The sequence below is a fragment of the Pongo pygmaeus genome, chromosome 5 (genome assembly GCF_028885625.2).
Source record: "Pongo pygmaeus isolate AG05252 chromosome 5, NHGRI_mPonPyg2-v2.0_pri, whole genome shotgun sequence".
Classification (NCBI taxonomy): domain Eukaryota; kingdom Metazoa; phylum Chordata; class Mammalia; order Primates; family Hominidae; genus Pongo; species Pongo pygmaeus.
Window position 1 is genome coordinate 36,633,094 of NC_072378.2, and position 70,979 is coordinate 36,704,072.

Below are 70,979 nucleotides of genomic sequence, written 5' to 3' on the forward strand. Positions count from 1 at the left end.
TGTTTGAATAGTTAAAATAATGCAGTGAGCTCTTTTGTTTAGAGTTAGGTTATTTCCTTAGAATATATTTCCACAAATGGGATAAATAAGTCAAAGAAATATCAAAAACAGTGAGTCTCACCTAAGACAACTGTTATAATTCTTGATAACTTTTTTTTTTAAAGACAGAGTCTTGCTCTGTCACAGACTAGATGCAGTGGTGCGATCATAGCTTACTGTAGCCTCAAACTCCTGGGCTGAAGCGATCCTCCTGCCTTAGCCTCCCAAGTGGCTGGGACTACAGGAATGCATCACTACACCTGACTAACTTTTACAAAATTTTTAGTAGAGACTGGGTCTCGATATTTTTCCCAGGCTGGTCTCAAACTCCTGGCCTCAAATGATCCTCCCGCCTCAGCTTCCCAAAGTGCTGGGATTACAGATGTGAGTCACTGCTCCTGGCCAGAGTTCTTGATAAATAGCAAATTACTTTTCAGAATGGTTCTATCATTGCACATGAGAATTTTGTTCAACATTTAAAGTGCAAGACTGGCTCACCTGAACCAGAAAGAAGTTAACGTGTCTTTCGGCTGTATTCTCCCCATGTGAGCTTAGCCCTCAGCACTGTCCTCATCTTAGATTCCTTACAGTCAGGGTATGCTGCTCCCATTCCGAGGTCATATGGTCTGACTACAGAGCTAAAGTTGTAGCTACTGTTAACTGAGCTAGAAAGCAATATGTTTTCTCACCTTTAAAAAAAAACAAAATTGCAACCCTTTATTAAACAGCTAAACAGCCATTAAATAGCCAAGTAAAGAATGCATCATGAATTGTTTTTAAAAATAAACCTTTAAATAATACTTAAATTTCTTAAAAACTAATTGCTTCTGCTCTTTTCTGACTAATCATGAATTCTTTTCAATCACATCCTAATCCCATCCTGGTGTCCATTCCCTAATTGATTAGATTGGGCCATCCTAGGAAGGGTGGGTGGCTCCCAACTGTAATCCCAACATTTTGGGAGACTGAGGTGGGAGGATTGCCTGAACCCAGGAGCTCAAGACTAGCCTGGGCAATATAGTGAGACCCTGTCTCAACAGAAAATTTGAAATATTAGCCAGGCCTGGTGAGGTGCGCCTGTAGTCCCAGCTACGCTGGAGGCTGAGGCAGAGGATCACTTGAGCCCATGAGTTCAAGGTTGCAGTGAACTATGATCACACTACTGCATTCCAGCATAGGCGACGGAGGAAGACCCTGTCTCAAACAAAAACAAAATCAAAAACAAAAACAAAAGCAAAAAAAAAAGAAAAAGAAAAGAATGGGCCATCTTAACTGGAGTGGAGTTTAAAAGTCCTTGCAGGCTGCTGTAGGGACGGGCCTGGCTTTCTCAACCAGGAATTTGTTATTGTGGCCATTGGGTCTACTTAACTCTGAGCCTTGGATTCAGGCCCCTCTCAGGGGCTGAGACCTCTCTGGGCCATTGGTAGACAGACAGAAGTGGCTGCTTGTGTGAACTGGATTATCATTTCTCTCCTTCTGGGGCACAGGACAGCCCTGGGCATTGAGAGAGGAGCACGATCCAAGTAGAGACTGCAAAAGGATGTTCAAAGGGATGGTAGGGGCTTGCCTCCGAGTTTAATTGGGCATCAAATGCCTGCATCATTGAAAACAATGACCTAGTGCCTGGAAAACCAATGGCAACTTCTTTCCCAACTATGGGACTAATCATAATTCAACATAATCTGTCACTTTACTTCGCTGAATCTTATTTCCTCTATAAACAGAGGTTTAAAAAAATCTAATGCCCGTAATCCCAGCACTTTGGGAGGCTGAGGCAGGTGGATCACTGGAGGTCAGGAGTTCGAGACCAGCCTGACCAACATGGTGAAACCCCTTCTCTACTAAAAAAAATACAAAATTGGCCAGGTGCAGTAGCTCACGCCTGTAATCCCAGCACTTTGGGAGACTGAGGTGAGTGGATCACTTGAGGTTGGAAGTTCAAGACCAGCCTGACCAACATGGAAAAACCCCGTCTCTACTAAAAATACAAAAATTAGCCAGGCATGGTGGCGCATGCCTGTAATCCCAGCTACTTGGGAGGCTGAGGCAGGAGAATTGCTTGAACCCGGGAGGCAGAGGTTGCAGTGAGCCGAGATCGTGCCATTGCACTCCAGCCTGGGCAACAAGAGTGAAACTCTGTCTCAAAAAACAAAACAAAACAAAACAAAAGCAAAATTGGCCAGGTATGGTGGCACATGCCTCTAATCCCAGCTACTTGGGAGGCTGAGGCAGGAGAATCACTTGAAACCAGGAGGCAGAGGTTGCAGTGAGTCAAGATCATGCCACTGCACTTCAGCCTGAGCAACAAGAGTGAAACTCCGTCTAAAAAAAAAAAAAAAATCTAACTGACAGCATTGCTGTGAAAGCCAAATGAGATGATTCTGTGAAGGTCTCTAAAATAGCAGGCTAAGAAATTATTTGTAGTAGTTTTTTCAATTAATAACAGTGCCACTAACATCTCTATTGCAATTTATAGTTTACAGGAATCCTTCTCAAACTCTAACATGCATATGAAACACTGAGGGGTCTTGCTGAAATGCAGATCTTAGATTCAGTAGGTCTGGGCTTCGGCTGAGATGTTGCTGTTCACATAACACACTTTGAGTACCAAGAGTTTCCAGTAATTTGCAAACATGAAAATTTCTAACAGTAGGTTCCTAGCAGACTTCCAGTCACCAGTTGTTTGTGTATCTCACTTGTTATATGGTCAAAATAGCCTAGGCCTTTAATATCCTACAGGTGATATAATTGAATGATGCAGATTTTTAAGGTAGAAACTAGGATCTACACAACATTTTTCTGTGTGCTTCATATGTCAATAGATGTTACTTTAAAAAGATGTGGTCAGCCCGGCATGGTGGCTCATGCCTGTAATCCTAGCATTTTGAGAGGCCAAAGCAGGAGAATCCCTTGAACCCAGGAGTTTGAAACCGGCCTGGGCAACATAGGAAGAATCTGTCTTAGAAAAAAAAACAAAACATGTAGTCACATACATTTAGTGAACCTTAGGTTAAACAAATTAAGCCAAATTCTTTACTTCAGAGTGTTATCACTTATGATGCTCTAAGAAATTATCCCCCTTATTTATGTATTTATGTATTTATGTATTTATGTAATTATTTATTTTTGAGACGGAGTCTCGCTCTGTCACCAGGCTAGAGTGAATTGGTGTGATCTCGGCTCACTGCAACCTCCACCTCCCGGGTTCAAACAATTCTTCTACCTCAGCCTCCCAAGTAGCTGGGACTACAGGCATGTGCCACCATGCCTGGCTAAATTTTTGTATTTTTAGTGGAGACGGGGTTTCACCATGTTAGCCACGATGGTCTCGACCTCTTGACCTCGTGATCCACCCACCTTAGCCTCCCAAAGTGCTGGGATTACAGGCATGAGCCACCACGCCTGGCCTACCCCCCACATTTCTGAGGTTTGATAATTTTGTCTGAAATAAACAGAGAGTAGACAGACTAATAGGAGAAAAAGCATACCAATTTATTAACATGCAAATGAATGGGAGTCACACAAAGCTTGAAACTCAAAGAAGGGCAAGATGATTAAAGCTTAAATACCCTCTTCATAGGGGAGAGGAAGTGGGGGGATATAGGCAACTTTAGAAGAAGAGTAAATGATTTTTAGGGGAGATGAATGGTTCTGAAGAACAGACAATAGCCTGGGACAAATTTTGCCTGGGCTCTGGGTGTGGTGTCAACTCTAGTCTTCCTTTTTGCAATATGCATCAGTTTCCTCCAGTAGGTGAAATATGTGGGGAGGGGATTCACAGCAATTAAATATCTTCCAGAGGAGCCTTTAGGTAGAGAACTTCAGAGAAAACCCTTCCCTGCATTTGCTGCTCTCCAAGTACTCTCAGTTTGAAGTCCAAAACAGCATATTTTAGGGTATCATTTTCTGAGCCCCAGCAATGCTTTCTTTCTCATGTTAGTAACATAAAATCCAAACAGAAATTGCTTAAATAGGGATATTTTATTTTTCTCCCAATACAAGACGTCTGGCAGCAGGGAAATTCTAATTAATGCAGTGGCTCAGAGACATGATTAAAGACCCACATTCTTTCTGTCTTCTTGCTGTGCCATAGATGGCACAGCACATAGGCCTTATCCTCAGGATGGCTATCCTTATGACCAGAAGTAGACTGTGGCAAAATAAACATCACATCCTCATGATGGTCAAAGGCAAAAAATGGGTTATTGCTTGTTTGTCTTTTTCTTTCAGATGTTGTATTTTTCAGTGCTAGAATTCCCACTGAGGTCTTTTTACAGTTTTTATCTGCTGAGATTTCCCATCTTTTCATTCATTGTGAGCATATTCTCATTTACATTCTTGAAAATGGTTATAATCGCTGCTTTAAAATTCTTGTCTGTTAGTTTTTACATCTGGGTTGTCTCAAGGTTGTTCTCCATTGATTCCTTTCTCTCTTTTGTATGGGCCACATTTTCCTGCTTCTAATGTCAAGCATCTTTGAACTGCCTCCTGAATATTGCGAGTGTACAGTGTAGGAACTCTGGATTTCTTTTGTTCTTCTGAAAAGTATTACTGTTTGTGTTTATTTGTTTTAGCTAGCAGTTAAATTAGCTGAACTCTCAAACTGCAAATGCTCTTCCCTCTGATGAATAGGAGCTGAAATCTTTATTTTATTTTTTTATTTTTATTTTTGTAGAGATGAGGTTTCGCTACATTGCCCAGGCTGGTCTAGAACTCCTGGTCTCAAGCAATCCTCCCGCCTCAGCCTCCCAAACTGCCCAGATTACAGGTGTGAGCCACTGCATCTGGCTGGGAGCTGAAATCTTAGTTTAGATCATTTAGCCTTAGCCGTGCAGCTTGGAGTCTGTTCTGCCCATGTGGGGTTCAGAGATTTGAGCAGAGTCTATACACAGAATTTGAGGCTACTCATTTATGGCTCCTTCTCCTTTCCAGGATTGCCTTCCTCACTTTCCAGCTGTGTAGTCACCAGAACTCTGTCTTCTGGTTTTTCACGCCAGTACAAGCGTGAGCTTTATATCCCAGTTTTAACCACCCCACACGTCCCTGACTAGGGGCTTCCCTCAGCAAACAAACTACAAAAAATTTAAAAAAAAAATCCATTGCTATTCCCTTCTTCCAAGTATTGTCTCCCCTCCAATATCCATGCCTTTTGATCACTCTCCAGGGTTTTCATAGTTGCTTTTTGTAATTTTATCATGTGGGAGGTTTGTGGTCCTATGGGAGCTACTCAGCCGCTACTGAATGCAAAATATTTGTTAGTGTCTTTTTAAAGAGCAAAGACATCTTTCTCAGAATTCCCCAGCAGGTTTATTCTCTATCTTATGGGCCAGAATTGTTTTCATCTGCTCTTTCTTAAACTCCTTTGTTCTGGGGTCTTCTTGTCCTGAAGGGCTTGGCTGCCCTGAAGAAGGTAACAGAATTAGGATTTGTTTAGTCAGGAAGAAAGGGACCAGAATCCAATAAACCTTGCTACACATAACTTTTCAGTGCCTTTAATATGAAGGTTTGCATTGTTGCTCTCCAAGTGCTTATCCCGATCTCACCTGCAATATTCCTTAAATGTATTTATTTGATTTGGAAGTCCTTTATCCACAGAGATTTGTCAGGACTGGTCTGAACTTCTGGAAGCAGCAAGGTTTCAAGGCCACCCTTTGGTCACAATGCTCAGTGTGCTGCCCCACTATGGCAGTCTGGCCAGCAGGTTCTGGGTTGTATCACCATTTCCAACTCATCATTGTGTTGTGAACCACAGCAATGGTTCAGACCAAAACTTGAGGTCTGAACCAATTGCTGGAACAGACCCTCCTAGTGACCAAGTGAGTATTATCTCAGTTTTGCACAACCTGTTCCTAGAAGGTGGATTTCTCATGAAAAATCCAAAGACAAAGGGTCTTTCCTTGGAACCACAGCTAAATTTAGGTCTCAGGGCTTTACTCTGTCAGTTATATTTAAGCTAAACTAAGCTGAGGAATTGGTGACTTTCATGGGGTTATTGCTTTGCAGGTTATCTGGGGAACTCCTCCAAAACCATGGATTATCCGCCGCAAGCAGTTAAAACTGTGTTTAAAGAAAAAAAATATTGAAAAGGTGATGTAAATATACTAGTGAAGACTATTTGGAAAAAGAAAGATCCCCGCAATCCCACCACACAATGGTTTTCACTGTACAGTCCCTCTCCACACACCCACATTTTTATGTACTATATTTCCTTGATTATAAAATACGATCAGTTTTAAGATCCAACACTGATTTAGTAAAAGCTTTTCAGGAGAAAAAAAACACTGTGAGAACCTAATAAGAATGACCATTAATACTATACAGCCATAAAAAAGAATGAAATTATCCTTTGCAGCAACATGGATGTAGCCAGAGGCCATTATCCTACACGAATTAACTCAGGAACAGAAAACCAGGTACCGCATGTTCTCACTTATAAGTGGGAGCTAAACAGTGGGTACTCAAGGACATAAAGATGCAACAGTAGACACTGGGGTCTACTAGGGAGGGAGGGAGGAGGGCAAGGGTTCAAAAACCATTGAGTACTATGCTTAGTACCTGGGTGACAGGATCAATTGTACCTCAAACCTCAGCATCACAAAATGTACCCAGGTAACAAATCTGCATATGTACTCCCTGAATCTAAAATAAAAGTTGAAATTATTTATTTTTAAAAAATGAATGACCCTTGAGGCCAGGCTCATACCTATAATCCCAGCACTTTGGGAGGCTGAGGCAGGAGGATCACTTGAGGCCAGGAGTTTGAAACCAGCCTGGGCAACATAGCGAGAGCCCATCTCTACAAAAAATTAAAAATTAGGCAGGTGTTGTGGTGTGTGCCTGTAGTCTTAGCTACTAGGAGGCTGAAGCAGAGGATTGCTTGAGCCCAGGAGTTCAAGGCTGCAGTGAGCTATGACATACCACTGCACTCCAGCCTGGGTGACAGAGTATGACCCTGTCCCTAAAATATAAAAATAAGGATAAAAAATAATAAAATGGCAATTGATGGTGAGATACATCTTAATATCAGAAACCTTACAATGTGGGGGGAAAATATGTGCCTTAGGATTGAGAAATATATGGAAAAAGTATATTTATTTTACTTTTACTTTGCTATGTATCAGAAAGTGTTTTAAATTATTTAAATTTTGAATCAGAAACACATTCACATGGTTCAACATTCAGAAGGTGCAAAAGTATTGTCAGGGACAGGTTTCCCTACTCTCCATCTCTTGGTCCCCTCCCCAGAGGCCACCAGTGTTTTCAGTCTCTTGTGTCTCATTCAGAGGTAGTTTATCCTTATATCTGCAAGTAAAGTCTTATGTTCTTTGCCCCCTTTTTTATACAAATGGTAGCATATTATACACCCTCTTCTGAACCTCATTTTGTACTTAAAATATCATACAAATGAATCCACATCAGGTATATTTCGATTATTTTTATTTATTTTGTTTTTCTAAGATTACATCACAAGCATTTCTCTATCTTTCCATATGATTATTTTCTGGGTCAGGGAGGAGGGTGCAGTCTCTGTCACCCAGCCTGGAGTGCATGCAGTGGTGCCATCACAGCACACTGCAGCCTCAACCTCCCAAGCTCAAGCGATCCTCCTGCCTCAGCCTCCCAAGTAGCTGGGACCACAGGCATGCACCACCACACCCGGCTAATATTTTGTGTGTGTGTTTTGTAGAGATGAGGTTTTGCCATGTCCCCCAGGCTGGCTTTGAACTCCTGGGCTCAAGCAATCCTCCCTCCTCGGCTTCCCAAAGTGCTGGGATTACAGGCATGAGCCACCAAGCTTGGCCACGATCATTTTAATGATCATTTTTAATGATTGTTCAGTTTTGTGAGGTGACTAGACCACAATTTAATAACAAGTCCCTGTTGTTGGACACTTAGGTTGTTTCCAGTGTTTTGCAATGATAGAGAGCACTGCAATGACCATCACTCATTCAACAGATATTTTTCTGACCACCATGAATGGCGATCCTCCTGTGTACCAAAGTGTCTTCCCCTAAGGGGCTTACAGTCAAACAGCAGGAACAGCCAGGGAAGTCAACAAGGCACAGAAGTGCTCCCATCCCCCAAAGAGCCTCTGAGGACTGTCTGGGCTCCCACATGAGAAAAAGAGAGGAAAGTGTTGATGGGTTTACCTACGTGTTCAGGTCAATGTAAATTAACAAATTAGGTTACAATTCATTCATCAGGCTTGTGAGTTCGGTGAACATGTGTCCACCTCAGATGTAGTTCCAATCTTCGTGCACTGACCATACCACAGTCTTAGGCCCCAGCTGTGCTGAACTTACAAAAGTGAGAAATAAAGAATAAAAACAGTTAACACTTGGTAAGCACTTGCCATGTGCCAGGAGAAAACCCTAGGAGGCAAGTTTAATTATTTTCCTATTTTCTAGATGAGAAAGCTAAGGCACAGAGATGTCAAATAATTTGTCAAAGGTGCAACTAACATAGCTGTGTCTTGAACTAAGACAGCCGGACTCCCTAAGTGGCCATACTGTACTGCCCTGAGAAAGGCGGCTGGACTTAACCCCGGCGGCACATCTTGTCTTTGCTCCATGGATGCTGATCCGATCCCTTTCTCTTCTTTTAACCAGGGTAAACTCAGGGTGCCTTTATTTCTCGTTTATTGGATGGACATTTTCCTAGGATGAGCACGGCTTTTTTTCCTCTGGGGAGAATAGCCTGCCAGAGCCTTTGAGATTGGGATTATCCTTCTCCACTGGGGAGGGGGTGCAGAGGTTCTTCCAACCCTGCAGCCAGGCAGTGCAAGGAGACTGAGAGCCTGGGGGTGACCCAGACCTCACACAGTTGGTCCTGGGGCTACAGAATCCCAGGCTGATCCTCTGGCTCGGACCCGTCCCACCTTCAATCCACTTTCCCCTGTCCCCCCCCGGTCCCACCCTACCTCTGTCCCACAGACAACCCTCCCATCCTCCACTGCTCCCGCTCTGCCCTCAGTCCCCAGACAACAGCAAGCCTAAATCTCATCAGCCAGACGGGTCTACACAGCACGTATAATGAAACCTCCTGCTCCGTTTCTAATAATTCAATTTCTTCACAGCTATTGGAACAAAAGGCCCTCTTCACCTCAGAATATTCCAAATGCCAAAACAAATAGCAGCGCACAGAAAACGTGACCATCCACAGTAATTCTTCTTTGTTTACTGTAATGGAAGTAACAATGAAAACAACACAAGAGGCTAGCAGTGAAAAATGGGTTTCCCTCCACCCGCAAGCCCCAGTCCCTTCCTCAGAAGTAACCATCCTCAGCGGTTTTATTTCTGAAATGTTACATACATATACATACAGAAGCTCTTCCCCTACCTTTTAGACATAAATGGTAGCATACTATATTGCCTGAATCCTTGTTTCTTTATCGTTATTTTTCCTTCTTACTAATATATCTTGGAGAACTTTCCCTATGAGCACACCCAGGTCCACAATTATTCTTTTCAATAGCTGCAGAGAATTGCATCATGTGGTTATACCATCATTCATTTAACTGGCTTGCCATTGATATACTTTTAGGTTATTTCTGGATCTTTGCTATTACAATTGATGCTGTATTAATAAATTCTGTGCATATATTTTTGGAGGACTCCTATGAGTATTTCTGTAGGATAAATTCCTGCAAGTATTGATTTTTAAATAGATGGTGCCAAATTGCCCACCAAACTGCAGCTTTTCAAAGGAGACTGAATGACTAGCTTAGGCTTGATGGTCAAATCGTTTAAAATAACCAAGATTTCATTTTATATGGGAGAGCATCCTGATGCCTTTAAAACATAAACCATAAACACAAAAAATATAAACTATAAAATAAAAGAATGATACATTTTATTACATTAAAATTTAAATATTTTGTATCACCGAAGACACCATTAAAATGTTGACTAAAAAACTGCACACCGGGAGGATATTTGCAATGCATTCAGCGGAGCCAATATTAGTACCAACGTCTACATGTTATTAACAAAAAGACAACACTCTCCCTGCCCCGCATTCCCAAATGGAAAAAGGCTAAGAACAAGGTATTCAGAGAAAAGGAAACTGGAACAACCAATGAATGAAACGATGCCTAGCTTCACCAAAAAATAAGGAAATTATAAATTAAACAACAGTGAGATAGCATTTCATACCCCTCAGACTGGCAAAATGTTTTAAATCTGGTAATAAGAGAAGTGACGTGATTAGGTCTCTTATAAACACTCAGTGAGAGTGGAAACTGGCACACCCACTCTAGAGACCAATCAAATAACTCCTTGTAGAGCTGCAGAAGTGCCCACTTTATTAACCATGCTTTCTTATTTTGTGAATTTTTGATGTTCTGGCATTTGTGGCCTCACTGATGGGGGCGAGGCTGCCCCTCTCAGGGCTGTCCCATTCTTAGAGATAGCAGAGGGCTGGGGTGGGTGGGGCAGCGGCACTTCTCATATGTAAACTAGCCCATCCAGAGCCCATGCTCTGATCCACCCTCTCTATCTGGCTCTTACACTCCAAGAGGCCAAATCACCCAGAGCCAGGCACCAGTCAACCAGAGACCACCCCTATGACCCAGAGCCCACCACCTTGATTTGAACCAGCCAGTCCTAAGCTGCTTCCCTGCCCCGGCTTGCCTTTCCCACGGAAAACACCATGAAGGCTCTGGGCTGTGCTCTCCTTTCGTCTCTTCTGCCCTCTGACCGAACCTGGGGCTTCCCCAGGCAGTCCTGCATGGCAAGGAAATGTAAATACCTGTAAAAGAAATCTCTTCAATGACACTAGCCTCTCCATGTGGTAACTCAGTCACCTCCATCAACTGAAATCCTGTGGGTACCATTGATAAACCCACACTGTGACCTGAGAAATTCCTATGCAGGGCCAAGGAAGGATGTACACAAGAGCGTTCACTGTGGCATTGCTGGTTACAGCAAAACACTAGAAACAACCCAAATGTCCATCAGGAGGAGAATGATACATGTTGTCCCATGGTCTTATAATGGGTCACCAGAAAGCAGGAAAATGGAAAAGACTAGAGCCAGGGATCATAACACCGAGTAAAACAGCAATTTGCAAAATAAAGGCAACGTGTTTGTTTATGTGAAATTTTAAAAAAGATTTATAAAACAATAGTATATGTTGTTTATAAAACATATTAATATACTGAAAGTATAAAAAATATGGAAGGGAAAGAGTCCCTTCAACTTGGAACACGGTTCTCCTGGGAGGGAAAGTGAAAGGTGATACTGATTAGGAAACAGTTTGAGGAGGTTTCACCTTTACTTGTGACGTCTCATTGCTTTAAAACCAGGGAAATAGCTGAGCCAAATGTAGTAAAATGTTAAGATTTCTTCAGTCTGGCTGGTGGGTATATGAATGTTTGCTGCACTAGTTTGGGTACTTTATGCTAGAGCTCTTTCATTATGAGAAAAAAGATACTATTTAGACTGCATGAATAATCTCAAGGTCCTACAAAATAACAACAGCTCAGGAAGCCAGCAAACTTCTCAAATGTGCCCATCTCAGCTGTGCCAAACTTTCTCTTCTCTTCTTACATTGTATCTTTAAAAATTCCTGACTTTTTGGAAACATTTAAACACTTCTACTCCCACCATGGATATGTCTACATGTTTGGTCAAGTATTCAAAACTTAAGTCACACACCTCAAAAGGTCAGTGCTACAGTGGAGGGCTGTTTAATTAGTTATCAGGACCAGGCATGGTGGCTCATGCCTGTAATCCGAGCACTTTTGGAAGCTGAGGGGGGCGGGTCATCTGAGGTCAGGAGTTTGTGACTAGCCTAGTCAACATGGTGAAACCCCATCTCTACTAAAAATACAAAAATTAGCCGGGCGTTTTGGCACATACCTGTAATCCCAGCTACTTGGGAGGCTGAGGCAGGAGAATCGCTTGAACCTAGGACGTGGCGGTTGCAATGAGCCGAGATAGTGCCATTGTACTCCATCCTGGGCAACAAAAGCGAAACTCTGTCTCAAAAAGAAAAAAGTTATCAGACCCCCACTGTATTTTTCAGGAGGGGTAGGGAAGAGAAAAAAAATCTACTTCTTGGCTTCTAACAAAAATAAGTTGGTAAACAATTTCTAAAAATATATATAAATTTTCAAATTAAGTTTTTCAGAATTTCTATGAATCAGTTATTTTACCTACAATAACAAAGTATCTATACCTTAAAGTATTTCTTTTGTTTTTACTACAAGCAAAGGGCATATTTCATTCATTCTTCTCAAAATAAGGGCTACATTTTACTAGAAATATTTAAGAGCCCTTTCATTGGCCATGAGGTTTTCAGCAGCAAATATCAAGGGAACAGTGACTAAAAGCAAAGACATTGAGTTATCTGTCATCATAGGAAGCACACACACAAATGGTGTGGGGGTTGGTGCGGTCACACAAGAATCTCATCAAGGATCCAGGCTTTTTCTTGCTTTCTCTTATACGATTTTTGATGCCTTAGCCAGCCTTCAAATTTGCCCTCGATAATACCCATCCTCTGGTATTCACACTTTTCCTACATTTTACCAGGGCTGGTCTGTGTAACCAATAGAATATAGCTGGGATTACATCAGAGGTTAGATTATAAAAAGGCTGCAGCTCCCATCTTGGGCTCACACACTCTCCTTCCGTCGTTCTCTCTCTCACTCTCTTCATCTCTCACTGAAGAAAGTCAGCTGCCAAGAAAGTTGGCTCCCAATGGAGAGGCCTACTTGATGAGGCACTAAAGCTTTTGTCAACATTGACCAAGAACTGATACCCACTGGCAACCAGAAGGGTGAGTTTGGAAGTGGGTTCTTCAGCTCCAATGAGCCTTGAGATGACTGCAACCCTGGTGATCAGCCTGAATGCAAGCTTGAGAGACAAGAGCAAGAACCACCTGCTAAGCCACTTGCAGTTTCCTGACCCTCAAAAATGGTGTGAGATAATACATGCTTATTGTTTGAAAGTGCCATGTTTCAGGGTAAATCGTCATGAAGCAATGGATAACCAATACATTCAGTGTGTCTGCCATGTTTCCCCTGATGGATGTAAAACAGTTGTCATAGATCCACGCACCATATGCTCCCAGGACAGTGTCTCTGTCAGGAAGAAAAGGGGATGGAGCTACAGGGGTCTCCCTATGTGCCTTTTACCTTTTATCAAGGAGGGAAATCTTTCCAAGAAGCAATCCCGCACAGTCTCTGTTACTTCTCATTGTCCAGGGGGTGGGGTCTGATGATCACTGTGAGCTCATGATTCACCCTTAGCTGAAACCGAGGACCAGGCCTTTCAGCTGCTTTACAGGGAGGTGGGTAAGGAGCAAGTGGGCCAGAGATGGCTGCTGGTAGCCAGCAACAGTCTCTGCCAGCCTCCCACAGGCTCTGTTTGTCTGATTGTTTGCACCTGGCATCCTTCATGCTCCATATTTACTGTAAGCTAGAAGGTAGGCCTCAATTAGATTCAGGTGACATCGTTTTGGCAAGAATATTCATGGATGATGTTGTGACCTTCCTACTCTACCGAATCAAGAAACCACCAGGTTCTTCACTAAATTAACATTTTCAGGATGTAAGCAGAGGGTGATACCCCATCAGGTAAAAGCCAATCTGGAGTCTATGTGCATCTTTCTCCGCAGTATCCATCCTGGGTGGCTTCACATATCTTAAATTTATGGGAAGTCCAGGTTCCTCTAGAAATTCATTTTGGGTTGTCTTGTTGGAAGTGTGTGTGATAAGCAATCTGTTTCTCCCACGTGATTTCCTCAGGGATGGATGAGTCACACAAGCAGTGTTAACTTAGTTAAAAAACACCTGCAAAGATCATGAGATGACTAAAAATCAAATACAGAGATGCTGGAAAGTGATTCTTCCTCGATGTCATTCACTTGAAGTTCTTAGGGCATGAGTAGAGGGTCAGGAACGAGGGCGAATGAAAGGAACCTTCTCAAGAGTTTAGCACCCAGCAGAGGACAGGATGAGGCCTGCTGCTCATCAGCCCTTGTCAGCTGTGGAGACCAGTCTGCCAGGCTCAGCCTTTGGGGTCCAGGTTAGCAGCTCCTCCACGGCCTTCCCAGGGATAGTCACGGATTTCTGGCTGGCGTGTTTGCATGGAGGAGGCTGTGCGGCATTGCTGTCTCCACGTCCACAGGGAACAGAAACATATGTGCATTTGTGGAAGTCAGCCAGGTCCAAGGAGGTGGGGACAACGGGGGCCATGTCAGGATGCGCTGTCTCTGAAGGGGTGGTGGGTCCCCAGCTCCCCCAGATGCCTGCAGCCCATGTACAGCAGGTGGCCTTGCTTTCTGTTTCACTGGGATGACCCGGAAAAAGAAACTTATCCATAGCTGTCCTCCCCTCGACATGACCCCACACCCTCCTCCACCTGCTTACCCTTCTCTGCTGCCTCAGTGGCAGGGGTCTCTGTCCTTGGTTCTGGTGCCATCCCTGCCCCCCCATGGATAGTGCCCATGTCTTGCTGTCATCTCAGATGCATCTTAAAGTAAAATCATCCTCCACCCGGCTTCCCCAGGTCTGTTCCAGTTTCCCCAACTCTGCTGAAGACAGCCCCACTCCTCCCTACCCCCAGGCTAAAAGTGAGGCCTCAGCCTTGACTCACCCTGCCCATCCAACCAGTCCCTGGCCCTGAGAGTCTTCTGCAGCAATAACTTCTGAAGTTAATAACTTCATTAACTTGTCTTCCTGCAGCTGCCACCCTGGCCTGGCTACCATCATCCTAGGAGAATGGGCCACCATCCTCCTTCCTCATTCTCCAGCCCCAGTCTCATCTTCCTTCCAAGGCTTTGCTGCTTGAGACCTCTCCAAGCTCCTCCACATGTCGCATGTGGATCAAGCCTTCCCCTTTGGACCCTGCCTTTCTATTCCACCTTATCTCTGGGGTCTATCTGTTCCAGAAGCCTTGACTCTTACTACCCTCTAATAACCACAGACATGTCGTGTGCCAGGCATCCTACAGCCATTACCTTTAGCCTTTACAGCTACTGTGCAGCATAGGAATGACAGTATTGTCCCTTTCCCAGATGAGGAAAACTGAGGCCCAGAGAGATCATGCACAGATCACACTGCCTGTAAATAGCAGAGCTGGGATCCAACGTCATGACTCAGAAGGGTTCTCATCCAAAGCCCTTCATCCTGTGAAACAGGTCCCATTACACCCCTTCCCTTCTCTGCAAGGGGCTCTTGCTGCGCCTCATCCAGTGCCCTGCCTGCTCCTCCCAGCTGCCTCCAGTCCCGCAGCCCACACCTCCGCCGCACAGCTCCTCAGATGTTCCAGCCCACACTGCTCAGCCCCGCCTCTTAACTTTTCTGGCAGGAATCTCAGCCCTGCACAGTTTAGTACTTAATTATAGATTGCCTTGTACGGTTCTCTGCTTATTTCACATTTGCCTGTCTTGTTCCCAAGAAGCCTGCAAATGTCTGAATTGGGGATGGAGCTTCTATGTGCTCCTGTCCCCCAGGGCCCCGACACAGCACAGGGCTTGGCACACAAGCCCTCAGTGGAGCTGACCTGACCTCCCAGGAAGGGGGCAGGATCTCTGCTGTCCAAAAGCTGACTGGACTCCACCCTGACACACCCACCCCCACCCCAGCAGTATGCCTCAGATATCTGCACATGCACGCACACATGCATACACATGCATGTATGCACACACACTTTATCTAATCTAAAGCTCTCTTTTCAACCTGAGGCGATAATATGCCTGGAATTACCTACCCAAGACAGAAAACTCCCTCCTAACTGAAGCCTGGCCTTGCCCTCACTGTGGAATTCCCATGCAGATCAGTGAGTCCACCGGAATGGTGCAAGCTCCCCAGGAGCGGGGAAGCCACTGATGTCACATCCTGACAGAGAGGCTGGAGCTGGATTGGCACTTGGTGGAGGCCTTGGTGTCTTGATTCTGATTCTGGTCCTGTTGCTGTGTGGTCTTTGAGGGGAGCAGGAGACGCCATCTTGCCTTCTTTGTTATATCTCCATGAAGGGACATTTTGTGGGTGTGAGGACCACTCCTCCCCATCAGGACCACATGATACAGCCCCTCAGGGGGCAGAACCGCGGCCCCTGGAGCTAACCCTGGTCCTCTCACACCACCTCCCTTACCCAAACGTCTCTCTGCCCTGACCCCGACATCCCCACAGGTGACCTCCCCAGCTGCTCCTCCTTGGGGTTAAACATTGCTATCTCAAACTTCTCATTTCTGAGTGGGAAGAAGAGCACACAACACGAAGCCTCACACACTTAGAATGATCTAGATTTCAGGTTGATTTCTTCCTGCACACTTAGAAGATAGCATGAGGGCTTGGGGCTTGGCGAGAGGGCACTGACCAAAGTCACAGGGTCAGTGAAGGGCCAGGGAGAAGAAACAGAGAGAGGTGCAGAGGCGGTGGTGGGTGGGGCCGCCAAAGTCACACTTCTCTTAAAGTTTTACGCAGGGCCGATCCTAACATGTAAATAAACAAACAAGTGAATAAACAAAGGGGTGTTTATGTAAGAAAAACAAATAAAAATGCTTGTGTAACACATCACACGTACCACACAGCCTGAAGGAGCCCAGGAGGGGCATCTCTTTTGGGGGACCCGTCCAAAAGAGACGGGGTAGGCACCGTCCTCCTGGATGGAGGCGGACTTGGAAGCCCTTCACTGCCGCAGCAGCATGTTGGGGAGGGAGGTGTCCACCGATAACCATCAGGGAGGTTTTGCAACTGAATGTTGCAGCTGAGGGCTGGGCAGAGCCCGCCTCCTTGGGCAAGGCCCTGTGTTGGGGAGCAGTGAATGCGCCCTGGTATACCACGGATGGGCAGAGGGCTGAGGATCCTGTGCCCGAGATGAATCTAGCCAAGAAATGAAGCCAGTGGGGGCTCACAGGATCAGGAACCTGCTCATGTACCAGGGGGGCCTTCTGCATCTCATCCTGGGGCCCCTTTCCAACCTTTGGGGTTGCCTCCTGGCGGAGCTTAACAGGCCGAGGCAGCTTGCTGAGCAGCCTGTGGTTGCTCCAGCCAGATAGAGACAGCCACATTCCAAGCTCCAGGGTGGCAGGGAAGCTGGGCAGGGAGTTCCGACAGGGAGTGGCAGCCCAGGCTCGGGCAGGCAAGTGCTGAAGGGTGGCTCCGCCTTCCGCAGAAAGCCAGAGGCCGAGGAGATGGAAGAACAGGTGTTCAAGGGGGACCCGGACACCCCTCACTCCATCTCCTTCTCAGGCAGTGGATTCCTCTCCTTCTACCAGGCGGGGGCCGTGGACGCCCTGCGGGACCTGGCCCCCCGGATGCTGGAAACAGCCCACCGCTTTGCGGGGACATCGGCGGGTGCTGTGATCGCCGCCCTGGCCATCTGCGGGATTGAAATGGGTAAGGCCTGTGTTCTGGGTCCCCTGGGAAGTCTCTTGGGGGATTCCACAGAGACGGAAGGAGCGTGAGGGAGGCTGGGGATGCTTTGGGGGACAAAGCCAGGCCTGGGTGGCAGGAAGGGAAGGGAAGGGAAGAGCTGGTTGGAGTAGGACAGCAGCAGCTGTGACATTTGAAGGTTGGGGTCTGCCAGGCCCCAGTCTCTGACCTGCAGGGTGAGCCTGGACCCCTGTCCCTCTCCCTCAGTGCCCTTACCTGTGAGACGCTCTGTCTCCCAGCGCTGGGAGAGTGAAGGACAGTATCTCCCTTGAACATCAAACACGGTGTTGTCAGAAGCTACACCGCGGCACAGTCATACATTGGGGTTCAGTGTTGCTCCTGCCTGGCCTCTTTCAAAATGCAAATACCCTTGGGAGAGGCAACTCTTCAAATCTCTATCACCCTGATGGGGATGTATTGTCCATCATTTCCAGGTGGCTGGAAAGATGAATGCCCTGAGGCTGGAAGGGTAGCCAGGAGGAAGCCCAGAGTGGGAGAAGAATAGGAAGGGGTGGGGAGAGAATACAGAAGCTCTCACTTCACCTTCTGTCCTGCTGGTCCAGGAGCCTCAGCGAGAAGGACTGCTACACTGCTAACCCAGAGAGAGAAAAACACTGTCCTGGGGAGCAGATGCATCTAGCAGCCCCAAGGAACAAGCCCAACAGCCTGGTGGGCTATCTTGGAGGGGCATTTATTCATTTACAGAGCTCCTAGTCTAGACGGAGCTCTGTACCAGGCACTAAGGACAAAGTCCCTGCCCTTGTGGAGCAGAAATTCTAGAGAAAAGAAACAGATAATAAACATTCAAACAAGGCACCTTCTAGTGTAAGGTCGGGAAGTGATATGATCTATGAATAAAATTAAAGCAGGAAAGGGACTGAGAATAAAATGGAGACTATTTCAGGAAGGTGATCAGGGAAGTCTTTCTGAGGCGGTGACATTCAAGCCTAGAGCTGGGTATAGTGACAGAACAAGCTACTGGGAGCTCCTGAAAAGGAGAATTCCTGGTGGAGGAGCAGCCACAAAGCCTGTGGTGTGGAAAAGGTGGTGGGAGGTCGACAGGGGCCAGGTCATGTGGCCTTAGCCGCAAGCTCTGATCTCACCTAAGGGAGGGGGAGCACAGACGGCTGTGACAGCAAGTGGGGAGGGGGCAGAGGGCGTGAGCTCCTCAGGTGGGATCCCAGCTCTGCGATTTCATGACGCGTGCCCGAAGCAAGTTATTGAACGTTCTGCGCCTCTGTTTCTCCATCCAGAAAAGGGAGCTCCTAATAGCGCCTAGTTCCCGGCACTGTTAGAGAAGCGGTCTCCAGCCTTTTTGACACCAGGGACTGGTTTTGTGGAAGACAATTTTTCCACACACCGGGGTTGGTGGGGGTTGGTTTCAGAATGATTCAAGCGCATTACATTTGTTGTGCACTTTACTTTTATCATCATTACATTTTAATATATAATGAAATAATTATACAACTCACCATAAGGTAGAATCAGAGCCCTGAGCTTGTTTTCCTGCAACTAGACAGTCCTGTCTGAGGGTGATGGGAGACAGTGACAGATCATTAAGCATTAGATTCTCATAAGGAGTGCGCGACCTAGATCCCTCCCATGCACAGTTCACAATAGGGTTCACGCTCCTACGAGAATCTAATGCTGCCACCGATCTGACAGGAGGTGGAGCTCAGGCGGTAATGTGAGCGATTGGGAGCCGCTGTAAATACAGATGAAGCTTCACCTGCTGCTTACCTCCTGCTGTGCAGCCTGGTTCCTAACAGGCCACAGACCCGGGGCCACGGCCTGGGGGTTGGGAACCCCTGGTTATAGGATTGGCTGAGCTAATATGAATACCTGCTTAGAACAATACCTGGCATATGGCAAGTGTTCAGAATGTGGCAACCATCTGATTAGGCTTCTTAAGATCTCTGAACGACGGGCAGAGTGTGTTTGAGGGAGCAAGGTGGAAACTAGATAAGGGAAGAGATTAGATTCAGGACGTGCTTTGAATGTAGAGCCAGTGAGACTTGCTGAAGGGCCGGCTGGGCTGTGTGAGGGAGAGGCTGCAGATAATAGCCCTCTCCCAGCCCAAGCAGGGTGCCTTCCTGGCTGGGGACCTCTATGCTGGGTGGAAAGTCTTTATTTTAAAGAATAATAGTAATGCCTATTCACTGAGTACCTCTAATGTATAAAGATAATTTTTTCTTTTTAATATCTCACAAGTAATAAACACATTTTTCTCACTGGACAAAATTCAAACAGTGCGAAAGTGTATAGAGTAAAAGTAGAAAATAGAGGCCAGGTGCAGTGGCTCATGCCTGTAATCCCAGCACTTTGAAAGGCTGAGACAGGTGGATCAGGAGTTCAAGACCAGCCTGGCCAAATGGCGAAACCCCTTCTCTACTAAAAAAATACAAAAATTAGCCGGGCGTGGTGGTGCACACATGTAGTCCCAGCTACTCGGGAGGCTGAGGTGGGAGATTGCTTGAACCCCAGAGGCGGAGGTTGCAGTGAGATTGCGCTACTACACTCCAGCCTGGGTAACAAAGCCAGACTCTGTCTCAGATAAATAAAGAGTAGAAAGAAAGTCTCCATTTGCCCGGCTGCCCCTAATCCCACACTCCCTCCTCTAGCCAGTGTTAAGGGCTAGGCATGGATCTTTCCAGATCTTTTTAATGCACAGTCTTCCTTGAATATAGCCATTAATGGCTCTTCCCCAGTGAACTCCAGGCCTTCAGAATGGGGCTAGGGTGACAGCCCCCACTCTGTCCTGGAGTCACAGAATTCCTGCCTTGGAAACACCTGGTGCAGGGATTCTCTCTCCTTTTCCAGGCGCCTGCGTTGCTCATCTGCTCCATTACCCTCACTCTTCTGTCTTTATGTCATCTTAAAATACAGCATCTGGGTGCAGTGGCTCATGCCTGTGATCCCAGCACTTTGAGAGGCCAAGGCAGGAAGATTGTGTGGGTCCAGGAGTTCAAGACAAGCCTGGATAATACAGGGAGACCCCATCGCAAAAAAAAAAAAAAAAAAAAAAAAAAAAAAAGAAGAAGAAGAAGAAAGAAAGAAAAGATTTTTCAGACCTAATTTAACTCATTCAGTTTGATGAATACTGCTGCAAACCAACTTGGCCAGGCTGTGACGGTCATGGACGGCAGTGGTAGGAACTAAAACCTGTAAAAAGGACATCAATCAGTGGGGTGTAATCAAGGACTAGACTGTGGGCTGCTCGTAATTATGGCAGAAGTCAAGGGAAGGGTGAGGGAGGTATGTGTGGGACTCACTCTGTCCGCTCAGCAGCATGTTTATGAGACTTGTCAAGGTCACTCCAGTCTAGTTCATTCACTCATTTTAACTGCCATACAATTTACTCTTAACTAGCACTTCCTTTTATATCAGGCACCGTTCTACCTCTGGCATATTAACTCATTCAGTCCTCACAACAGCCCTCCCAGGTGAAAACTGTTATTATCCCTATTTTACAGAGGAGGAAACTGAGTCACAGAAAATTTAAATAACTTGCCTACAGTCACACAGATAGCACTTGGTAAAGCTAGAATTTGAACCCAGTCTGGCCAGAGTCTACATTCTTATCCTTTAAATTGCCCTTAACAATGCAATGTTAAGGGGTGTGGAGGCAGGGTCGGGGAGTCTCTCTGAACAGGTGGAATTTCCACACAGACCTGAAGTGGGTAAGGGAATGAGCCCAAGAATATCTTGGGAAGAGCATTCTACGCAGAAGCAAAAGTCCCATCGTTAGTTAGAAGCCGAAAAGGAACCAGGGCTAGGTCTCCAGTTTTTCTTCAAGTCTCCGTATTCCTATGCCACAGTACAGTTAGTCATTTTATTGATGGATTTGACCAATTTCCTTGTTGTTATAACTATCCCTGTTTGTGTCTCCCATGCTCACATGACGTGTATATCATTCTAGGGTATTTGTGTCATTAACTTTGTTAATGATTTTGATAAGTTACTCTCCAAAGCAGTTGTACCAATTTAATCACAAGCAGCAGATATGAGTTCTAATTTCCCCACAATGTCACACTTGAAAATCTTATGCCAATCGAATAAATGTGAAAGTATATCTCATCTAGTGTATTTAATCTACCTATCCTGACTGCTAGTGATGTTCAGCATCCCCATGTACTTATTGACCAGTAGACGTTTCCTCTTCTGTACGGTGCCTGCTCACCACCTTTCCCTGTTTTTTCCTACTGAGTTATCTTTTTCCTTTAATGTGTAGGTGTTCTTTATATATTCTGTACACTTATCGTTCACCAGTTATACACAATGCACCTCTCTTTTCCCACTCTATTTCTTGTATTTTTATTTTGCTTTGATGTCTTTTGTTATTCAGATTTTAATTTTAATGCTGTCAAATGTATCCATCTTTTCATCTTATAACTTGGGTTTTGTTTTGTTTTGTTTTTGAGACTAGGTCTCATCCTGTCACCCACATCGGAGTGCAACGGCACATTCATGGCTCACTGCAGCCTTGAACTCCTAGGCTCAAGTGATCCTCCTGCATCAGCCTCCTGAGTAACTGGGACCACAGGTGCGTGCCACCACGCCCAGCTAATTTTTAAAATTTGTTTGTAGAGTCAGGGTCTCACTATGTTGCCCAGGCTGGTCTTGAACTCCTGGGTTCAAGCAATCCTCCCTCCTCAGCCTCCCAAAATGCAAGAGTTACAGGCGTAAACCACTGTGCCTGGCCATCCTCTTATAATTTGTGTTTTAAAATATCTTTATTACAATGATTTCTTCTACATTGTCTTTCAAAAGTTTTAAAATTTTCATATTTAGGTTAATTCCTCAGGAATTTATTTCGTTAATGGTTGAGGTAGAGATCTAATTTTTAAATTGTTTTGCCATGTGATAGCCAATTAGAGGCTATCTCCACACTTACTTGAAATGCTTCTTCTGGAATATTCAAGTGTCTCTTCTATTCTGTTGGCTAATTTGTCTATTTCTGTTTTAATCATTATAGTCTTATAATAAAGGGTTCATCACATATGACAAGCAATCTCCTCCTCTTCCTCTTCCTTTTTTCTTCTTCAAATATTGCCCCCGTTATGTTTGGCCCTTTCCCCGCCTCATGTGAAAAGCTCTGCTGGGCTTTCGACTGAAATTGTGTCTTCCCATTTATAAATATAGTTGATCTTTCTATTCTGGTCTTTTTTTGTCCTTCAGTAAAGATTTTGTGTGTTTTATTAGATTTATTTTTCCCTTGTAGTTTTATTTTTTATTGCTATGGGAAATGGGATCTTTTTTACCTATGGTTCTTTCTTTCTTTCTTTGTTTCTTTGTTTCTTTCTTTCTTTCTTTCTTTCTTTCTTTCTTTCTTTCTTTCTTTCTTTCTTTCTTTCTTTCTTGTTTTCTTTTGAGACAGAGTCTCGCTCTGTTGCCCAGGCTGGCATGCAGTGGTGTGATCTTGGCTTACTGCAACCTCCACCTCCTGGGTTCAAGAGATTCTCCTGCCTCAGCCTCCCGAGTAGCTGGGCTTACAGGCACCCACCACCACACCTAGCTAATTTTTGTATTTTTAGTAGAGACAGGGTTTCACCACGTTGGTCAGGCTGGTCTCAAACTCCTCACCTTAAGCAATCCACCCACCTCGGCCCCCCAAAGTACTGGCATTACAGGCATGAGCCACTGCACCCAGCTAGCATTTTATGAGGCTCTCCTGAAGGCTACGTCCCTACTTTTGTAGCCAGTTTGGGGATTTTCTGTCCTGAGATCCTCTGTTTTTTTCCTGTGAAAGCTGAGGTGGCAGAGGTGCATCTTCTGGCGTGTATGCCCAGTTCTGTGACTAGGCCAGTTCAAGGCACATGAAAATGTTGTAAAAGCACTAACATAGTGCCTGATTTTTACTAGAGATGTGGTAACCTTCATTAATCCATTCATTCACCTAGCAGGGGTGGTCTCCGTGATTGCCACTGGGGGATCCAGAATTTCCAATCTTGTCAGAACTGGGGTTGGAAACATGCCTCAAAGCTGCATTTGCATAATTTTGAAAAATAAAATGTTTCTTATCGAAGAATAGTGATTTGGCAGACTTAAAACCGCACTCCCACTTAAGCTACTTCTTGGCACCTTTCTCCTCATAAAAAACTGGCAAGCCAGTCTGTCCATCCCTTCCTTCCTTCCTTCGTTCCTTCCTTCCTTCCTTGCTTCTTTCCTTCCTTCCTTCCTTCTGCGTTAGTTGAGCACATACTAGGCCCTGCAGAGGACGCAAAGGTACAACACAAAATGAAACTCTGATCTTGCTACAAGGAGCTTGCAGTCCACTCAAACTTAAAGGCAGCTACCAAACAGTTATAATGCAAGAAAGTTCCTATTGAATGTTAGAGAACTATAAGGCATAGGAGTGCAGAGGGATGGAAAAAACACTTCCAAACATGGAAAGCCTCATAGAAGCGGCATTTGAGCTAGTCCATGCTTGAAATGTGAGTAGAAGTTGGACAGGTAGAGACAGATTGGGCAGGAACCAAGGCTTCCAGCAAGGACATAGCATGACAACACGACAAAGCCACACAGTGGGGAAACATGATGCCTCCAGAGCATGGCAAACAGTGCAAGTCAACTGATGTCAGGAGTTGAAAGGCTTTGCCTTTCCTGTGGTCCAAGAGCCCCCTGCCATGTCTGCACTCCAGCTAGTCGGAAAGGGAAAAGGGAAAGGCACAGTCCTTTAGAGCAGGACTTGGAGGTAACACATGTCCCGTCAGCTACATCCCACGGATTGGAATTTAGTCACATGGTCACACCTGACTGCAAGAGAACCCAGGAAATGTAGACTTTAATTTGGGAGGCCATGTGGCCAGCTAAAAATTGGAGGTTCGATTACAAAGGAAGAAGGGGAGAATGGGTATTGGGAACAACCAGCAGTCTCTGTTGCAACAACCATAATCAATGGCATGAGGATCTTGGAGAAACTCTGCCCCTGCCTGAGACCAAGACCATGACTTCCTAATCACAAAGTTGGCCAGATGCAGTGGCTCATGCCTGTGAGCCCAGAATTATGGGAGGCTGAGGCGGGAGAATTGCTTAAGGCCAAGAGTTTGAGGCCAGACTGGGCAACAAAGTGAGACCCTGTTTCTACAAAAAATAAAATAATTAGCCAGGTGTGGTGACCTGTCCCTGTATTCCCAGCTACTCAGGAGGCTGGGGTGGGAGGATCACTTGAGCCCAGGAGTTTGAGGCTGCAGTGAACTATGATTGTGCCATTGCACTCCAGCCTGGGTGACAGAGAGAGACCATGTCTCTAAAAACAAACAAACAATCACAAAGCCAAGTCCAGTTTGTTGTCTGGGAAGGGGCTCAGCTCTGGCCCACCAGCAGCTGCCCCCGTGGCAGTGGGAGCATGAGTGCCTCGGTCTTGCAGCAGGGGGCCTGGGCAATGCACCATGGTACCTACTGTGTCTCCTGCCTAGAATGACCCTCCCTTTCAGAGAGAAAACCTCCTCCCCAGACACCATCCCATTTTACCCCACTCCATCTCTCTTTTCCATTATGTCTACTTTGCCCATAAAATCTGCCCACATATTCTAGCATTTGATGTTGTACGGTCTTAACTGTTTCAGAAACAGTGTCTCATTTCATCAACTAGATTGGTTGAGCAATCTGAGATCTTGTGGGTCCTACGGCTCCCACAAACTGCTCATAAAACAAGAACTCCTTGATAAACTCCTGGTGTTTGCTGGCTATTGGCCAGTGTGACATGAATGTGTCTTTGCTATTTGTATTTTGTAGTTTCCCTGGCTCTTGGATGATTTTCTATAGTTATGGATATGAGATATAACGCTAGAATGTTACAGTGTCAAGGGCAGTAAGTCCAGCTCCCTCATTTTGCAGATAATTGTATTTAGACCCTGGAAGAGAAAGTGACTAGTTGGAGGCAGACCTCACTTAGGCCAATTGTTTCCAAACTGTGTTCCAGGGATCCTTAGGGTTCTGCAGATGGGGAGGAAAAGCAGGGGACAGACACGTCTGAAGCCCCGGCTGCACTAGTACAGCCCCGCTGTTGTCCATCTTATACATGGGGGACCTTGCTGAAATTATATGTAAAGAAAATCTTTCAGTAATTTCTTTTAAAGTTTGAGAATCACTGTTTGAGCCCAGTTCCCTCAAGATGCAGACAAGGAGGTTGAAGATCAGATTTTGGCTGAATTACGGTGATGAAATAGATCATTCATTCGCTCATTCATTCTAGGTCCTGGGGATCTGGCAGTGAGCAAAGCAGTGGATGTCCACCCTCATGAAGCTGATAGTCTCTTGGTGAAATTAAACCATAGAAAATTAAGCATATAAAAAAGGTCAGCATCCATGCTCAAAGGAGAAGACAAAGCAGGGGAAGGATGGGAGAATGACACAAGGGCACAGTGTTGGGTGGGCTGGCCAGGGAAGGTCCCTCTGAGGTGGATGAAGCTAGGGAGAGAGCCACGTGCACTGAGGGAAGAGAGTTCCAGGCTGACAGGTCTGCAGGTGTAGTTGCCCCACAGTGCAAACATGCTTGTGTTCTCAGAAAGGGAGATAGCTTGTCCCTCTGGACAGGAAACAGACTTCAAAGGGATCTTGCAAAACATATGAGAGGTCCAGAGGAGCCATGTGTTTTGCCCCCTGCCCCACAAATGTGTGCACAACAGGACCCAGAACAACTCCTCCTATGGAGACAGAGCACTGGAGAAGTGTTTTGGCCAGCCTCCCACACTAGGGCCAGTGCTACCTTCGGCAGCTACTGCCCGCCCAGTAACTGAAATTCTCCTGGGGCCCTGGAGCTGAGGCTGGCTGGTTATTGTCATTGATAGGTGGCTCAAGGTGTATTCTGGTCCACTGGGGCTGGCACTGGAGAGTCAAGGTTTCCTCTGTGAGAACCTCTCTTTAGTAACTCCTTTCCTTGGTCACTCATGCACCTACCTTTGTCACTCAGTTGAGGAATGAGACATAGCCAGGATTAGTGGAGAATAGAGTTCCCAGGAAGGAGGAGGGCTAGGGCTGAACTTCCAGCTCTGCCCCCAAGTTCCGTGGGTTCTTGGCTGGCCAGGGACCAATCTCGCCCTTGGTTTTGCCATCTGTAACTTGGGTAATTGGAAACACATCCCTTGGACATTATGGTGAAAGACAAAAGAAGTCATGGATGCATTCCTGCTTGGCAAATACTAGTCACAAAATAAGTCTTTGGAGAATGAATGTTGAATGAATGGATGAATACGTGAAAAGAAAATTACCTTGAAATAGAAAAGCATAGATAAAGCAGCACTTTCCAAAGTCAAGAATGTCCCAGAGAACAAATTAAACTTTATTAAAACAAACAGGCTGGGCGCAGTGGCTCACGCCTGTGATCCCAGCACTTTGCGAGGCCAAGGCAGGCAGATCACGAGGTCAGGAGATCAAGACCATCCTGGCCAACACGGTGAAACCCTGTCTCTACTAAAAATACAAAAATTAGCTGGGCGTGGTGGGGCGTGCCTGTAGTCCTAGCTACTCGGGAGGCTGAGATAGGAGAATTGTGTGAACCCGGGAGGCGGAGGTTGCAGTAAACCAATATTGCACCACTGCACTCCAGCCTGGCAACACAGCAAGACTCTGTCTCAAAAAACAAAAACGAAAACAAAAACAAAGATGACTGGAATCCAGCCTGGTCTGAGCAGTGTTTTTAATGGTAATTGTGAGCTCATCTGCACAAGGACTTGGGTTTTTTGCAGGAATTCTGTGTGGTCCCGGCAGTGGAAGGACCCATCTCAGCTAGTTTGCATTGGCTTCGGCCAAACACCCTAGGATTATTGCTGACTTGGGACCAATTTTCATGTTAATTACTCTGTAGGTTGTATCGATTCAAGCTCTAAACCATATGTAATACAGATTTGGGTCTTTCATTTTTTATGGGAGACTGTGTTTTTTCACCCAGATCCCTGGGCAGACACAAGCCACTGGCACATTGTAATAGCCCAGCAGCCTTTGGAGGGTCCTAGCTTTAAGCAGAGGTCTCAGTTCACCCAGCCCAAGAACGTAGTCCCTGTCCCTGCCAGTTTCTTGTCTGATAACAGTCCCCGCAGTTACCACATCATCAGCTTTCCTTCTCATGCCACTGGCTTTCAGTTCCCTCTTCATTTCTTCCTTTCTTGTGAGTTCAACCATGTCTTACAACTTTGTTTTATATTGTATTTAATATTGAGCTTTTTGTTGTTATTGTTGTTGTTGTTTGAGACAGGGTCTCTCTCTGTCATCTAGGCTGGAGTGCAGAGGAGCCATCATAGCTCACTGTAGCCTTGAATTCCTGGGCTCAAGCGATCCTCCTGCTTCAGCCTCCTGACTGGTTGGGACTATAAGCCCGTGCCACCATGTCTGGCTAATTTTTTAATTTTTTTTTTTGTAAAGACAGGGTCTCACTATGTTACCCACATTGGTCTCGAACTCCTGGCCTCAATCAATCCGCCTGCCTCTGGCTCCCACATTGCTGGGATTGCAGGTGTGAGCCATGGCACCTGATCTCTTGTTTCTGAAGCTGGAAAGGTTCCTCTTTAGCTCAGCCCACCATACTACTGGAGCTGGAAGTCTCTCCAGTGTTCCTTAATACATGAATGAGAACCTCCATTTTTTCCTGTTGCAGGTGTGTGGGTGAGTGTGAGTGGGTGTGTACGTGTATATGTTGCTCAGATGTAACTTGGATTTCAGTCCTGGCTGCTGGGTACACTTTCAGAATCAAAATGTCTTCATTAAAAATCACTCCCCAAATTAGTTATCTGAGATGGCAGTGTTTTCTGTAAAAAGGTATTCTGCTCAAATTCACATCCTAGTGTCTTTTGAATAACAGCTATTTACCAAGCACTTAGAATGTGCCAGGTCCCGTGCTAAGTGCTTTATATGCATCATTTACTCTAATCCCCTCACAACCCTATGAAGCAGACACTATATTTATACTCACTTTACAAATGAGGAAACAGGGATTTAGAGAGATTAGATAATTTTCCCAGGTTTATACAACAGAGCCAAGACTGGGATTTCTCTAAATGTCTACATTCTACATCCTCTCTCATCGTGATTTCAGAAATTGCTTTGCAAGCAACATGACAGCTCTCTTGTTACACTCCATGGGTCAAACAATTATTTATACATTGGTTAAGAAAGTGAGATCTGGCCGGGTGCAGTGGCTCACACCTGTAGTCCCAGCACTTTGGGAGGCCAAGGCAAGTGGATCACCTGAGGTCAGGAGTCTGAGACTAGCCTGGCCAACATGGTGAAACCCTGTCTCTACTAAAAATACAAAAAATTAGCCGGGCATGGTGGTAGGCAGCTGTAATCCCAGCTACTCGGGGGGCTGAAGCAGGAGAATCACTTGAACCCAGGAGGTGGGGAGGTTGCAGTGAGCCGAGATCGCACCATTGCACTCCAGTCTGGGCAATAAAAGTGAAACTCTGTGAAAGAAAGAAAGAAAGAGACAAAGAGAGAGAGAAAGAGACAGAGAGAGAGAGAAAGAAAGAAAGAAAGAAAGAAAGAAAGAAAGAAAGAAAGAAAGAAAGAAAGAAAGGAAGGAAGGAAGGAAAGAAAGAAAGAAAGAAAGAAAGAAAGAAAGAAAGAAAGAAAGAAAAGAAAGAAGAAAGAAAGGAAGAAAGAAAGGAAGGAAGGAAAGAAAGAGAAAGAAAGAAAGAAAGAAAAAGAAAGAAAGAAAGATCAAATGGCATGACAAATACAAAAGGACTTTTTATACAATATTATGGAAATGGTGTCATTGTGCAGTAGTTGTTTTAACTCCCACTACCATGTTGGAACCAGTATCTTCCATCTCACTCAAAGGAACGTATGCTTTACATGTTTAAACATCTCTATCCAAATGGATAAAGATTCATTTTCCCCAAAAAATCCCTTGGACTTTTTAGTAGAAGAACACTGAATGGAAGATCTCGTAAAGCTTTGAATGTGTTCGTTACACAGTAGAAACATCTATTTGGAAAGCAACTCATGTAGGTGACATACGTTAATCCATCCCCCTGGTATCAGCAGGTGCTAACTGAGCCCCTGTGAGTGCCAGGCACTGTATCCCTAACAGCGTTGCTTTATCTGTGTGTATGTGTGTGTTTTTAATTTAATTTAACTTTTTTGAGACAGAGTCTTGCTCTGTCGCCCAGGCTGGAGTGCAGTGACAAGATCTCAGCTCACTGCAACCTCCACCTCCTGGGTTAAAGCAATTCTCCTGCCTCAGCCTCCCGAGTAGCTGGATTGCAGGTGCATGCCACCACGCCCAGCTAATTTTTGTATTTTTAGTAGAGATGGGGTTTCACCATCTTGGCCAGGCTGGTCTTGAACACCTGACCTCGTGATCCACCCATCTTGGCCTCCCAAAGTGCTGGGATTACAGACATGAGCCACTGCACTTGGCCTGATCTGTGTTTTTTTTTTTAAATTTAATAATAAGCTTTTTATTTTGGAATAATGTCAGCTTCACAGAAACGTTGCTAAAATAGTACAGAGCTCTGCGTATCCTTCACCCAGTCTCCCCTAATGTTAACATCTTACATAACCATGGTCCATTTGCCAACACTAAGACATCAATATTGGTACATTTCTATTAACTATACTGGAGACTTATTAGAATCTCACCAATTTTTCTACTAATGTCTCTTTTCTGTCCCAGAATCCAATCCAGGATTCCACACTGCATTTGGAGGATCCATTTTTAAACCAACTCACTTAGACAGTATTAAAATAGCATTGTTTTTTCTTTGCTTCATTTTGGGCTCAAATTCAAGAGAGACAGTTGAGCTCTTTTTCCAATTCTAGGGGGAAGACAGCCAAACAAATGGTAAATAAACCTCCAGACTTTTTTGGTTCCCCTGAGCTAGGAGTTCACCCATCAATCCTGTGGGTAACCCAACTCTGTCCTCATCAAATCACCGTGTAAGGAAGAATCTCCTCAGCTGGGCATGGTGGGGCACCTGTAGCCCCAGCTACTCAGGAGGCTGAGGCAGGAGAATCACTTGAGCCCGGGAGTTCAAGTCCAGCCTGGGCAATGTGGTGAGACCCTGTCTCTAAAAAAATTAAGAAAGAAAAAACAAAAAAAGAAAGAATCTCCTCCTATGCCCTAGCTCAGAGTCTAGTATGCATCCCTGTGGGAGCACAAGTTAGAAGCAGGATTGACAGAGCATACTGCCTGTGGTTTGCCTTATCAGACCTCAAGTTCAGCTGAGTCTTAAGACTAGGGGGTGACTTAGTTCACAGCTGTGGCATCATCCCAGTGTTCCCTTGGTAGTGCATGGAGAATCTGTACGGCAGGATAGGCCACAGCCTAGATGAGAGGCAGAATTAATTTCTACCTTGGAGCAGGGCCCCAAAAGGACTTCTGGGTCCACCAAAGAAAACAGAGAGAAAAGAGCAGGGGCAATGGCCCTGAATACATGATCATTTCCAGGGAACTTTCTAGATGCATTCCCTCTCTGCCTGTTTCACCTCAGGGTGATCAGTAAGAATCTGCAGTGGGTTGTTGGAGGTTGTGCCTGGATTCTGGGGGGAAAAGCTCATAGTGGGGTGAGGGCTGAGGCCCCAGGCCCTCTACCTGAGGCCAAGCAAAGAGTCCTGTGGACACCTTGCTAGGAGCACAGGTGATGAATCAGCAGAAGATACTTCTGTTTCCATGACAATCGGATATAAGCCAGTCTGAACTTTTAAATCTAATTATTTAGTAAACTCTTAGGGTTAGAAGAAGGTCTATGTGGAGGATTGTTATTATCCATTAAAAACATTGTTTTGTTTGGTTTGGTTTGAAGTGCTGAATAGGTCAGAGTTGTTTTGCTGTTGGCGAAAGCCTATAATGCATTTAGGGCAGAGCAGAAAAATGTGAGTTTTCACATACATTCTAGTTCTATTTCTGCAAACAAAAACTGTGTGACCTAGGTCCTAGGGTATGTCCTTCCTTTATCCATCCATCCATCTAACCAACCATCCAACCATCCATCCACTCATCCATCCATCCATCCATCTGGCTGACATTTATTGAGCCTCACCTTTTTCCTGGGCAGGATTTCTTACCTGTAAAATGTGAGAATTCGTTGGGACTCGTATTTCTGACCTAGGATCCCAGAATCTTAGGAGTCTCAGGGCAGTGTTTTGGGGGCCACCTTCCTAAGGTGGGTGGGGCGATGGGACAGTCTCAGAACAGCCTCAACCCAGAACAGCCACATTTTTAGCTGTTTTATATATTGGGTTTCCAGTTAAGATTTATTTTGAATAAAGGCTTCCTTACTGAAAACTCACTGCCCCAGAGGGTCTCTGTAAACCTTCTAGTAGTGACACTGTAGCTTCAAGCCAAATTGTTTTTCAATCAATACCCCTGTAGTGTAGGGCATAGAAATAAAATGGTAAATAAACCAGGGTCACTGCTTCTCGGAGGCTGGCTGTCACTGTAAGGATAAACTGAGATAATAGGTGGGAAAGCCTGGTTAGGGAAACGATTGTTGTTAAGATGATAACAATTATTACGTTGGGGTAGGGTATTCAAGATATACCCACAGGAAAATGCAGATTACAATTCAGTCTGCAATTAGGGACCAGATAGGAGCAGCCAACTCTCAGGTGATCCATGCAGGGATTCTGAGCATTCGTCGGCGCCTCCCCAGGGGCTGCTGCGCCCCCTGCTTCCCGCGCGCCCACCACGCACGCTGCTCTGGGAGCAGGGCCGGCGGCGGCGCCGCCTCGCAGTGATTGGTTGAACCGGAGGTTGTTGCTAGGCTACCAGTGCGCCCTGAGCCTGGGGCCCCGCAGTCCCATCCTCTGTGGCAGATCCATCCCTCACTGCAGACCTAATTCCGGCACCCTGTGAACGGCATCCTCAACAGCTTAAATTATCAGCCCCAAGTGCCCGCCTTTCTATGATTTTTCATTTAGCAAGAAGCCATGTGGAGTTGGAGAAGAGAAGCCTTCTGTTTTTATCCTCTGGGTCATCTTGAATAGTGACTTCTTTCTCTGGACCTCAGTATCCCGCTTCAGTTTCTGTAGTTCATTCATTTATCCATTATTCATGCCTGCGTGCATGTTTCTTAAGTGCCCACCGTATACCAGGCGCTATATTGAGTGCTAGGGACAAAAGAATGAACAAGATAGAGACCATCCTTGCCCTCGTGAAGGGGGGAACATTACCCACCTAAACAAATAAAATAAACGCATGTACAATTATCCCTTTTCTTCCCCTTTGATGATTTTTCTAGCCCCTCTTTCCCCCTACTATATCTGTAGGGTCCCCCAAGTTGACAGGAGAGGGAGTGTCTCCCAGTCAGGCCTACACTACTCTGAAACTGGGGTGCACCCTCTCACTCCAAGCTCATGTCTTGCTCTTTTGATTCCACACTTGAGCCTGACCACACCTTGATAAGGATGTGGGGGCAGGGATCACTGTCTCCTGTTCAGATGAGCAGGCTGAGTCTGAATCATCAAAATGCCTTGTCACATAAGGAATTCTTGCCATATCCAATATTTGGGCATTTACTATGTGCCGGCATTTTAAAAGCTGTCTGCCTCATCGTAATCCAGTAAGGTAGGTATTCTTATACTAATTTTACAGGCAACAAAGTTGAGGATGAAAGGTGTTATTTAAGTGGCCAGTGATGATCTAGATAGCATGTGGTGAAGCTGGGATTTGAACAAAATCTGCCTGGCTCCAAAGCCTAAGCTCCTTCCAAGAAATGGATGTGGTCAAGGAAAGACTCTCTGATCAGCTGGGCACAGTGGCTCATGCCTGTAATCCCCGCACTTTGGGAGGCTGAGTGGGAGGATTGCTTGAGCCCAGGAGTTTGAGACCAGCCTTAGCAACACAGTGAGACCCTGTTCTACAAAATAAAAAGAAATATCTGGTATGGTGGCACATGCTGTAGTTCCAGCTACTCAGGAGGCTGAGGTGGGAGGATCCTTTGAGGAGCCTGGGCAACAGAGTGAGACCCTGTCTCTAAAAAAAAAAAATTTAAATTAAATTTAAAAAAGAAAGACTCTCTGAGTGGCTGAAACTTGAAAATATAACTTCCAAGTGCTATTCAAAAATCTCCCAATCTCAACATCTTTTTATGTTCTAATTTTTTAGAGGCAGGGTCTCACTCTGTCATCCAGGCTGGAGTGCAGTGGTGCAATCATGGCTCACTGCGGCCTCGACCTCCCGGACTCAAGTGATTCTCCCACCTCAACCTCCTGAGTAGCTGGGACTACAGTGGCATGCTACCATGCCTGGCTAATTTAAATTTTTTTTTTTTTTTTTTTTTTGTAGAGACAGGGGTCTTGCTATGTTGCCAGAGCTGATCTCAAACTCCTGGGTTCAAGTGATCCTCCCATCTCAGCCTCCCAAAGTGCTGGGATTACAGGCATGAATCACCACACCCAGCATTGACCAACATCTTTTTGCTTATTTTTCTTGGCACATTAGACTCATAAAACCTGGTGAGCTGACCACACTAATCAATATTGCTAACTCTTGTTGTCTATCCATCTATCTGGGATGATCTTGCCTTCAAGCTTTTATTGGGTAATTAAGTCAAGTAGCTCTTCCTTGGGGGCATCTCCATTGCTCTCAGGTTTTTATATTCCTTCGTTCACACACTGAGAGCCTTGGTGGGCATAGAGTATGGCCCATCTCTCCCTGGAGGAATTTCCAGCCCTCAGAGGAGGTTTCTGAAGAGCTTCCTATGGGCAAAGCTCAGTGATGGGCTATTGTGAGAGGAGGAGGAGAATCAGATTTACCCTCAGAGAATCCCCTCCTCTGAGCAGAAGTGGATGTGCCTAGGGTGGGCTGAGGGGTGGGAACAGTCAACCTTGAATACCCCGATCAGGACACATTGGGTCTGCGGTGCTGCTTCTAATAACCTTGCTGTGGTTAGTGTGGGACTCTGTATCTCAGAGCCTGGCAGCCTGCAGCTCCGAAGGAGGCCTTTAAATGGGAGAAGGTGCTGGAAAATATGGTAATACATAAAGAAGCTAAATTTATCCCCTCTCTCAGCACCCAGCAATTGCTGTGCTTAACACTTAACTTTCTACCAGCATAGATTTGTTTAACTAGATTAGTTGCTGGGAGAGAGAGAAAGGAGAGAGATAGACAGAGACAGAGACAAAGAGACACAGAGAAAGACAGTCAGAGACTTTGAAGACAGACAGAAACACACACACACACACACATACACACACATACACACACAGCCCTGGAGAGAAGTAAGAAGATGCAGAGATAACAGTATCCTTTGGTGTGTGGCTTCAGCCAGCAGCAGGGGAGCTAGACTGAGAGAATCAGACAACTTCCTGCCCTCTTCCTCCCAGGCGACATGACTGGCTAGAGCATTGCTAATTTCCAGATAGCACCATTTTCAGATGTGAGTACTTTGGAATGTTGACACTGTTTGCATTATTTTGTCCACAGTTTTGTTCCTGTCACCCAACCCCACCCCTGAATAGGTGAGAGTTGACTGTAGATGAATAATATACTAAAGCCACCATTAAAGTAAGCATTATAAGAATTTAAATATGCGTGCCTTTGACCTAGCATTCTCACTTCTAGGAATTTATCCTAAGGAAAATAAGTATATGGATAAAGAAGCTAGCATGAGATTGCTCATTGCATCATTATTTAGAAAAGCAATGAAACAAACTAAATAGCCAACCACTCTTGGTTTCCTGATCAATAAATAATGGTATAACCTTACAACAGCTTTCCATACTGCTTTTAAAATTAAGTTACAGGCTGGGTGCAGTGGTTCATGCCTGTAATCCCAGCACTTTGGGAGACCAAAGTGGGAGGATTGCTTGAGACCAGGGGTTCAAGATCAACCTGGGCAACATAACGAGACCCTATTTAAAAAAAAATAAAAAAATTAGCTGGGTGTGGTGGCACATGCCTGTAATCCCAGCTACTCAGGAGGCTGAGGCGAGAGGATTGCTTGAGCCAGGCGTTCCAGGGGGCAGTGAGCTATCATGGTGTCCAGCTTAGGTGACAGAACAAAACTCTATTTGAAAAAACAAATTAGGTTATAAATGGATATTTGTTGACCTGGAAAAACATTCACAACATATTAGGTGAAAGAAGCAAGTTACAAATAGTGTGTATTTTATGACCCTTTATAAGTATGAATACAAATAAAATATATAATTTAAGAAGACAGACCAAATGTTAGTCTCTACGAGGAGGGATTCCAAGACATTTTAATTTTTTTCTTTCTGCTTATCTGCATTTTTAAAAGTTTTTGCACAATGAGCATGTCTGATTTTTGTAATAAGAACAAATTTCCTTGCTTCCCTCCCAGGGTTGGCTTCTGCTGGGAGATCAGGTGTTCCTGGCTCCCAGGCCTCATGGGAAAAGCCATTGACCCTTACCAGGTGTTAAGCTGCTCACTAAGAATTCCCTGCCCCGGCTTGACTCCCCATCCCAGCTGGTCTTATGGGCGAGACCTCAGTGATCCAACACCTTGGTATCCAAATGAGAAGCTGCCGCATCACCTGTGAGTGGGTTAGCCGCTGCCCTCCCTTGAGGGCAAACACTGTTTACCTCTGTTGGTACATGGTAAGGCTAACCTCACTAAAACTGTAGGGACTTTCCGCCTCCCAGGAGCACCCTCCCCTGTAGGAGGGTGACAGCTACGATGCTCCATTGCTCAGGGAGGTCCCTACTACACATATGCAGGTGTGATTCTGAAGGTTGGAAAAAAAAAAAGGCTGTCACCATGGCAACCCAGGCTTGCTCAGCCTCTTCATTCCTGAGATCAGTCCAAACCCCAGGGAAAGAAGGTGGGGTATGGAGTGAGAAAAATCACTGCCTGGCTGCCTGACCTCAGGCAAGACACTTAGCTTTTCTCTGTGTCAGTTTCTGCACCTGTAAAATGGTGCTGAAGCTTCTTTTCTTACTCACCTCCAGGACTGGGGTGGAATAATCGGTAAACCATAAAACACAAGAGGAGTAGGGCATCTTTAGTTTTGGCTTGTCCCCAAATTGCCATGTGACTTTGGGTAAATCACTTAACCTCTCTGTGTCTCAGCTGCTCTATTTATAAATAGGCCAGTAAGGCACACTGATTACTTCCCAGATATATTGCAAGGTGCCTGTGAGAATCCCAGAATCTCAAAGTTGGAAGGAATCTTAGCCCTTACCACTCATGCAGGAATCTTTCTGATAAACTCTCTGACAGAGATACTTGTCCAGCCTCTGCCTGGTTACCTCCTATGGCAAAAAACTCATGACCGCACAGCTTCCCATGTAGCCATTGCTACATGACACTAACCATAAGAAAGTTCTACCATATAGCGTATTATAGCATATTTTACAAACAAATGTTTGTTTTAAAAAAGTTAGCAATCCTTTCCAGAGCTATTTTCACTCCTGATTTTCCCAAAGGCTTGCACGGGGTAGAGATGAACAGGGGTCAGCAAAAAGCAGGTGTGGGCTCAGCTGCAGAAGAAGCTTTTGGCTTAGTGTAATAGAAGGAGCCTGGGCTCTGGGGTCACACATCCTAGGTTGAAATGCTACTTTATCCACTTACAAACTGGCTGACGCTGACCCTGGGAAAGTTATATTACCTATCTGAGCCTCAGTTTCCTGGTCAGTAAAAGGAAGATAGAAATACCTACCTGCCAGTATTGTTGTGGGAATTAAGCAAGTTAGCACTTCTTATTAAGCTTACAACCCAGACTTCCCTGGTGGGATTCTGGGGACTTGGGGTGGGGAAGATTACACCCTCCTCTGCCACCCCCTGAATAGCGCATCTGCCCACTGAGCACATGGCACAGGTGAGCCTTACATACTCCATATCTCAGGGTCATCTCCCTCTCAGACCTGGACCAGGGCCATAAAGGAAAGATGATGCAATGGTTTCAAGACAAAGTTCACCTCCTCCTCATGATTCACCGGCCCAAGGCCAGCACCCCTTCCCTGCCCACAGACTCAGTGGGCACTAAGCAAGTATCCCAGGGCTTCACTTGGGAAAAACTTCCAACTGCACCAGTGTTTTAATAGGAATCTCATACAGGACCCCAAAAATGTCATCTGGCAGTGGACTTCCAGGCAGAGTGACAAGAAGTTGGGGAAAGCTATTTGGGGTTGGGCTAAAGTGTTCCTTTAGCTGTTGATATGAAGGTGCCTGTCACGTAGTGACTCCTGGACAAAGGTCAGGATGCCTGGGTCCAGCTCCATCATTGCCTAGCTCTGGGCTCTCTGGAGCCAGCGCCTTCCTTCCTCAGTATCTTGCTTCCGTCATGTGCAAGACAGCAGGCCAATTCCTGGGGTTTTCCCAGCTTCCGAATTCTAGGTTTCCCCATTTGTTGGATTCAGAGATGAGTTGGAGAAACCACCCTAGACCTCCCTTGGCCCCTGGCCACTGGGTGGCACTGACCGCCCCCTCTTCTCTGCTTCCTTTGCAGATGAGTACCTCAGAGTCCTCAACGTGGGTGTGGCCGAGGTGAAGAAATCCTTCCTGGGGCCCTTGTCCCCATCCTGTAAGATGGTGCAGATGATGAGGCAGTTTCTGTACCGGGTCCTGCCTGAGGACTCCTACAAGGTCACCACGGGGAAGCTCCATGTGAGCCTCACCCGCTTAATGGACGGGGAGAGTGTGGTGGTTTCAGAGTTCACGTCCAAGGAGGAGCTCATTGAGGCAAGGGGGACGCGCCGGGAGGGAGGCCACGGAGGGGGAGGGGGAGGGCTGCTCCTGCTCTTTCTCCACAGCTCAGCCCGATGCCTCACCCGCCTGCCTCACTTCCCTAGTCCTTCCCTTCCTTCATGCCCCCAGTGTCTCCCCGTGCAAGGTGCAGTGTTAGATGAGATGGACACAGAAGCCCAGGGCGAACCAGGCTTGACCGCCACCCTCAATGCTTCGGCCTTCACATCCACCCCACCCGGCCCTCTGCGCTAAGCCTGGAGCTTCCCAGAGGCCCAGGTGTGATCTGCAGAGGGCCCGGGGCTCCTTCAGGGCCTTCCAGCCTGGGCTGCCGTGCGTCCCCCCTGAATTACTCCCACTTTGTGGGAATGGTCAGGGGAGAGGGGGCCCCCATGTCTCCTTTCTGCTCCCTTTCTTCCAGTGGCCCTTGATAAGGGATTGAATTGTTACCAAATCAGTTAACACTTAGAAAAGTGCACCCTAATCCTGAGTGCACTGCCCTAAGCTCATTAATATTAATTTTAGTTATGAATAATGATGGCTGGAGAGGGCCGCGGATAGGTCCCAGTGTCTTTCAGGACAGAAGGGTTAAGCTGCGTGGCCTCCATACCACATCTCCGCTCTCCTTTCTTCCCCCACATACAGAGCCTTCGCCACTCCATCCTCATCCCATACTGGCCTGGCAGTAATCCTGGGGATGAGGGATGAACAGGCAGTAGGCACAGACACCTCCTCCGCCCATCACAGTCCCCTGGGTTTATCAGCAGCTAGCTCTTCCAGATCTGCCTCCTCACGCCCACCCCCGTTCTCACTTCATCGCCCACTGCTGCACTTTTCTCTCCCCCACCTTCTACTCCTACCACGCCAACCCTAGCAAACCACACACAAGCCAGGCCTCTGGGCCTTCGCACCTGCCGCTCCCTCTGCCTGGGATCCCCTCCCTCCTCCCCACGCTGCTTTGCCTGCTGCTGAAACCCAGTCCCTCCTGCCAGGGCACTTCCCTTCATCCCCTCCCACCCTGCCTGCACCCCTCTTGTGGAGCCACGGTGCTCGTGCTCACCTCCACCAAGCCCCTGTCGCCCCACTGCACCGTCACCCACTTGCTCGCTCCCTCTCGTAGGGCACTCCCAAGGGTGGGCCTCTCAGCCTCCTTTGCTTCCAGGGCCTGGCCCAGGGCTGACACACATTAATGGTTGTTGAATCCCACTGGATTCATGAAAGTTCAGCATCAGAAGGAACCCCGAAGCTATTGAGGACCCCCTCCCGCTTTAAAGCTAGGACATCAGGGCCAGACGGACCAAGTAGGTCACCAAGGACCCAATTAGTGAAGGCCAGGCCAGGAATTGAACTCAGAGCTTTGCTTCCCAGTGCGGCACCTTCACCTAGGATTTAAGGAGGTCCGGGCTGGTGGTGGGTGGCCCAGGGGCTGACAGGTGAGCTGTCCCCACCCCACCCCCAGGCCTCCAGCATCTCAGCCCTGTTCTCTCCGCACAGGCCCTATACTGCAGCTGCTTCGTCCCAGTGTACTGCGGCCTCATCCCCCCGACTTACCGCGGTGTGGTGAGTGCTTCGGCATGGTGAGGGGTGAGACGAGATCCAAGGGACCTCAGGTCCCTGTGACTCACACCTGGGGGAGCAGGGGGGTGGTCTCAGAATGCAGCGGGAGGACCTAGAGTTGGAGAGTTTCTCGTGTTGTTACTCAGAATTCCCAATGTAGGTGGCTTTCTGGGCCTTTAAGATGAACTTCTCCAGCTGGGGTGGGTTCCTCTCTGGACCCACCTATCCACTGCCGAGCCGGGCAAATCAAGGCTCCATAGGCTTGGCAGGTTTTCCCAGACTTGACAGAGCAGAGGAGATGAAGCACTGGGACCTGGAACCTCAAATGATGAGGATGTTTTCTGAAGCCTTGTAGGCCAGGGCCTTACAGACTTTAATGTGCCCGTGAATCACTCGGGGTCTCGTAAAATTATGCAAGTTCTGATCCAGGCGGTCTGCGGCAGGGCCTCAGGCTCTGCGCCCCTAACCAGCCTCAGGTGCTGCCCGTGCTGCTGGTGGGTGGGCCACACTCTGAGTGGTGATGGTCTAGCTCATGCCCCCTCCTCATTTTATATGCAGAGAAAGTCAGGGCCAGAGACTAGGATTCAGGTAGTAGATGGAGCCCGTATTGTATGTCAGCCAGCCCTGAGAGTTAGAGCCTCAGTATTTGTCATCCTTCGTTCATAGGTGAGAAAACAGAAGCCCCAGAAAGGAAGGGGCTTGTGGCTGAACAGGTGGTGGGGCTGTGGCAGAGGAGCACGTCTCCTGCTTTACCCAGAGTATGGGTCCCCTGCACACAGAGCCCTGCAAGCCCCAGTCTCAGCGCCACTAAGATAGTGGAGGGAGGATCAGTGCAGGACAGAGCACCGGGTTGGGAGTCCAGAGGCCAATGCAGACTCACTAAGTGACCAGGGGCACACCATGCACCCACCAGGACCTCCGTCTCCAGGCTTATCCTGAGGGGTCTTCTGGACCTTCCTTGATGGGCCCTTGAAGCTGGTGCCATGTCCCATGGGCCGTTTCAATGCACTCCGAGTGGGGCTGAGAACTCTGGCCCCAGGTGGGCATTTCTCACTCTGCCCCCACAGAGGTACATCGATGGGGGCTTCACGGGCATGCAGCCCTGTGCCTTCTGGACCGATGCCATCACCATCTCCACCTTCAGTGGGCAGCAGGACATCTGTCCCCGGGACTGCCCGGCCATCTTCCACGACTTCCGCATGTTCAACTGCTCCTTCCAGTTCTCCCTGGAGAACATCGCCAGGATGACCCACGCATTGTTCCCCCCGGACCTGGTGGTGAGAGGCAGAAGGGGTCTGGGGAGTAGCGGAAGGTACCAGGGACTGGGGGTAGGGTTAGAGAGCCACTGGGGCCCACTCAAGTTCCATCTGAGTCTCGTCCCCTCAAATGATCCTTTAAACTTCCTCCTAGACCTGTATCCTGGCCTTGCTGCTAACTAGCTATGTGACCTTGAACAAGTGCCTTAAGCTCTCCCTGCTTCAATATTCTCCCCTGTAAAGCGACATGATGTCAGAAGTGCTGATAGAAATATTAACTGAACTCTTCCATTCGGACAGTTCATGTACCAAATCAAAGGTCGACAAACTGCAGCCCACGGGCCAAATCTAGCCTATGGCTTGTTTTTGTACAGCCTGTGAGCTAAGAAAGGTTTTTCCATTTTTAGAGAGTTATGGGGGAAAAAAAAAAGAAGAAAAAGAAAAAGAACATTAGGCAGAGACTGCATGTGGCCAGCAAAGCCCAAAATAAGTATTTACTATCCGGCCCTTTACAGAAAAGGCTTTGTGGGCAATATCTCATGTAATCCTCTAGCATCCTCTGTGATCAATATTATAACTGTCCCCATTTTATAGATGAAAAAATTGAGGCTGTGAGAGGTGACAGCAACACAGCCAATAAGGGGCAGCCCAGAGACCTGAACTCAGGCTCCAAACTTTGCTCTTCATATGGCCCCGATGCACCTCCTCTGGTACTGCCATGAGCACCCGACACTTTCCCGCCCAGGGGAGGCTGAGGATCCACCATGAATGGTGTAACTCATGAATGCAGCATCACTGGGGTGTGTGATCAGGAATTGCTCCTCAGTTCTTCTTAGCAGATAGTGAGGGATGGGACACTGGATGGGTACGTTTTGAAAAGCCCATCAAATAAAGTTCAAGAGCAATGGGAGTAGCTGCCCTGGGTCGGGGGAACTGTGGCTCCCTTCCTTCCCGCAGCCTTGGTTATTCTCCTGGTGCCCCCCGCCCCCAGATCCTGCACGATTACTACTACCGAGGGTACGAGGATGCAGTTTTGTACTTGAGGCGGCTGAGTAAGTACCGGTGGGGCCCCAGGCAAGGGCAGTGTTGGAGGGTAGGGAAAGTTCAAACAGTAGAAGGGCTGAATGGAGGGGTATTCCCCCCAAATTTGTGACCTGGAGACGCCCTTCACCTGGGAGAGCTGGAAATGGGAGTGGGGACCTAACAGGCTGCATCGCCCAGCCCAGACCGCTGGGTCCACAAAGTAGGATCTCCATGTAAAGGGAGCTTTGGGGTTAACTAAGGGCACAGTGTCTAGGACAGTTGTGCATGTATGTTTATGAATGTAAAAACTCTATTTAGGAAATCCAGAGTTCAGATCTTCCTGGAGAATTCCATTTTCATGTCATTTCATTCTCTTCCACTTTATTCTCTTTCCAGTAAAATCACATTATTAATGTAGAACTGGATGTCACTAGTTTATATTTGTGTAAGACTTTGAGTGACCTATTGATCAGCAAATCACAGAGAAGAGCCCTTGCCCTATGTAGGTTTGGAATGGTGGTCCCTCCACCTATATATTCTCTGTGCTTTATCAGGGTGGAAGAAACAATTCCAGTGACATGTCTTTTATGTGCTAACTCCATGGCAAACATCTTTGTTAAAAGAAATGAACAGGACTGGGTGTGGTGGCTCATGCCTGTAATCTCAGCACTTTAGGAGGCCAAGGCAGGAGGATCACTTGAGCCCAGGAATTTGAGACCAGCCTGGGCGATTGTGAGATTCCCAGCTCTACAAGAAATTAAACAATTAGCTAGGCATGGTGGCACATGCTTATAGCCCCAGCTACTTGAGATCAAGGCTGCAGCGAGCCATGACTGCACCACTGCACTCCACTCTGGGCAACAGAGTAAGACCCTGTCTCTAAAAAAAGAAAGAAATCAACAAAAGCTTTGCATATTTAGAATCAATTATTTTCAGAAAAAGGGATCACCAGATCAAAGGGTTTACCTAATGTTACATCAGAAGCATTTTCCTTATTGCCACATGTCTTTGTGACTGTCTTTTTTGGCAGTTGTATAATATTCCATCATAGCTGTGCAGAAAAATTTGCTTGATCATTCCTTTGAGTTTCCAAATGTTCATGATTATGAGTAATTCTGTGGTAAACTTTTTGTGTATGTAGCTTTAAAAAATACTCTGTGGGTGAGATTAAGGGGTTGGATGAGATTTTCTTCCTAGGAGGTGTTCACTTATTTTTCCCTTCTTCAAAATTCTTTCCTGCTTCCCAAGCTCCCCTTATCGTGTCTCTACTTTCTCCTGGGTCCTTTCTCCCAACAAGGGGGGTGGAGAGGCTGGACAGACAGGAGAGCAGGATGGAGAAAACCTGGGCTCTGGAGGCAAGTAGCTCTAGGCCCCCACCCCACCCACAAGCTGTGTGACCTCCAGATAATCGCTTCCCCTCTCTAAGGCTTGGTTTCCTAATCTATAAAAAAAAAGGGGGGGGTTAGATACTAGCTCCTGATACCTACTAACTATGTGATATTGAGCAGGTAATTAATTTCCTGGGGCCTCAGTTTCCTCCTCTGTAAAAGGGGCCTAATCATGGAACCTTAGAGTTTTATTTTGAAGATTAAAGGAGCGAAGCCACAAGCCCTTAGCACAATGCTCAAATAAATGGTAGCTCCCATGAGAATGTCAAAGTGCTGAGTCCTAGCCACAGTCAGTCCCATCTACTGCTGGGTGAAACCTGATGGTGGCACTTCAGGAATCCGCCCCCAAAATTGAGCCAGTATATGGATGGGGGCAGGTTTCTTCAATGGCCCTGGAATCACTCCAAGTAGGAACAGATACAACTCCTAAGGGAGAAATGGTCTCGTGCTGACTACCAGCTATTTTTGCTTCCTCTTCCGATTTGCCAGTGTATGGCACGGGTTTCTCAGCGCAGATTTCACCTCCACCACCTCAGTCCTCTTGGATTTGGTGGGACTGGATTTTTCTCCCTGCATCAGATGTGAACAGGAACTACTGACACATACTGAGAAACTGCAGTGGGTCTCCAGAGCCACACTCTTATCCCCACCTGCCATCTGGGAACAGAAAATGGGAGTCCGCCCAGCCTCCGCTGGTTGCTTTCTGGGTGGGGGTCACCTCCAGCAGGAAACTACACCCAAAAAGGTGTCACCCTCCATTCCTCAGCTCACATTCTCACAGCCTCTTTCGGAGAATTAATTATTCTTGCTGCCAGGCAAGCCACTCTCTCTACACTCAGTCCATCCTGGCAGCGGCCTTCTGCCAAAGGGAAGGGCAGCGCACGCTGGCGTGCTTGAAAATCCGCATTCCCCACACAGATGTGTGAATGTGGGTGCTGAGTGAGGTTGGAGCTCAGAGGATGCCATGTCTAAAATATCCATCCGGCATTCAGGCATGCCTGGCCAAACCTCTCTTCCGCCCTCCTCCCCCACTCCCTTCTTCCCTCTCACAGTTTGGTAAGTGACTCTCTCTCTCTGTACATACACACACACACACACACACACACACACACACACACACACACCTGTGAAACCATCACCACAATTAAGATAGTGAATAATTCGTCATCCCCAAAATTTCCTCATGCCCTTTCGTGATCCCTCCCACCTTCCCTCACCCCCCGCCATTCCCAAGCAACCCCTGATCTGCTTTCTGCCATTATAGATTAATTCACTACAATGTGAACTCTTTTTTAAAAATCTGAATTCTTTCACTCTGCATAATTATTCTGAGATTCATCCATGTTCTTGAATGTATAAATAGTTTGTTCCTTTTTACGTTCCGTGCCACTGTATGAATGTACCACAGCTCATCTACCAAAAGAGTTGAATATACCACTGTATGCATATACCACAGCCCATTTACCCATTCCCCTGTTGATGGACATTTAGGTTATTTCCAGATTTGGGCTATTATGGATAAAGCTGCTATGAACACTCATACATGAGTCTTGGTGTAGACATATGCTTTCATTTCTCTTGGGTAAATACCTAGAAATGGAATGACGGAATTGCACGGTACATTCATGTTTAACACACATACACAAATATTTTAATTGTGGTAAAAAAAAGTAACAAATTTTAAGCACACAGTTCAGTAGTGTTAACTATGTTCGTATTGTTGTGCAGCAGATCTCTAGAACTTTTTCATCTTGCAAAACTGAACCTTTACACACATTGATCAACAACTCCCCCTTTTCTCCTCCTCCAGCCCCCAGCAACCACCATCCCACTTTCTGCGCTGATGATTTTGACTACACTAGGTACCTCATATAAATGGAATCATGTGGTATTTTTCTTTTTGTGACTGGCTTATTTAACTTAACATAATGGCCTCAAGGTTCATCCATGTTGTAGCTGTAGCATGTGACAGGATTTTCTTCCTTTTTTGAGATGGAGTCTCGCTCTGTTGCCCAGGCTAGAGTGCAGTGGTATGATCTCGGCTCACTGCAACTTCTGCCTCCTGGGTTCAAGCGATTCTCCTGCCTCAGCCTCCTGAGTACCTGAGACTACAGGTATGCACCAACACGCCCAGCTAATTTTTGTATTTTTAGTAGAGACAGGGTTTCAAAAAGTTGGCCAGGATGATCTCGATCTCCTGACCTCATGATCTGCCTGCCTCGGCCTCTCAAAGTGTTGGGATTACAGGCGTGAGCCACCGCGCCTGGTCAATTTTCTTCCTTTTTAAAGCCGAATATATTCCACATTTTCTTTGTCCATCCATCTGACAAAGGACACTGGGATTGCTTCCATCTTTCGGCTATTGTAGATAATGCTGCAGTGCCCATGGATGTCTCTTCCAGATCCTATTTCAATTATTTTGGATATATAACCAGAATATATGTTTGACTTTTTAATAAACTGCCAAATTGTTTTCCAAAGCAGTTGTATCATGTTTCATTCCCACTAGCAGTGGATGAGCGTTCCCATTCCTCCAAAACTTTTGTTATTTTTAATTAATGCTCAGAATTTTTCATTTTAGCCCTTCTCACAGGTGCATGTTGGTAACTTATTGTGGTTTTAATCGGCATTCCTCTAATGACTAATGACTTTGAGCATCTTTTCATTTGCCTATTTTCCTTCCGTGGATCTTCTTTGGTGAAGCATTCGTTGCACTCTTTTGTACATCTCTCACCTAGACTCTTAATAAGCTTTGTTTTTTTAGGGTAGTTTTAGATTTATGGATAACTTTTGAAAATAATACAGGGTGCTTGTCTCACATCTGTTAGACGTTACAGAATGGTACATATATAACATGGTATTCAGTCCAGTACATTTGTTACAACTCATGAACCAATCTTGATATATTATTAACTAAGAGCCATTGCTTATTCAGATTTTCTCAGTTTTTACCTAATTCCTTTTTCTGTTCCAGGACCCCCCACCCAGGGATCACATTACATTTCATTGTCATATCTCCTCAGTTTCCTCTTGCCTATAACAGTTTCTCAGACTTTTCTTATTCTTTTGTGTGTGTGTGTGTGTGTGGTGTGTGGTGTGTGTGTGTGTGAGACAGAGTCTTGCTGTGTCGCCCAGGCTGGAGTGCAGTGGTGCGATCTCGGCTCACTGCAAGCTCCACCTCCCGGGTTCATGCCATTCTCCTGCCTCAGCCTCCCAAGTAGCTGGGGCTACAGGTGCCCGCCACTACCCCTGGCTAATTTTTTGTATTTTTAGTAGAGACGGGGTTTCACTGTGTTAGCCAGGATGGTCTCGATCTCCTGCCTTCATGATCCGCCCATCTTGGCCTCCCAAAGTGCTGGGATTACAGAGACTTTTCTTATTCTTGATGACCTTGACAGAGTTGACTATCGGTCAGGTATTTTGTAGAACGTCCCTCAGTTGGGGTTTGTCTGATGTTTTTCTCATGATTAGGCTGGGGTTGTGAGTTCTGGGGAGGAGACCACAGAGGTAAGGTGCTATTCACATCACGTTACCTCACGGGCACGTGCTGCCAACGTGATGTATCCCTGCTGATGTTGACCGTGACCGCCTGGCCAAGGTAGCGTCCATCGGGTTTCTCCATTGTGAAGTACTCTTTCTCCCTCTATCCTTACTGCAGTTTTTGGAAGAAAGTCACTGTGCACAGCTCATACTTAAGGAGTGAGAAGTTATGCTCCACTTCCTAAAGGGTCAAGCATCTATATAAATTACTAAGAATTCTTCTGCAGGGGAGCTTTCTCTCTTCTCCCTGATTTACTTACTTACATAATATATGTTTATATCAGTATGGACTCATGGTTATGTTATACTTTGGGTTATTATTCAATACTACTTTATTTTGTTCCTCAAATTGTTCCAGCTTTGGCCATTGGGAGCCCTTTCAGTTGACTCTTTTACACATTTTAAAAACTGAATTGTTTGTTTTCTTATTTAAGTGCTGTTATGTGGTCTAGATAAATGCCGCCCCCCCCCCCCACCGCCCCCGCCCCCGGTAACCACCCTTTTTGAGACAGGGTCTCACTCTGTCACCCAAGCTGGAGCGTAGTGGCGCAATCATGGCTCACTGAAGCTTCAGCTTCCCAGGCTCAAGCAACCCTTTCACCTTTCTCAATGAGTCTTACAGCCACAGTGACCTTCTCAGAACCAGCCTCAGCTGGTTACCTCCCCTGCCTAAAGGTCATGCTACAATAATGCTTGCCATGAAAACCAAGGATCCTTGCTGCTGCCTACAGCCCTGACATGGTTCGGCCCCTGCCGCCTCCTCAGCCTCCTCCCCCAGCACAGTACCCCCACCCCACGCTGACCTTTCAGGCCCCCCACCATCTGGTGTGTCCTCAAACTTTGTGGCCTTTGTGTGTGCTGTTCCTTCTGCTGAAACACCCTCACCACCCCGCCCTGACCATCCTGGGCCATGTACCCTTCAGATCTCTGCTCACTGCCAATCCCTCAGATGACCTGCCCTCTCTCACAGCACCACACTCCTCTCTTCCTGTATTTGCCTCAGTTGAAACTCTAGATGATTTGGGTGGGCAACGCCTGCTCCCCCACACTACACCGTAAGTGCCAGAAACCATCACGTTTGTTTTCTCTCACTATAAATTCAAGTAAGTACAGAAAGACCTTTGAAAAGCACTGTTCCTGTTTAGGAAAATAAGAAACATTTTTGCAAAGGCCATGCTGCTGCCAGGGCTGAGTAACACCCCATGCTGTTGCTTCTCCTAGATGCTGTTTATCTTAATTCTTCCTCCAAGAGAGTGATTTTCCCCCGGGTGGAAGTGTACTGCCAGATAGAACTCGCCCTTGGCAATGAGTGCCCTGAAAGGAGTCAACCAAGCCTTCGAGCACGGCAGGCCAGTCTGGAAGGAGCCACGCAACCTCACACGGAGTGGGTTCCCAAAGGGGATGGAAGGGGTGGCCATGGTCCGCCTGTGTCCCAACCCGTGCAGACACTTGAATTCACATGCAAGTCACCTGTTTCAGCACCAGTCTCTCCACTTGAGCAGCCACCTGCACAGCCACTGGCCTCTTCAACGCCACTTTCTCCAACTGGCATGCCACCTGTGTCATTCCCAGCTGTGCACAAGCCACCCAGCTCCACACCTGGCTCATCACTGCCCACCCCACCACCTGGACTGTCACCTCTGTCACCTCAGCAGCAGGTACAACCATCTGGATCACCAGCCAGATCCCCACACTCTCAGACACCCACTTCACCCAGGCCATCCCTGGGGCCTTCAACTGTGGGGGTACCTCAAACACCGCCCCGAAGTTCTCTTTCAGCCTTCCCTGCTCAGCCACTGGTGGAGGAACTAGGCCAAGAACAGCCCCAAGGTACGGACCCTTCTGGATTCTTATGACTTTCTCATGCCTGGAGTCCCTTGGCAAGCGAGCAAGGACACCAGGGCTGATAACCACTTCTTTAGGGGTGCGTGGCTGAAGTTAGCAGTGAGCTTTAGCGTCTCTGTCCATTATGAGGACAGTCCGCCACAAGGGGGCAGTATAATAGACATTGGTTCATTTCCCTTGGTGCAGTGCTTCTCAAAGTGCGGTCCCCCCACCGGCAGCAAAAGCATCACGTGGGAACTTGCTAGAACTTATAATTCTCAGGTCCTACTGCAGACCTACTAAATCACCAACTTTGGAGGTGGGGCCCAGCTGTCTTTTTTACAAGCCCTCCAGGTGATTTTTTGCCTGCTCACATTTGAGACCGCTGGGCCAGTAGATTTTTACTGTGAAACCTGCTGTGCTGGGCAGTGCTACTCAAAGAGTGGTCCGCAGACCAATCCAGCCCTCAACTGTGTGTTACTAGCACACCACGGAGTGTGTGCAGAAATTAAGAGTAATCATTTAGAAACCTTTATAGCACTAAGGTATTGCCACAACATCCCGGAGCTTGACCATTTTTTACTAATTCATTTGCATTGTATTTCACAAAATTACTAGTTTGCCATAGACTACAAAGAAATTTTTTTTTTTTTTTTTTTTTTTTGAGACATGTCGCCCAGGCTAGAGTGCAGTGGCGTGATCTCGGCTCACTGCCAGCTCCGCCTCCCGAGTTCACGCCATTCTTCTGCCTCAGCCTCCCGAATAGCTGGGACTACAGATGCCTGCCACCACGCCTGGCTAATTTTTTGTATTTTTAGTAAAGACAGGGTTTCACCGTGTTAGCCAGGATGGTCTCAACCTCCTGACCTTGTGATCCGCCCGCCTTGGCCTCCCAAAGTGCTGGGATTACAGGTGTGAGCCACCGTGCCCGGCCAGAAATTTTAAAAAAACTGTTTCCTTACTGCTATAGACGGTTTCAGAAGCACCACTATAGGGCTTGCAAAGATAAAATGTTCTCAATTCCTTACTCAGGAAATCTCCCTTTCAGCAGAGGAGATAACACGGATACTAACCTCAAAAATACAATCGGGCTGGGTGTGGTCACTCACACCTGTAATCTCAGCACTTTGGGAGGCCGAAGCGGGTGGATCACCTGAGGTCAGGAGTTCAAGACCAGCCTGACCAACATGGTGCAACCCCATCTCTATTAAATACAAAAAATCAACCAAACATGGTGGTGCATGCCTGTAATCCCAGCTACTTGGGAGGCTGAGGCAGGATAATCGCTTGAACCTAGGAGGTAGAGGTTGCAGGGAGCCAAGATTATGCCACTACACTCCAGCCTGGGCAACAAGAGTGAAACTCCATTTCAAAAAAAAAAAAAAATCGGAAGTATTAAGTACTATATAATTAATAAAAACACAGTGTTGGAGGGTATTCGTAGAGAATAAGACCACTTCTCTCTGGGGCAGTATGAAAAGCTTCTTGGAGGTGACAGGTGAGCTTAAATTGGCAGGATTTTGAACATCGTGGTTTGTGGGATTGGATGGGTTGGAGTAGAAAGAGCATTTCCGATTTTGTTTATTTAAGATGCTCAGGTGCAGCGCAGGAATGTGCAGGGTACTTTCCAGGTACTTTAGGAAGGAGAGGACTTGTGTGCGGCCACCATGGATGGTCTGGGTGGAGACAGAGGGACAGAGACCTAAATGAAGGACTGAAGCCAGATTGTAGGGTACTCATGGTCCTCAGCCAAACTTCCAGAGCTATTATAGTAAACATCACAGATCGGCAATGTCTCCTCATCTGGGAATTAGCCCCAACGTGGCAGAGATGCCCTTTCTTTGGAACAGGTTTACTTTGACTCTTTTAATGAGACAAAAACAAAACACCATTAAGAAAATTAGGCTGTGGCTCATGGCTTTGAGAGGCAGAGGCAGGCAAATTACTTTCAGTCAGGAGTTCGAGACCAGCCTAGCCAACGTGGTGAAACCCCATCTGTACTAAAAATACAAAAAATTAGCTGGGCATGGTGGCAGACACCTGCGGTCCCAGCTACTCAAGAGGCTGAAGCAGGAGGATCACTTGAACCTGGGAGGCGGAGGTTGCAGTGAGTAGAGATCGTGCCACTGTGCTCCAGCTTGGGTGACAGAGTGAGACTCCGTCTCAAGAAAAAAAAAAAAAAAAAAAAAGAGTCAGAAAATTGGGCACAGTGTTTTACCTGCTCTCTTATTTCCTGTTAAATGCAAAACATTTGTTTTACATTAATCACACCTGTGCATGAAGGCGGCCATCTTCAGGTACCTGAGCAATCCTGGGCCCCAAGTCGGCATTCCTCACTCATATTGGGGGTGGATAGAGGGCATATATAGTCTAGTGATCCTCCACTGGGAGTGATTTTGTCTCCAGGAGACATTTAGCAATGTCTGCAGACATTTTGATTGTCACCTAGTGGTTACAGGCTGGGGACACTGAAAAATATCCTGTAATGCACAGAACAGCCTCTGCACAAAGCGCTCTCTGACCCTTAGTGTCAATAGCATGTACTGAGATTGAGAGACCATGTTATAGCTTACAGCTAAGCCTCAGCGGTGACATCCTAGGCCATCTATGCGAGTTAGGCAGAGCTGAGACCCCCTAGAGCAAATCTATCCAACCCGTGGCCCGGACGGTTCTGAATGCACCAGTCTATAAAAAATTCATAAACTTTCTTAAAACATTGTGAGTTTTTTTTTTGGATTATTTTTTAGCTCATCAGCTATCATTACTGTTAGTGTATTTTATGTGTGGCCCAAGACAATTCTTCTTCCAGCGTGGCCCAAGGAAGCCAAAACATTGGACACCCCTGCCCTGGAGTTTAGTGGTATCAGTCATTTAATGATGGCCATTGGTGGCATTGGGGAACAGGAAAATTGTTAAAAGCCCTAGGAAAATCCAAAAACAAAAGGACAACCTCATTGTGAATAGATTTGGGAGAGTTAGGGACATACAAGTCTCTAACAAAATAACTTCAGAGGAACCCACATATACTTTATATTACTTTTATTTATATATAATACATAATTACATATTAACCTTCATTTATTATGTACCCCCATACTCATTAAAAACATGTAAAGAACTTACTTAAGAGTAATGGATATGAAACTATTAATACTCTGTTCTAAGAAACAAGCAAAAAGTATTACACGAAGCATGTGATGGAAAGTCCAGGCCCCTTCAGGGGATTTTCCCGAAAACGTTCCCTAACACACTGCTTTCTGTGAGGGAGCTATTTCTTTTCTTTTCCTTCTTTTTCTTTTTCTTTCTTTTTTTTTTTTTTTTTTTTTGGTGGTGGGGAGACAGTATCTCACTCCCTCAACTTTTGGGGCTCAGGTGATTCTCTCTTACCTCAGCGAGTAGCTGAGATCACAGGCATGCACTACCACACCCAGCTAAATTTTTGTATTTTTAGTAGAGACAGGGTTTCACCATGTTGGCCAGACTGGTCTCAAATTCCTGGCCTCAAGTGATCCCGCCTTGGCCTCCCAAAGCGCCGGGATTACAGGCATGAGCCACTGAGCCTGCCCCTGGGAGTTGTTTCTAATGTTCCACCAAGGGTCCGAGTCAGCCGCTCCACAGATGCCGCAGGCCTGCATCTCAGTCAAGTCCCACATGACTCTGGTTGTAAAGATGAGAATTGGAGGACAAGAGAGTTCTCTGCTGTTTTTAAACATTCTCATTCACTGACTATTGCTATTTCAAAAATGACTCCATATCCCCCCTCCCCATCTCACTCCCGTTTCCTATATTTTTACTTTTAGCTGTAGCTCCTCTTGTCTCTTCAAAACCAAAAAGCGCCGTGCCTCTGGTTCATGTGAAGGAAACCATCAGCAAGCCTTATGTAATGTAAGTTTCTCCTTCGTGGAGCATGCTTTTTCCTTTGGGTGGGAGAAGCAAGCTCGGCTAAGCGATATCTTCCACCTTAGCTGCCCCGGGAACTCTGGGATCCTTTTCTGGTGTGTGTGATTGTGTGATTACGGGTCCACCCGTTTACACCTCACAAAGCTGCCTTCTCTTGTTCAGTTAGGGCAGCGTGTGGGGAAGGAGCCTGTCCGTGTTGATGATGTCATTCTCTTCTCCTGCACACTGGGGATGCTCCTTCTCCGAGTGCAGTGCAAGAATGTGCATCCCCTGCCCTCATATTTTACTCTCTGGTGATGCCACAGTTCCAAGAGGGCCTGCAGGCATCCTACCTCCCAGCCTTAGGTAGCTCCTGCATGAAATGAATTAAGGGTCTCTATCAAAGGCCTTCCTTACTCCGAACTATTTTCTATTAGCATGATAATGACCTGATAGTCCTAGACTGTAGACTGTCCCCAGAAAATCTTTTTTATTATGCACATCAAGTGTCTGGGTTGCATAACATACACTCCGTTATATCTTTGCAATAACTGTGAGAGGACCTGGGGATCTGCTTTTTTAAAAACTTCCCTGAGGACCACATTACCCAGGCTCCCTTGCTGGCTGAATGCCGTTTGTACTGGTGGTGGGGGAGGCACCACAGGAGATCAGAAGTTGGGTCAAGGGTATTTCTCCCCACAACTCCAGCCCCTCTCTCATCCCTCCCTGCCTTGGGACCACTCTGGCAGTAGCTGGGTTTCTCCATGACCACAGCTGCAGGTATTGAGAGGGCAGGGCCTGAGGCATTCTTGCTTTTAATGTTTGCACTCTCTCTCACATCAAACATATTAAAATTTACCTGCTTCCCACATTAAATATAATTTTAACCATAAAACTTTTTGAAAGAGTTTGTATAAATTTAACAATTTTGAGCTTAGGCATAAGTTATGCATTTTGTTCACATAATTTAAACTTTTTTGCATTTACATATAACTCTATAAAAGTCTGAGTTTCATTTGACTCATGGGCATGATGTTACTTAGATAAATATTCATTGATTATATTTTTTAAAAAGTTTCCTGAGAAATCCGATCCTCAGCTAGGGTTGAGAACCACAGCGCGGGTGTGTCCACCTGCGGAGCTGAGCAGGCCACCATGTTGGAGGGCCCAGGCCGGCCCATAATGAACCATCTACTTAATCTCTTTGCCTAGGGAGAGCCCTGCTGAAGACTTAAACTGGGTGAATAAGGTCTTCAAGAAGAACAAGCAAAAGACAAGTGGCACCAGAAAAGGCTTCCCAAGACATCCGAGATCCAAAAAACCAAGCGGCAAAGTGCAGTGAGCATGACTAATGTTCCTTAAATCCCACGGAGAGGAGCAGCTTTGGGAACTGTGTTCAGAGAGATTCCGAGGAATAGAGGAGAGTGTAAGGGAGTAGGGGGTGTGGTGGGAGATTGGGCTTTGGAACAGACACATCCGACATAAAATTCCTGCTCTGCCACAACTCCACTCAGCGATCATGGTTGGGACACTTGCTCTCCCTGAGCCTCCATTTCCTGTAAAATGGGGATGATACCACTTCATAAAGTTGTGAGAGTTAAATGTGATCAATGATGTAAATTGCTTCATAGAATGCAGAATGTGTAATAGCTCACAATAAGTAGGTATTATGTTTACATAATTCCCAGAGGTTAACTGGCTACCTCTCTGCTTCTGAAGAGATGCTACTTAAAAACAAAACTAGACAGGCCAGGCATGGTGGCTTATGCCTGTAATCCCAGCACTTTGGGAGGCTGAGGTAGGTGGAACACCTGAGGTCAGGAGTTCAAGTACAGCCTGACCAACATGGTGAAACTCCACCTCTACTAAAAACACAAAAATTAACCAGGCGTGATAGTGTGCACCTGTAATCTCAGCTACTTGGGAGGCTGAGGCAAGAAAATTGCTTGAACCCAGGAGGCAGAGGTTGCAGTGCACCAAGACTGCACCATTGCACTCCAGGCTGGGCAACAAGAGTGAAACCCCATCTCGAAAAAAACAAAACAAAACTGGACAAGTGAGTGCCTACGTGACACTCAAATGTTGCCAGCATACAGTTAAGGGCCCTAGTCAATGTAGGCCTGCTTCCTATAGCTTTTTGACTATATTATGCTGTCTTTGACTTAGTCAGTCAACACTTATTGAGCACCTACTAAGTGCCAAACACTCTCCTGTACTCTGGCAAAATAAAAAATGAATTAAAACTCTATCCCCAAGTTTCAACAGTTTACTCCTAGTCTAACTTTAGATCAAAGATAAGACTAAAACCTAAGAATCTGATGAACTTTGAGCCCCACCTAAACCAAGTTTTAATTTTTTTACTGAGTCATCATATTTTAAGTAAAGCCCCATGCATGTATACAAATAGACTCACAAATTCAAAATGAGAGCCTCAGATTCAAACCAAGTCGGGTATTATTTACAGTTATTTCATTGGGTTATCAAAGTATTCTCTGAATTGGCCAGGCATGTTGGCATGTGCCGGTAGTCCCAGCTATTCAGGAGGCTGAGGCAGGAGGACTGCTTGAGCCCAGGAGTTGGAGTCTGGGCTGGGCAACATAGTATTCTCTGAATGGAACAGACCCACACTGCTATATAATTTGCTTCAAGTCTTTGTTGGTCAGAAAAACCTCTAATCATTCTGAGCAACATCCTTCCTGGTTGTTCTTGTCCCAGGTGGGGTCCCTGGATGGGCACAGGGATTTATCAGACAGACAAGGGTCAGAGGCTCACCCGGCGGCCAAAGGCTCATCTCAAAGTTTAAGCAATACACTTGGTGAGTGGTGGGAAGCAGTATGGTAGAGGAGATTCTCAGAGCTGCTGCAGGAAGTGGAACAAACCACATGTTCTTTCTGGATGACAGGTAGGTAAGGGAGGGTGCAGGACGGCAGCTCGAGGTCCCTGGGTTCATGGGATCAACAATCTCAGCCTGGAATTCTTCTCACTCATTCTTGATCTCCAGCCCCAACACTTCCCTGACCTTTGAGTGTCCTTATCTCTGTCTCTAGGAGCTCATGGTCATGTTTGGCCTTGGGAAGCCACCGATCTGTGGTGGGTGTGGGGAGCCTCCCTGGGACTAGGAGCACTATCTGGAAGCCAAGCCCAGGCCCCAGTTCATTGATTCCAGGGCCAGCTCTCTTCCCACTGCAGCAGAGAAGCGGGAACTGTGCAATTCAGCAAGAGCCACTTTGGTTAACAAATCTTCTGGGAATGAAGGTGCTTTACAAAGAAGCAGGCTGTGATAAAAACAAACAAGACAACATTTATAAACTGTGGGAAGCACTGTTGTCATTGGGTCACACCTCCTGCACCAGGCAGGTGGTTGTCTGCTGCGTTCCTTTACAGAACAGACGATGAGCCTGCCTGGAGATGGCAATTTACCAATTGATGGTCTTACGCAATTCCAAAGGCTGGGGTAAGGGGTAGAAAAGAAAAGCTCAAAAATGTTAGAAATAGAGAAGGGGGGAGTGATTCAGGAAGAGGAGAAACCTGCTCATTTCCTCCCAAATTATAACCACTGTCACATCCATGGCTAGTCCTGTGCAAACTTCCAGTCCCCAGCTGATATCCCTGCGGACAAGCAGAGAGAGGCTAGAACAAAAGCTAAAGTGTAGATGTCCCATACATTATTCAGTGTTGTTTTTTAATCAGAGGTTGAAATTCGTACTCTGATGCAAATTGTATTAGTCAGTTGTTGCTGCTATGATAACACTGCATAACAAACAACCCCCCAAATCTCAGTGGATTACAAAGACAAACATTTGTGTTTCTCTTTCATGGGCCTATGTGTTGGCTGGGATAGCTCTATTTAGGCTGCAGGCTGGGTTAAGTCTGCTCCAGGCCCCTTTCATTCTAGGACCGGCAGTGACGGGTGGGTGTATGCATCAGCCTAGCTTTCCTCTGATAGCCTTGGCTCTCCTCCAGTAAGGGTTCAGTTGTCATCCAACTCTGGATTGTGTCACTGGCCTCAAAGTGAAGAGACAGACTGAGAAATTGAGAGGCTGCCTACAGGCTACAAATGGAGAAGGGGGACACCATCCTGCCCCCAAATCCTCCTAATTCCTACCAAGTCTGTGAGATGCCCCAAGTTTCCACCATAAGAGATCCTTTTCTTTGAGTTTCTACGGAATTTCCCCCATTCCAATGTGAATGTACTAATATAGCTACAACTTACATAGTACTTCCGTGCCCAGCACCATGGCACAGAGAGGTTGAGTAACATGCCCAAAGTTAGACAGTTGGTAGGTGGCAGAGCCAGGATCCCAATTCAGGTTGTCTGTCACCAGTGTCTTCATGTTCCAACTTAGTGATACAGCCTACAAGGGTGGTGGGAGCACTGGGGTGGGAGTCAGAAGTCACAGGGGTTAGCACTGGTTTCTCTATTCTGGCAAGTTACTTTACTTAGTGGGAGTTTCAGTTTCTCTCTGTAACATCCACTCTGCCTTCAACCCATGTTATTTGGGACTTAACTGAGAAGCTGAATGTGGAAGCATCCTGTGTAATTCTGGGTAACAAGACATGTCAGGACCTTATGACCAGTGCCCAGGCCTGCGTGGGACATTTGGGAGGGTCCCGGGGCAGTGTGTAGGACCGGGGCACCAAGAGAAAGGAGCAGAGAGAGGGTATCTGAATGCATGGTTCTGCCTAGGAGCTTTTAGGAATGCAGATTCTTGGGCTCACCCTGCACCTACTGAATCAGAAATGGGGCTGGGGCCCAGTGGTGTGTATTTCACGTAGTCCACCAGATGACTGATGTACGCTGGAGTTTGAGAACCACTGGATTACTGTGGAATAGAAGCACAGAGGAGAGGCAGCGAATTCACTCTGTTAGCTTGGGGATCTCAGGGAACCTGGTGGAGGTGTGGAAGATGAGCAGAAGTTAGTCAGACTGAGGATAAGGGTGTGGGAGGGTATTCCAGGCACATGGGATGGCCCAGAACAAGGAAATAGTCTATGCAAGCAGTTAACTGCAGTTGCAAGGATGGAGGTAGTGGAGAGGCCTGGAAGTGAACTTGGAGATGGGGTGGAAGGTACGTCAGGCTGGCTTGGATGACCAGCTAATGAGGCTGGACTTCCCGTGTGGTGCTGCGGAGTCATTGCAGGGTCTAAGCAATAGAATGACAGATTTGAAAATTATGGAGATTTGAAAATTATCCAAGAATGTACAAGTCGACATCCCAGCATTTCTCTGGGCTCGGCAAGTGTCTTCCTCCAATTTCCCAGAGAGGGCAAGTAACTTGCCCCAAGTCACACAGGAGGTGGAGGCAAGGCTTGGAAGTGAGGTCTTCTGATTCTCCCTTTTGTCTCCCTTCTTTTCACCTGTTCTTCCTCGGCTTCTCCTATCCAGGTCTGCTCCCTGCCCACTCAACTTCCCTCTGCTCTCCACTTCTGAGACAGTTTGGGTCACCTACAGACCTCATCCCAGCCGGATCCAGGAATGCTGCCCTGAGGTGTGGAATTCCTTAGGATGACCTTGAAAGGCAGATACTGCCTGTCCTGTTCTGGGATGCGGTGGTGACTCCTGGGTCTCATTGATCCAGCTCCTTTTATTCTCCCACCTTTCCCTTCCTGGTCACAGTCAAGGTCAACACTAGCCCAGGCAGTACCTTTTGTACTAAGAAAATAGCACCCCTTCCTGGAGAACCTGACTACCAGCCACCGGAAAATTGTCGTAATATGCTGATTTTGTTAGAGCAAGAAACTTGACTGACAACTGCTAGAAAACTACAAAGAACATGCACAGACATGCATAAGTCTGCGAATCGCCTACCCCTTTTGTATGGCACTGTACCCTTGTATAGTGTAAAATCTGCACAACTGTACTCAGCCATCCGGAGACCACTTCAGCCCTATCCCCTTCCTAAAAAGACAAGTATCAGTTGAACTTTCATATGTGGAATGATGTTTCAAACACCCTTTTTTTTTTCTTTTATTATTATTATTATTATTATTATTATTATACTTTAGGTTTTATGGTACATGTGCCGAATGTGCAGGTAAGTTACATATGTATACATGTGTCATGCTGGTGCGCTGCACCCACCAACTCGTCATCTAGCATTAGGTGTATCTCCCAATGCTATCCCTCCCCCCTCCCCCCAACCCACAACAGTCCCCGAAGTGTGATGTTCCCCTTCCTGTGTCCATGTGTTCTCATTGTTCAATTCCCACCTATGAGTGAGAATATGCGGTGTTTGGTTTTTTGTTCTTGCGATAGCTTACTGAGAATGATGATTTCCAATTTCATCCATGTCCCTACAAAGGACATGAACTCATCATTTTTTATGGCTGCATAGTATTCCATGGTGTATATGTGCCACATTTTCTTAATCCAGTCTATCATTGTTGGACATTTGGGTTGGTTCCAAGTCTTTGCTATTGTCAAACACCCTTTTATCACCTCCCACTGGAGGTTACATTTGCAAGCAGCAAAAGACCCTTGTGTAATGAAATGAACCCCCTAACTGGCTTTTGGTGTAGCTTGAGATTTCCAATTTCCATGCATTGGCTATAAAAGGCCTGGCTACTTGCTGAGGACTGCCTAAGGTGTATGAACCTATAAGGGTGATCCCCGGTGGAACTAAGGTTAGGGAAGTCCTAGATGGGGGATTTCCTAGGAAGCTGTGAGCCGACAGAGAGAACTGGAGCTGGAATGGGAGAGAACCTGAGGACCCTGAGGCCAAGCCTGCTTCTCACTGCTCTCCGGCACACTTCCCTGACTCTGGGCCTTTTTGAGGACCAGGGGCAACACCTATTGTCAGTCCCGATGGTGCACAAGATCTGTTTCCCTTCCAGGGTGAGCATCTCAGCTTCCTGCGATCCTTTCAACCCTTCCACTACCCTACTCTGGACAGACTGATGGACGCCAGCACTGATTGGCACTCATGGACCTTCCTCCCAACCTTGGCCTGAGCTTGCTTCTTTGAGATGAGCCAGATCATTTCTAGTCTCCCCAGGATCCTGTCCAAGGGCAAAATGCTTGGGGGCCCAGCAGGACTGAGCCAACGACATACTCCCTGTTTCCTGTGGTGGCAGAAGCCCAAGTTCTGTTGTTTGGTTTTTAATTCTTACAGTGTACTAACAGCTTGGCCTGAGCTGGTCACTGGAATCGCTGGCTGAATTTGCTCAGGCAGCCCAGGCATTGAGATCTTTAGAGCTCCCCCGGGATTATGTGGTGCTGCGGTGTTGAGACAGGGTGCCCTGGAGTCCTGGGTGGCTGTAGAGGAAGAAGGAGGCCAAATGTCCCTCCCCTGCAGCCAACACAAATGAGGGCTCTCTGTCTGCTGTTCACACCTCAGTGACAATGTTCCATGAGGAAGACAACTTCAGCCTCAATTTTTCCAGCCTGTCCAGAAAATAATTGCCCCCCTCCTCCCCAGAGAGCAGACAACCTCCAGGCCCCGCCAGGCCCAGCAAGGAAGCCCTAGCTGCCCACAGGCCTCAGGTACATTTGCTTACCAAATCCTGAAATGCAAAACCCAGAATGAATGGGTGGAGGACGATACTAAACTGGCCTTTGGAGCCTGAGGAGACCATATGCAAATTTAAGCCTGGTGGGGCTGGGGATTTAGGGGGTTGGGGCTCGGCTGCGGCAACAGACCCCACTTAACACAGCCATTTCAGGGAACAAAATGTACTTTTGAGACCCTGAAAATGGTCAAAGTCCCAGGGGTCTTGCATCTTCTGCCTACTCTGGTTGATCTGTGGCCAGACCAGTCAAAGGAAGCAGCTGGAGGTGTGTACTCGGGGGAGACTGACTAGAGAGGCCCGCCTGGCCGCAGGCCTTTCTTCCAGGAGTGGCCTCCATGTTTGCAGAAGCCTGAGGCCTGGGAAAATAGGGGGAGGAGAGTGTCCTCTCTTGCACAGCCCAGGAATGCTTGTTCCCTGGGACCCAAGGAAGACTCGAACTTAATCATAATTATTGTTTTAATTCACAGTCTGTATTTAGAGCCCAGATGCTCTTAATGTCAATTATGTTAAAGTATTAACACATCCACTTGCATATTTCCCTTCACTTGGGTTAATTATTTTTCTTGTTTTGAGGTAATTAAAATAATTGTTCTTACATTAGTTTCAGAGTTGCCAGATAAAATAGAGGACATTTTGTTAAATTTGAATTTCAGATAAACAATGAATAATTATTCAGTAGGAGTATGTCCTCAATATTGCAATTATTTGTAATTTATCTGAAATTCAAATTTAACTGGGTCTCCTGTATTTTTATGTGCTAAATCTGGCAACCCAAATTAGCTTCTTTCTCCTTTTTCTCTTTTTTTTTTCTAATCAACATGAACGAATTGTTACATGTCAGCCACTGTGCTTTGAAACTGGGAGGCCTCGCTTGTGCCCGGGGCAACACCAGAATGCTGTCTTTTCTTCCAGGCAAGCACCTCTGACTGATACCCACAGCAAAACCCCGCCGTAACCCAGCTAACACCTCCAGCTCAACCAGTTCTCAGCTGACCCCATTATCTCTGACTCACCCACTTAGGCTTCTGACTTCTCAGAGGGAGGGAATTAGGTTAATTATGTTGTGATGTTACTTGCCCACCTTTTTAAAGCCATGCAAAGCAGCAGGACCTCTATGCACCCCAGTGCTCTTGTAAAAACCATCTGTGTTGCTCTACATACTTGCCAGCACTTGGGGGAGAAAAACCAAAAACATCTATGGTGGGAGTTGAGGGGCCCCACCCCTCCACAGCACCCTCACAGGGTGCCCTATATTCATATTGGCACAAAAGCCCCATAACCAGTGGGGCCTGTGAGCATCCTGTGGGCAGGGGTTGTGTCTTTTGCATTTGTGTATTCCACACGGTTAGCATCAGAGCTGGAACATAGTAAGTGCTCAATAAACATTGGTTGAATAAATGAACTAATGAATTAGATCATAACTGGAGGGAAGGACACTAAAATAGGAGTTATCAGAGCCTGCTCCTGGCTGGGTTCTGTCTGTATCTGGCTGTGTGACTGCGAACAAGGCGTTTCCCTACTCTGAGCCTCTGTTTCCTCATCTGTGAGAGGAGGATAATAATGCTGCCTCCTCCTGCTCTCCTTGGAGCATTAGGGTGAGCCTTCAGGGGTTGAGGAACAGACACTCATGTGTCACCTGAGAGAGGAGAAAGGACATCATCAATGTCTGTCCTTGGAGACCACATTTTATGGACCAAAAACCTAGCGCTGTATTCTAACAATTTTTTATCTTGGCTCTGAGTGACAGAATTTAAGCACCATATTTGGGGGACTAATAAGAGACAAGGTGGAATCAGTACTGCTCCTGATTTTCCTGGACATGCAATGAACTGTCACATTGAGAGTCACTGAGTTGTAGAATGTCAGGTCTGGAGGGCAAGTATCTTGTCCCCAGGGTCACCCAGCCTGGGGGCAGCTGGATTAAAACCCAAGTCTCCTGACACCCAGCCCAGGACACTTTTTTACTGCATCAGCGAGCTGGCACTCCAAGGATGGGACACCTGGAGGGGATCCAGGCAGGGACAAGGAGGCCAACCCACACAGCCTTGCAGGCACCAGACTGTTGTAGGTGGCAGGTGGGTATCTGTCTTGCTTCCATGGTGAATAACCCAGATCACACCTTTGTGCAAATTAACGTATTTATTTGCTCAAATAACACAGTACAAAAATGAGACTCAGATGCCAGCATCAGGAGCACATACCAAATACTCATAGGGCTTAAAGAACATCATTCCAAATAAGAAACTATGTACAAAAGGTTCCTGACCTTCATTTCATAACTTATTCTGATCCTTCATATTTAGGTGCTATGATCGTGAACACTGCCTAAAACAAATCCACAAATAGCTCACCTCTCCCCCACTTCTCAGAAGCAGCAATAAAAACTAAATGGCTTTCCGGATAGGCTGAGTTGAGCTGATGAAGCCAGTGCCTCGGGTTGGAGGCCAGTCCCATATAAGCACCCAGGGCCTCTCCGCTCTAGACTGCTCCTCCTCCCCAGTCCTACCCCATGGTGCGACAGCAGGTTCAACACGGCAATACCATGTCCCCAAGGGTCACAAGATCTCACTTGCCATCCAGGTTTAACACCCTTTCCCCCATGACCACATGTTCTGGGCAGTGTCCAAGGGAGCCGGCTCTCTGTCTACAGTCTTGTCCTTCCTGCACATAGATATGAACATGTGGCAAATTTCACACCTGAGTCAAGCTGTTGAAACTGTTGAGCTGTACGGAAGGCAGAGCCTCTGGCACCCCCACACTTCACCTTTGTGCAAATACAAAAAACAGCCCTTTTCTCAAGACACGTTACTGCTACCAGCTGCAAAACTGTCATCATAAATCTACAAATCCACAATGTCTAGGATATGAATAGTACCTCCTGGAGTATGGTGCTCTTGAGCAGTGCACCCCTGTTCAACAATCCATGGCAGTCCAGCCCATTGAAGCCCTCCTCCACTTCCTGAAAACTACCCAAAAGAAGCTATAGTGCCTACATGGACATGGCACTAGGTAATTTTCAGAACTCTTCACATCCATTTTTTCACTGACTCCTAGCCAATCCCACAAGATGGGAGAGGTGCAAGGTATCAGCTCCATTTCTCTAGTCATAGAATGACAGGACACAGGGTTAGAAAGATTCTGAGAGACCAAGTGGCCCCAGTCTCTAGGTCTTTCCATCTTGGGCCTGCAGAGTTCCTGGGAGGCATCTACAAATCCATATGAGCATGAAGAACTACTGGTCAACTGAAGAAATGATGGGATACACTTCGATGCACATCTGTTTGGATGCATGTGGATGTTCTGTTTAGAGATTAAATAAAAATTTAGTTTAAAAACTAGACTCAGTTAAAACGAACATCTGAGAAAATATCAGTAGGCCTTCTGGGTGGGATCCTAGACTCCAAAGTCTGGAGAGGAGGGGGAATGTGTAGACGGTCATGCAGCAAGTCTGGGGTAGGTTCAGCAGGTAGAGCCCCGGTCTTCCTCATTCCCAGTCCAGTGCTGATTTCCCCAGACGTGGCCTCTGTGTCTTGCCTTGTGGGAGAATGCTTTGTGCTTCTCAGGTACTAGGGTATGGACACAGAATGGTTGTCTGCTCTTGTCTTCCATCACGTTTGTGAAGCAGGGATTGGGACATCACAGAGCATCTTCAGGGTCTCCTGGCTAAAGCTGTGAACCGTTTGGCTAGTTCAAGGGAATTTGAGTGCAAGACACAGCTTTCAATCTGGACTTTGAACCTCAGGACTTGTGATGTTCTGGGAAGAGAAAAAGAACATAGGTGTTAGCCACAGCTCAATTATTTATGGGTTCACTCTGGAAACAACAGACTTCCCATTATCCCATTAACACCCCACCCCAGCCTCCATCTCTGAGTCTTTGTTCTTGCAACACCTCCTGCTGACATTGTTCTCCTGATCCTTTCTCCCCAGACAGCCTCCCCGTTCTCAAAGGTCAAAATCAGCACCTCCACCTCCTGGAAGGCTCCCAGGACCAACTTGCTTCATGGGCCTCAGCTACCACTCATTTGGTATTTGGTTGCTATTTAATTTTGTCATCAAACAGTTGTCTTTTCCATTGGCAGATGAAGCCTTTGAAGGCAGAACCTTCCACAGAGCCTCACAGCCCTTTGCACAACTAAGCACATAGGAGGCTGCCAATAGCTACCAGTTAAATGAATGAATGAATGAATGGTTAGTAAAACCAGAAGATGAAGTCAGGGCAACTGAGGATGTCAGAACTGATGTTTCTGTAATATCTTTCACGAATAACTCAGATCAATCTGTAAGCTATTACCTAACCCATCCTAGAGGGTAAATTATCTGTAACATTCCTATTCTCTAGGAGAAGACAGTGAGGCCAAGAAGAGAGAGAGGTCCATGGTAAGGAGGATTTCCCACCAGGAAAATGAGCCAAAGGAGAGAAGAGCATTTGAATTTCAAGATACAACTACCATGAAATAAGCCAGGTCTCCTGAGAGACTTTTCAAATGGCTTCTAAAGGTAATTCCAAGAAAGACAGAGTGTTTTGGGTGATAGTAGCATCATTGCAAAAGGTTTCCCAGGGTACCACTTGGATGTAGAAGTTCTGGTCCTGTTTGTCCGACACCAGCAAACAGAACATTTCATTCCTCTAAAGTCACACCTTCATTCAGAGGCTTCTACACTGTGGATCTGGGTCAAATGTTTGTAAGCAGGTTATGTTAAGTGAATTAGAAAACGATCAAGAAATCTTTATCAGAGTCCACCAGAAAATATGAGAGCTCAGAATTTTTAAGAAATCAGGCCAGGTGTGGTGGCTCATGCCTGTAATCCCAGCACTTTGGGAGGCCAAGGTGGGAAGATTGCTTGTGGCCGGGAGTTCAAAACCAGCCTGGTCAACATAGTGAGAACCCATCTCTATACCAAAAAAAAAAAAAAAATTTAAATTAGCTAGGCATGGTGGCATGCACCTGTAGTCCCAACTACTTGAGAGGCTGAGGTGGGAGGATCATCTGAGCCCAGGAAGGTTGAGGCTGCAGTGAACCGTGATTACACCACTGCACTCCAGCCTGGGTGACAGAGCAAGACCCTGTCTCAAAAAAAAAAATCAGTGACAAGCATCGTCTCTGAACGGAATATCTCAGAGACTTGGGGGAGGGGAAATTATTAGGAAAAGCATAAATGCACTCAGAACAGTGAAGGTGACAGCAGGAGAGAGGCTGTTCATTAAGCAACCAAGGCCAGGTCAGTGAGTGATTGCCTCCTGGAAGCCTTCCAGAACCAACAGCCCATGGAGCCTTCTTGTCTACCTCAGCCACCCCTTATTTGATAGATAACCTTACTTTGTTATTTACATTTTATGACAGCCTAGAATTGAGAAGCCAAGCAACAGAGCCCGCAAAATAATAACAAGGCAAGCTAAGATCGTAGCCAGTCCAATATGCCATTCTATCAAAAAGCATGGAAACGTACATGTAATTGAAGACTAGAGCCAAATAAAGAAGATGCTAATTATGGAGTAAAAGCAGTGAGGTTTCAGAAAAGAAAAAGGTTGTCATGGTTTAGAATTGTCTCAGAAGGCCTCAGTGAGGAGGTGGCATTTGAGATAGACCCAAAAATTCTGAACCGAGCAGGGGAGGGGAGAGGAGGATAAGTAGATCCCACTGGAGGCCAGCTGTGAGCCTGCTGTCACTTATGCTACATCGCCATTGTCTTCCCCGCCCTCTCTCACCAGCTGGTCCTCCCTGTATGGGAACTGGATGCAATTGTAGTGGTCTCTTAGGCCCATGAGGATGCACATGGCGTGGCTGTTGTTGCCAGCAAATTTGTTAGCTAAGCTAACGTCAAACTGGTAGAGTCTCCTGGCGTGATTCCTGTCCAGCTTAGAGGAGTGGGCCACCTGGCTGCGCAGGGTGGCTACCAGCTTGCTGAGGGAGGAGTCCGAGAACTCGTAAAAAAACCTCTTAAAGCTGGGGTGGCGCCTGATCTGGAAGCGGAAATGAAAGCAGGTCATTAGTGTTGCTGGCAGTACCCCTCCCGCCAACTGCCCCTCCCGCAACTCCATGCAGCCAGGCAGGGCACTCCTTGTCCCTGGGATGAGCTCTCCTTGTTACATCCCTCCACTGCCCCTAGACTCTCAGAATCTGTTCTGCAAGGTCCAGCTCAAAGCAGCAGGACAAAGTAGAGGGCAAGGGTGGAAGTACAGGTTTTTAGACTCAGATAATTCAGAAGCAAACACCCCACAGAGCCTTCTCATCTACCCTAGCCACTCCATATTTGACAAATAATCGTACTTTATTATTTAAATGTATGACAGTCTAGAATTGGGATGCTTAAGTTGCACTTACTATGTGTGTGAGCCTCTGGTCATCCGTAAAATGTAAAGTATCCACGCAGCCCCAGGATTGCTGGGCGGGGATTGGAGGGGTGGGGAATGAAATGAGAGAATTTATATAAAATGTTTAGTACAGGAATGTTTAGTACAGATGTTAGAGGAATTTTAGTTCCTTCTAAGCCTCCTCCAACAAGCTCCTTTCTCTTAATAACTAAATGGGTTCCCCAGAGGCAGACCCAGATACAAGGACTTGGGTACAGGCATTTTATTCATTAAATGATCCCAGGAAATGCTGATGGGAGAATGAGACCTGGAACAAGAATGGGAAGGCGGCCCAGGGGGTGGCAACTGGAGCCTAATCCACTCAGGGCACCTTGGGAGCCAGCTGAGAGCACGTTCCTCAGTTATACCCTACAAAGGCAAGGGAACTGGGGTCTCTATCCACCAACTCCCACCAGCCATTGGTTGAGGGTTGCTCATGGGGAAGTGGAGGCTGTTCGTTCTGTCTCCCACATGAGTTGCAAAATGACCCTGGGTCCTCAGGCACAAGAAGGCAGGTGCTGGCAGCTGGATGGGCCAGTGTGCACCCTGGTGGTGAAGAGAGGCACCCAGAGCGTCCGCTATGCTGATTACTCATCTTTAACCTGACCTCTTCACATGTGATCTGTGTTTGTCTCTCCAAATAGACTGTTTTCCAAGGGTGGGGAACCTTCTGTTACAGACTGCCTATCAGGGGAGAAAATCAACAAGCTTGAAAGAATGGGAGACCGTATAAATGCTGAAGAGCACAGCAAGACCGAGAGTGAACCCGGAGACCACAGGGAATGGAATCAGCCGGGCGGGTGGGGGCCAGGAGTGGCCAGGTGTGGGCAGAGGAGGCTTCCAAGGACAGGGGACGTGAGTCGAACTTTAATAGCTGATTTGGACAGGAGTGGTCCTGGCTGGGGCAGGGAGGCCACATGAGCATTGTGTTATTTTAAACAGTTCCCTCATCTGCTACATGTCTGGAGTTTTCTACATATGCAGTAAGCTTGGTCAAGTAGGTAATTATCTCTCATTTTGGAAAAGAGGAAACCGAGACTCAGAGAGGTTAAGGGACATGCTCAAAGTTGCCCAGAGGTGCAGACTTGGGGATGGAACCCAGGTCTCAGCTGTGGGTAGATGAGGTCCTAGGGTTGGCCTGGGGAGGGCTGAGTGGTGCTCACCTGCTGCCCCAGTTGGCCATCCACTTCTTGGAGAAGTGCCACAAGCTTCTGGATGATGATCTCCTCTAAGGAAAAGAAAGGAGGATTGAGTGACTGTTGACTGGGTGATGCCCAGTTCCCTTCCAAAAACAAAGTGCTGCAACAACACATCCACCTGTGAAAGACAGTATTTTCTCTCTAAAACTCAGCACACACATTAGTTATGATGGACCAAGACAATTCTTGCCTTAAACTAGAGCTAGAGTGTGACAGACTTGTTTGGGTCCCCTTCATAGAAATAGAAGGGACTCTGGCTTGCTGGGCCTCACCTGTAACCACATTCAGCTTCATTTGATAGGTGGGAAACTGAGGCCTCCCAGTGTCCCTTATCCAGGCTACAGGGTAGCACAGTCAAGAATGGGAGTTTGGACAAGGAGAAGCACATCAGAATGCAGGGAGGGGACATGCCAGGGCTACTGACCCATTAGGAATGCACCCATCCACCTGGGTTCTAAGCAGCGGTGTGCCAGGGCCTACTCATACTAAGTTTACTGTAAATATTCAGGAAATTTGTGGACTAGTTGTTTTGTTCTGTTTTGTTTTGTTTTAGACAGAGTATCGCTCTGTCACCCAGGCTGGAGTGCAGTGGCACGATCTCGCCTCACTGCAACCTCCGCCTCCTGGGTTCAAGTGATTCTCCTGCCTCAGCCTCCCGAGTAGCTGGGATTACAGGCACACACCACCATGCCAGGCTAATTCATTTGTGGACTAGTTGTTATAAACTGTTAGCAGCTTGAAATCAGCCAAGGTAAAAATATTTATGCCATGGAAATCTGCAAATGCTACAAAGTAGGGCATCCTTCTCCCAATGGAGAGCCTGTCTGCCAGCACACCACTGCTTATGAGACCCGGAGCAAGCCAGGAATTTCATATGAAACATTCAAGCAAACGAATGGGGGGTGTTAATTACATCCCACAGGATAGACAGGTGTCCTCTACCTGCAACTCTGCCCCAACAGCCCCAGTTTAAAGGCCAAGCCTGTGCCCCCTGCCCCATCCTAGAGTCTCCTGGAGTCTTTGCCTGCTGCCTTCCCCATTCCTTCCTCAGAACCCTCCCCCATTCAGCCTGTGAACTCCATGTGGAAGAGAAGCACCCGGGGAAGCTGTCCAGGTAAGAGCAGGGGTGTTACTGACTAGATTCACATGCTCCACTCAGCTGAGGTGCCCCTTCTGGCGTGTGGCCTCTGGCCTGGGAGGGTGCTTCTGAGATCACAACTGGCTCCCCTTCTGCGGGCAGGGGCTCCCGGCACTTGAGATCTTCTGGATCTAGGGCAAAAAAAGAGTTGTTGAGTGTTTTGCAAAGAGTTGAATCTAGTTCCTGACAAGAAGTTGTTCGGAGGCACAGGCATAAGCAGCGGCTGGTTACCAGGCTCCTCGGTGAGTTTCCTGCCCCTGGCTCTGCCTCAGAGGAGTTCGTGGTGCACTCGTGGCCTTCTCCAGAAACCTAACTTTCGCCCACCAGCCCTCTCTGCCTCCTTAGTCTGGGAGGGGTGCAGTTAAAACAGGTGTGCCAACAGGGCCCACCAAATGAACCCTTTCCTTCTGCCAGGTTTTCTGGGTCACTTAGCCTGTCTGAACCTCACTTTCTCCATCTGTTAAGCGGGAGTGATAAGATTGACCTCACAGGGTTGAGAGCAGGTTAAATGAGATAATATGTGTGAAACTAGCAGGTAGTAGGCACTCCGTGACGTCAGGGGAATTATTGTACACCAGTGGTCCTCACGCTTTGGTGTAGTGAAAAAACAGGCCCAGGCCATCTCCTACTTCATCAAACCCAGGTCTCTGTGCTTGTCTATGAACTAGCCAAGTGATTCTGATGCACAGCGGCACGGATCTCCCACCACATTTGTTGTTAAGTGTTTGTGTGTGGAGAGGGAGGGGAGGGCGTGTGCAGTGAGCAGGGGCTACTGGGGGTGGGGTCCTGCTGGCACCTGGCCCCTCACCTCTCCCCACACTTCCACACCGCCCACTCTGCTCAGCATGGAAAGACACAGTCAGGGCTTTCGGCAACAGTGGACATCCTCCACTATGCCAGCCTGTCAACGACAGACAGGCCACACAGCAGCCCTGCCCAAGAGGAAGCCTCTGTTACCATGGAAACACCAGGCCTGCTCACCAAGGCTGCTGGAGGTGGAGGGCCGATGGCCACCGACACACAGGGGCAGAAAGCTGGGCCTTTTGGGCCGTCGGGCCTCCGGGCTGGCAGCCCCTGCTGCCCCCGCTCTTCTGGGTTCCTTGGAGCTGTGTTTCTTATGGTAAAACGCTCTCCTGAAGTTCGACTTTTTTTCTTGAGATTTCCTTCTGCAGTGTGGAGCCGGGTTTTCTACACCTACCTCTTCCTCTTGGACTTGAGGTTGCTGTGGGGGAGATGAGAGAAAGTGAGTCAGGGCCCCTGACCTTGAGGAGATCTCAGGTGAGCTGTGGAAAGACAGCCACGGTGGGCTAGCAGGCGTTGCCCAGAGAAGAGTGGTTGATGCTCAGTGTGGGGAAATATGTGTGGTCTGGAGGGGGCTGGGGAAGCTTCAAGGAGGAACTGGGTCTGGGTGCAGTGGCTTACGCCTATGATCCAAGCACTTTGGAAGGCTGAGGCAGGTGGATCACCAGGCGTCAGGAGTTCAAGACCAGCCTGGCCAATATGGTAAAACCCTGTCTCTACTGAAAATACAAAAATTAGCCAGGTGTGGTGGTGCATGCCTGTAGTCCCAGCTACTCAGGAGGCTGAGGCAGGAGAATCGCTGGAGCCCAGGAGGTGGAGGTTGTAGTGGGCCGTGATCGAGCCACTGTGCTTTAGCCTGGGCGATAGAGCAAGACTCCGTCTCCAAAAAAAAAAAAGAGGGACTGGAGCAGGGCTTTGGCAGGACACAGAAGAGCAGCAGAGACAGGGAAGTTGTTACACCAGGCAGGGCTGGGGAGCCCACAGTTAGGTCAGGGTTACATGGGGAGCATCTTCCTCACCTCCTCTCCTTGCTGTTCTTCTGCATCTTGGAGCATGGAAATGATCTTCTGAATGAATTCTTCTGAAAAAGATCAACATGCATGGTTAACTGTGGGGCTAGAAAAGCTCTTCTGTGGTCAGTCTTCGTTTCCTAATTGCCCCGGTGGCTCCCTGGGTGATTCTCTAGGGGGCTAAAGAGCTGCCAGAGGTGGCCTGAGGGCAGAGCTGGTTTCATGGGATACATATTCACTTTACCAATGAGGGCCTCTAAATAGACACCCAGGAGGAGGCCCTTCAGGGCCATCTGGAGAGACCCATTCCCTACAGGCGCCCTCATCCCGCACCTTCTCCCTGTCCAGGCAGAATTTCCCTTCAAGGCATATTTTCTATGAAAAGCAAACAAGGCAGAATGGCAGGGGATGGGGGCAGAGATCTTTCCAGGTCTTTTCAGACCTGACGGTGATATTATATATATATATGTGTTTCTAGGCCTGGC

At 46.8% G+C, this 70,979-nt stretch overlaps 2 protein-coding genes across 5 annotated transcripts in view; one reads left to right on the top strand and one right to left on the bottom strand.

The window, feature by feature from the left end:
* The first annotated feature begins 16,800 nt into the window (after nt 1-16,800).
* PNPLA1 (patatin like phospholipase domain containing 1) lies at nt 16,801-58,609 on the top strand. 4 transcript variants are annotated; one of them, XM_054492551.2, is made up of 10 exons: nt 16,816-17,389; nt 37,781-38,013; nt 39,511-39,576; nt 40,641-40,850; nt 41,821-41,881; nt 48,002-48,610; nt 52,405-52,489; nt 53,696-53,821; nt 55,199-55,298; nt 57,870-57,947. In XM_054492551.2, exons 1-9 carry the CDS (start codon nt 17,185-17,187, stop codon nt 55,284-55,286), a joined length of 1,683 nt encoding a protein of 560 aa, XP_054348526.2. In that variant the 5' UTR covers nt 16,816-17,184; the 3' UTR covers nt 55,287-55,298; nt 57,870-57,947. The 4 variants fall into 4 exon arrangements, with proteins under 4 accessions (XP_054348525.2, XP_054348526.2, XP_054348527.2 ...); XM_054492550.2 differs by lacking the exon at nt 55,199-55,298 and having other exon boundaries at nt 16,801-17,389; nt 57,870-58,608; XM_054492552.2 differs by lacking the exon at nt 55,199-55,298 and having other exon boundaries at nt 37,781-37,938; nt 57,870-58,609.
* A 3,507-nt stretch (nt 58,610-62,116) lies between these two features.
* BNIP5 (BCL2 interacting protein 5) overlaps nt 62,117-70,979 on the bottom strand; it is a 14,839-nt gene continuing 5,976 nt past the window's right edge. Inside the window, exons 6-11 of the mRNA XM_054491373.2 lie at nt 70,504-70,565; nt 69,665-69,905; nt 68,683-68,814; nt 67,510-67,574; nt 65,702-65,956; nt 62,117-63,747 (exon numbers count right to left, since the gene is read on the bottom strand). Coding sequence (XP_054347348.2) covers nt 63,712-63,747; nt 65,702-65,956; nt 67,510-67,574; nt 68,683-68,814; nt 69,665-69,905; nt 70,504-70,565 — 791 coding nt within the window. The 3' untranslated portion in view covers nt 62,117-63,711. The remainder of the gene's footprint in view (nt 63,748-65,701; nt 65,957-67,509; nt 67,575-68,682; nt 68,815-69,664; nt 69,906-70,503; nt 70,566-70,979) is intronic.

Excerpts from the sequence above, each read along its gene's own strand:
- PNPLA1 (XM_054492550.2), top strand. The coding sequence starts at position 17,185 with ATGGAAGAACAGGTGTTCAAGGGGGACCCGGACACCCCTCACTCCATC. Across the intron at positions 52,490-53,695 it reads ATCAGCAAGCCTTATGTAAT|GGAGAGCCCTGCTGAAGACT; the intron begins GTAAGTTTCTCC and ends CTCTTTGCCTAG. Across the intron at positions 53,822-57,869 it reads AAACCAAGCGGCAAAGTGCA|GTCTGCTCCCTGCCCACTCA; the intron begins GTGAGCATGACT and ends TCTCCTATCCAG.